Source organism: the organism of the source record quoted next, unplaced genomic scaffold, assembly GCF_019419815.1.
Source record: "Pyrus x bretschneideri cultivar Hongxiangsu unplaced genomic scaffold, Pyrus_bretschneideri_v1 Contig75, whole genome shotgun sequence".
NCBI classification, from domain to species: domain Eukaryota; kingdom Viridiplantae; phylum Streptophyta; class Magnoliopsida; order Rosales; family Rosaceae; genus Pyrus; species Pyrus x bretschneideri.
Window position 1 is genome coordinate 1,543,130 of NW_025999815.1, and position 72,089 is coordinate 1,615,218.

General features: G+C 38.1%; 2 protein-coding genes and 1 pseudogene across 2 annotated transcripts; 2 read left to right on the top strand and 1 right to left on the bottom strand.

Annotated features, from left to right (window-relative positions):
* Nucleotides 1–28,626: 28,626 nt before the first annotated feature.
* Nucleotides 28,627–34,596, top strand: LOC103955886 (hexokinase-3). Its single transcript, XM_009367798.3, has 9 exons — nt 28,627–29,292; nt 31,156–31,306; nt 31,410–31,592; nt 32,009–32,083; nt 32,553–32,708; nt 32,854–32,952; nt 33,052–33,179; nt 33,881–33,962; nt 34,039–34,596. Exons 1-9 carry the CDS (start codon nt 29,021–29,023, stop codon nt 34,417–34,419), a joined length of 1,527 nt encoding a protein of 508 aa, XP_009366073.2. The 5' UTR covers nt 28,627–29,020; the 3' UTR covers nt 34,420–34,596.
* Nucleotides 34,597–50,070: 15,474 nt separating this feature from the next.
* LOC103964185 (pentatricopeptide repeat-containing protein At5g65560-like) lies at nt 50,071–52,268 on the bottom strand. The gene is made up of 2 exons (XM_048574814.1): nt 52,194–52,268; nt 50,071–51,732 (listed from the first exon to the last, which is right to left on the bottom strand). Exons 1-2 carry the CDS (start codon nt 52,266–52,268, stop codon nt 50,071–50,073), a joined length of 1,737 nt encoding a protein of 578 aa, XP_048430771.1.
* A 7,312-nt stretch (nt 52,269–59,580) lies between these two features.
* LOC103964188 lies at nt 59,581–61,323 on the top strand (annotated as a pseudogene).
* Nucleotides 61,324–72,089: the final 10,766 nt, after the last annotated feature.

Below are 72,089 nucleotides of genomic sequence, written 5' to 3' on the forward strand. Positions count from 1 at the left end.
GCAATAAATCTTCTCCCTCCCAGGGTTTAAGACAAGGGGATCCTTTATCTCCATATTTGTTTCTGTTGGTCAGTGATGTTTTCTCCCAACGGCTTCAATGGGCAGTGGAGCGGTATCAATTAGAAGGTGTGTAGATGAATCTGCAAGGTCCGGTTATTTCCCATCTGTTCTTTGCTGATGACACTCTTATTTTTTTTAGAGCTACCAAGCAAAATTGTTGTAAGTTAGTTCAACTTCTTGCGGAGTATTGTTAGGGTTCGAGCCAAGGGGTTAACTTGATAAATCATGTGTGTTTTTTGAAGCTAATACACCGGCACAGGTGTCACGGAAGCTTGCCCAGGTTCTTAATGTACCTCTGGAATCTGATCCTGATAAATATTTGGGTATTCCTGCCATGTGGGAACGATCAAAGCAGCAAGGGCTTGCTTATGTTAAAGGCTGAATTTTACAGAGGTTACAAGGATGGAGGCATCATACACTCTCTCAAGCAGGGAAAGAGGTTTTACTTGAAGCTATTGTTCAAGCTATTCCTGCATATCCAATGAATTTATTTAAGTTTCCGGTTGTGGTTTGTAAGGATTTGGATTCTTTCATTTCTCGTTTTTGGTGGGGTGTTGTGGGTGATAAGCGCAAGGTTCATTGGTTGTCTTATGAGACATTGGGTCTTTCTAAGAAGGAGAGAGGCTTGGGCTTTTAGAATTTTAGTGATTTCAATGATGCCTTACTAGCCAAGCAGTGTTGGCGTTTGATCCATAATCCTAATTCACTTTGGGCTTTGGTTTTGAAGGCCCGTTACTTTCCGCATTGTTCTTTTCTCGATGCTCCTCGCGGAAGTAGGGCCTCTTGGGCGTGGAGTAGTCTTTTGGTGGGTCAGGATTTGTTAATGAAGAAAGCCTATGGGCAAATCATGAATGGGCACACTATTAGACTTTGGGTGGATCACTGGCTTCCCTCACTTCCGATGGGACATCATCCTGTTACTCGGACTGCTCGGGTGGATACTTTGATTAATCCTACTTCTCACTCTGAGGATCTAAGTTTCATCTAGTCATTCTTGTCGCCTGTGGAAATGGATGCAATCTGGAAGACACCTATTAGGGATAGTAGCAGGCATGACCAGGTAGTTTGGCCGGTCACAAAATCTGGTGTGTATGATGTCAAATCGTGGTATTATTGTGCTCGTTCTTTGCATGGGTCACCGGTACACTTTCGACCCTCTTCTTCTCAGTCTATTTCGAGTCAGGTATGGGCTATTGTCTGGCAATTGCATGTCCGCCAAAAATTCAACATTTTATGTGGTGGCTTGCCCATAGAGACCTGGCTACGATGCAAAATTTATTTCTTCGTAAATTGGCTCCATCACCGCTTTGTCAGATTTTTCATTGTCAAGAAGAATCTATTGAACATCTATTATTCCTATGCCCTTAGGTTGAGCCGATTTGGTTTGGTGGAGTTCTTAATTATAAAGTGGCTCGAAATGAGATCTCTTCATAGCTTGATTGGTTCCAATCCATTATAACTAGGCAGTTAGGGTCGAAGGAAGAGCATTGTGTTATGCGTTCTCATATTGCCTTTATTTGTTGGTATATTTGGAAAGCTAGCTGTCAATTTTTGTTTCATCATTCTCCCATTAATCCTACACAGGTTCTTCTTGCCATCTCTACTTCGACTTCTGTGTTTTGGGCAGTTCATTCTCGACCTTTCTCTTCCCCTTCGAGGCTCTCTTTGCGGCAGCATTATGTGACTCTTTGGTCACCCCTTCCCATTCCCTTCTTTAAGATTAATGTGGATGCTAGCTGGTCGTCTTCCTTACAGAACGGGTTTGTGGGAGTGGTGATTCGCGAAAAGCATGGTCGATTTGTTGATGTTGTGCGCTATCAAGTTCCTGCGACTTCAGCCACCATGGTCGAAGTATTAGCCTTATTGCGAAGATGTTAGCTTGCTGTTAACCTGGGGCTTCGCCTAGTTATTTTTTAATCAAATTCTTAGGAGAACATTTCATCTTTGTCAAAATCATTGGATGCTGGCAGTTGGGAAGCTTTGCCTACCTTAACACTTGTTAAAAGGTTTGAGGAGTCTTTCCATGACTGTCACTGATCTTGGGTTCCAAGATCAGCCAATATGGCGGCGAATTTCTTGGCGTCGCGTCATAACACGGAGATGTGCAATTGCATTTGGGTAAACCGTCGTCCATCTTCATTGGTACATGTCCTTAACAAGGATGGTTTACCATGCCCCCCTGCTTCTTGTTGATGTTGGTTGTAGTTAAAGTGGCGATGCTCGAACTAGGTTCGTGTGTCTTTCCCTATCCCCTTTACTGTTTGTTTGTGATATTTCTGTTAGTTTGCCATGTGGTAGGCTTTCCTTGTAGCTCTCTGGCTTTTCCCTTGTTTAGTGTATTGCCAATTTTCAAAAAAAAAAAAAGAAAAAAAAAATGACAAGGGTCTAAGAAGTAGGAAATTACTTTTTAGTGCGCCAAGAACACAGTTCAGTACTTCAAAAGTCATAATACAAATGGTTGAAATTTTTCTTTTTCAAGTATCTAATATCTTATATTATAATACTTATTGTACCAAAGCATGTTTCTAATACACTAAAAATCTCAAAAAATAGGCTACCTAATTTTTTACTTAGAAGGAGGAGAAGAAAATATAAATGAAAGACTTTGGGTTAGGTCGGTAGAAAATGCAACGGTCACAACTCACAATCCATATAAAAGTCACGAGCAGAATGAAATATTTGTCAAAGCAGAAATATTTTAGGCATCTAATTAAGTTCAAAGAAATTGACGAACGCTTTATTCTCTAAGAAACATTGAAATTTTATCATAATACTTACAAAATAGGCAAATGGTTTCGGATTAAATTAAATTTTTGCAAGATTTATTTATCAATTGATACTTACAAAATAGATAGTTTGGATCATTAAAATTCGATATAGAATGAGTCTCACAACTTATTCTTATTTTTTTTCAAAAATGAAGATTCATTTCCTTAAAGAGCCTAATTAGTTGTATATATGAATATTAAGGGAAGGAGAAGCTTGAGCAAGTGAAAACGAAATGATGGAAACAACTGAAATTTCGAAAAGCCATTTGGGACATTAATATCTGCATAAATAGTGCCCGATACTAATGTGCACTTTCAGTCGGTTGGTTGTTCATCAACTTTTTGTATTTGTTTTTCTATACTTTTCCATTAATATTTAGGAGTATGTTTTTTATACATTCATTTTTACTTTTTAAACACTCCTTTTTAATTTTGGTCCGTTGATTTTTTTCAATTTATCCAATCCGATGATCGAAAATTAAAAATATGTGTGAGGAGTAAAAAGAGTGTATGAATATCACACTCCTAATATTTAATATATAATAAATTAAAAAAAATCTAACGATGGTATAGTCGGATTAAATTCTTGACATTAAGGTCGGTTTTCCCTTTTCCTTTAATATATGTACTAGTTCAAAATAATGTACTCTTAACGAAATGGTGCCAATTTCGGTTTGGAAATTGGAATTTAGAAAAACTTCATTTTTGTTCTACCAATGGTGTTTGTCCAGAGTTAGCTGGAGTTGATGATTCGCCGGAGTTGGCCATTTATGGTGGCCGTTGGAGGAGCATCTCGTGAGTTGTTGGTTATTGTTTTGAGTGGCAGATATAAAATAAAACTGAACTTTATTGATTACTAGCTGGTTGGTTGACCTTTTCCATTAATACCGAAACTCAAAATATTATATATTAGAACTGCTATGTAGTGGCCAGTGATTAAGGATGAATTTCAGATCCATATTTTACACGGTACATCTTAAGTCAATTTCTGGCATTAGTGAATCGCATGATGGTGGCCAGAGAAGGCTAAAATGACTCTGTAAGTTTTCCTAGCCTCCAAAAAAATGGACTACTATAACGAAGCCACCAACTGAGATATATTAGCTATAAACTTCGAAGAATGTGGTATTTAAACTTAAAAATCCAACCTCACTCTAATAATATTGGCATATAAAATTGCAATTTGAAAGAATATTCTCTGCTTGTGCTTCAAGGTGAATGGCACGTTTGCCATAGAGAATTCTTAATTAGGTATTCGAATTTCGAGTGATGAGTTAGACATCAGTTAGGGGTTTTTATTTTTTCTTTTTTTCTTTCTTTTTTTGTTAAATTTTGGTGGGTCATTATTATTTTATTATTTTAACAAACGATATTATCTACACGTAAGAGATGAGAGTAAGTTTAGCCTCACAATGGGCCAGTAATAATGTGGTTCAAATTCGCTTTTGGTGAGAGTTGAACCTAAAACCTCTTTCTTACAAGTAAAAAAATATACCACTAAACTGTAGTAGTAAATGGCAAATCATTATTTAAGAATTAAGTGGTTTTTTGAGAGGATTATAATTAATTACCCAACTCCCTTTTTCAATAGCCGACCATGAACTACATTTTTTTTTTTTTAAGAGAACTGCAAATATCATTGCCTGGGCCGCAATCTAAAGAGTACAGAAAGCCACGAGGAGGGAGGAAAAAAAAAGAAAGCAAACAAGACGCGAAACACACCTCCCCGTCCCCCTTTACAACCTCCTAGAACTAAATACTAGTTTGGAGGACATGAAAGTCCTTCCTTGTTCAAAACACCAACAAACGAAGATGGAGGTCATTAAACCCAGACTAAGTCGCTCATCTCTGAACCCGTATGCAACGCTACGAAATCCACCGTTTCATTGGCTGATCTTGGAACCCAAGACCAGTAGCAGGCAAGGAAGGATGATCCCACTGCCGAATCTTACATAATGTGAGAAACACCTCCCCCCATAATGTTTTAAGGACTATATAATCTGTTTTGCATCTTATAAGCAGCCTGCACTAGCTTTGAGGCTATGCCGCATGGTTCTAGTTCATCTTCTTCTCATGCCACATCCATATAAAAACATGATCTATATTATAGAGGTCTATCAAAGAGGACAAGGGTCTAAGAAAGTAAAAAGTAGGAGACACTTTTTAGTGTGCCGAGAACATAGTCTGATACTTCAATTGTCATAATACAAATGGTTAAAAAATTTCTTTTTCAAGTATCCAACCACTTGTATTATGAAACTTGTTGTACCAAATTGTGTTTGTGACACACTGAAAAATCTCTCAAAAAGTAGGCTACCCAATTTTCTACTTAGAAGGAGGAGAAGAAAATATAAGAGCACTTCCACCCCCACAAAGCTCCTTGGGAAATAGGCAATCCAATCCCCAAGGGGACAATAACTACATTTAGTGAACAACAATTGTCCAGGTGCATTCCACCCCTTAACTATATACCCCAGACAATTCGTATTGATTTTTTTAATAAAATAATAAAAAATATTTTTATTTTAAATTTTGGATAGAAATTTTAACCAATCTCGTCACGCCACGTGTCATTATCCAAATGTACAATTTTTGTTGATAGATTTTTTAGTATATTTTTAACCAATTCCATGTGTCCTAATTCGGTAAGAATTTTATGTAAGATAAGGTTAGGTATTTATAGAAAAAAAATAATTACTTTTCTTATTTTTTTAATAATTTTTTATTAACTTAATTAATCTGGACCGTCGGATTACAAAAAAAGTTAAAATCCAACAGCCCAGATTTTGGCATGTGGCCAACGGTAACATTTTTTTTATTTTTTTCATATTTTTCTTATTTTAAAAGTCAAAAAATCTAGACCGCTGATCAGAAATCAAACAATTGAAATTGTGCCAAATCATCTAGCCATTAGGGTTAGATTTTATATTTTTTTTTACCATTGGAAATCCAACGGCCTAGCATGTGCCATGTGTCCTCCTTATCCGACCTCCTTAGTGTGCCTGCACGCGGGCCCCACATGTTGTAGTGCTATTAGAGATGCGTTGACACACCCCAACCCAGAAAGTCCACTTGGACCCTGAATCGAGTTGTACTGGCCGACACCTAGAAGGTGACGAAGCCATAAAATGTGATAGAGTGTAGAAAAATGTGAATAATTTGAACCTAAAAATTATTAATACCAGAGTGCGTTGCGAGCGGGAGCGAACCCATTTCACGCACGATGTCAGAGCATAAGTAAGGTACAGGAGTGTGGGTAAGAATCATAACCTCAGAAATATCCATCAATACTAAGATTCGCCACAGATTCTTGTCGATACAAACTCAGCAGCTAAAACCTAGAGAGCACCAAACAGAGAGTGTGAGTAAGCAATAAAACCAAGCTTCCCAAAGTTATGACCTCTCTAAAAGTAATGCCCCTGAATGTAAAACCCGTATCATTTTCCATAAAACAATACAACATATATACATATATCCAAACCATACTCAGAAATGGCCAGAACCACGGTTTGCCATCAACTCCACCATGCAATAATAAGTAGGCCAAATGAACTTAATCAATACAAAATGATATATCAGTCGCAGTCATCTAATATGACATGTACAACTTATCCATATCTCATCAATCATGGCTAGCATATAAGTCGGAGTCACCTATAATGACCTGTACGACTTATCCATATCTCATCAATCATGGCTAGCATATAAGTCGGAGTCACCTATAGTGACCTGTACGACTTATTCATATCTCATCAATCATGGCTAGCATATAAGTCGGAGTCACCTATAGTGACCTGTACGACTTATTCATATCTCATCAATCATTGCTAGCCAATAGCCCAATAAGTATACCTGCACACGAGTCGGAACCACCTAAAGTGGTATGTATGACAAGACTGGGTGTAAATAAATACGCTCAAGTGCTAAGATCACGTGAAGACTGTGCGAATAATCGCGGGTCACCTACGAGTTGGAACCACCTAAAGCTGCACGACAGGACTGTGCACCTACCTTGGATCCAAGGTGAGCGTAAGGTGCGGGAGGTGAACATCACGTGAAGGACTGTGCCCTGGCCACGGGCGGGAGCACTAACACCGGGGTGCAGGTTTATGAGCTATATTATATCTCAACACAATCATACTCACTAACATCACTAACATCAACATGTACTCACCTGAGGCTTACCTGGGCGTCTGCGGCATCATATAGCACTTCAAAGCATTCACAATAGTCAGGTCCAGGTAATATCCATATGAATATGCCATGATGCAATCTAAACCCAAACATTTCATGATATTCCCAAAATATATATAATACGGCGTAACATGTACAATCAATAACACCCTACTCCCAAACTATTTACTTTTGAGAGTAATCATTAGTGATAAGCCCAATTAGACCCTAGTTACATTAACTATCATACTTACCTTTCCTTACTTCAATTTCTTGATTCTTCACGCATTGATTTATGATCAACATTTAATCACCAAATCATAAAGCTAAATCTCATAATTCCCACCAATGTCCCTCACATTGCTCAATTCACTAAACAAGGCTATTGTCTCAATTATTTAATCTCATTTATTATATGGCTGCATCTAACGTCTTGTTAGACTGCCTACGTACCCTAAACAGGGATCAAGTCATTCGTAGTTCGAAATGATTAATTGTAGGTAACAAGCATAGATCACTATAGAAGTGCTTGTTGAACTATCAATTATATGCCTATGAAAGAAAAAGGCCCACTCACCTGGAGTCCACACTATGATTATCTTGCACGCACATCAAGACATCACGATCTATCGTCGCCTGTGACCAATTATCAAATCACGTCTCAAAGTTTTTACCGATAAAATACATAATTTACATAAAACATATCCTCAAGGACCTTCAAGAATAATTTAAGACCCATTGACCAAAAGTCAACTGTCGATCAAAGATCGACGGTAGGGTCTACAACCCTGTATAGCTCGATTTGGAAGATCCGCATATCAGATTTCCAATCTACAACTCCCAACGATCCAAAATATGTTTCTAGAATAACATATTAAAATTTCATTACGATCCAACGGTTGGATCTCCGCCATTTGCCCAAAACCAAGTGGACGTGAACATTTATTTTACTAACTTACAAATTCAATTCGGGAAGATCCGTACATCGGATTCCCGATCCATAAATTCCTATGATCTTTAAATATTACGTATTATAATGTATCCAAGTTTGGTGACGATCCAACGGTCGGATCGTCGATTCACATTTTCATCAAGCAACGTATCGTAACGAATTTAGGTTCCAACGATCAACCTATGTCATTCAAATAACAAAACTGAATTCAAGACATTCGACATAGCCTAAAAATAGCATTGGCGGCCCACTGGCCACTCACCGCCGCACGCGCCGCCGCCGGTGGCGGTCCGCCGCCCCGACTCGCCGGAAAATCCAACTATTTCCAAAAATTCTCAAACTTCACAGAAATAAATATCTCAGTGAGTGGAGCAACTTTCGTACCTGACACGAAGTCCAAAAGTGGACGGAAGATGGTCAATTTTGCTCACAAAGCCGGCGGATGCCTAAAACTTCCTGACGTCGATTCGTCATCTACAGTGGTCCAAGGGGGTCAAGGTTGGTTGGGTTTTGCTCCTGGGATGATGGGCTACAAAGCCCAAGTGGTGGCATCGGCCATCGCTTTGCCGATTTGCCGGAAAATCGAAAATGGTGGCCGGAGCACTATTGATTTTCGTCAACTTTCGTGGCCTCAAACCGCCACATCCCATGGTTAATCAAGGTGGTTCTTGGTTGGTTTTTGTAGAGGGGAATGAGAGCTTCAAGATGGTGGTGGTGGCATCGAAAAACTCCAACGGAGTTGGCCGGAATTGGCCTTGGAAAATGGGAACTTGTGGTGGGTGTGGGTGGACGGGAAAGCCACTTCCCTTCTCTTTTTTCTTTTTTTTTTTTTTTTTTTTTCTTTTCTTTCTTTCCTCATTTCTGATTTTGGCTTCACCCCACAAAGTGGGGATTTAATTTAATTAACACTAAACCTTGAATAACCAATTTCGAACGTCCGTAACTATACCGTTATAATCCGGACTCGCAAACGGCTTTCGCCTATACGTTCGTAGCAACGAGTACTACGAGGATATGCTAAAAGAATAAGTCTCACATCTCTCAAGTCGATGGTCAACGGAAGTCAAAGTCCTTGCCTCTAGGGCAATTTCGTAAATTCACGCTTTTAAAATAAAATAAAAACGTAAAATTTGGAACGGATTGTCACATGCGTGGCCACTCGAGTGTGTTTTCCTATCCCCTAGGGAATTTGAAATGGGTGGAAGCAATCTAAAAAAGCAATTCCCTAAAAAATCTGACATAGAAAAAATAACCGTTGGGCAATAGTCAATTCAATCCACCCAAGTCAATTCCCCATTTAAAAAAGGAGGAGTTTTGGGGGAGGAGGGGATCTAAAAAATCCAACCGCCCAGAAAAAACATCCGTTGGAAAGCCAACGGCCTAGAACAAGCCATGTCGTCCCCATCCAGACTCCATTAGTGCGTTGGCATGCAGGCCCCATGCAGTGCAGGCTGTCGGGAATGTGTTTTCCACACACTTGACGTACTTTTTTTTTCTTCAGATAATGACTGACGTCAACCTTGTGTCATTTGGACTGGGCCAGTCGGTAATTACTTGGAAGAGAAATTGGGCTCCCCTAAAGCCCAGTGGACTTAGAAGGGCTAGAGGTGTGTTTTTGAGGGGAGGGGAATAAATTCACCATCTCCTAGGGAATTAGAAAGGGGTGGAGTTGCTTGAAAGACTTTGGATTGGGTCGGTGGAAAATGCACCGGCCACAACTCACAATCCATGTAAAAGTCAAGAGCAAAATGAAATTAGGTGGAATTTAAAAAAAAAAAAAAACAAGATCAGGCGAGCCCCATATTCATAGGTGGAGTTGAAAGTGACGTTAGCGGCTACCATTGAGAGCTACAAAAAATTAACGGTTAAATTTAGATGTAATAAAAAGTTTAATAAATTTTATAATAGTTAAGTTTTGGAAAAAACTAGTACCACTACAATTACGACCGGACGGTTAATTTGATATTATTTGTATATATGAATATGATATAAAGGGAGAATACTAGTTTGGTGAAGCATTCAAAATACCAAAAATTGTTCTTCAAGAATTCTTAAAATTACAATTGAACCATAAGAATTTAAAGTAATTCACCACATTTTAATTTTGATATAAAGGTTTTGATATAAAGGGAGAAGACTAGTTTGGTGAAGCATTCAAAATACCAAAAATTGTCCTTCAAGAATTCTTAAAATTACAATTGAACCATAAGAATTTAAGGTAATTCACCACATTTTAATTTTGAATGAATTTTAAATTTAAAACTTTAATTAAAAAAAAACTCCCATGTTAGTGGGCGGTTTCATGGTTTTGCTTCATTTTTTTTTATGAATAATTTTTTAATAAAAATATAAAATAGTTATTTAAAAAAAAATTAAAAGACATAACCTAATATAAAAAGGTCAATTGCCACACGCGTATGCGTGTGGCAAGAGGCTAGTATGAATATGAAGGGAAGGAGAAGGTTGGACAAGAAAACGAAATGATACAATGAATGATGTAAACAAGACAACTGGAATTTCGAAAAGCCATTTGGGACATTAATATCTGCATAGTTTCCCACATACTAATGTGCACTTTTGGTCGGTTGGTTGTTCATCAACTTTTTGTATTTATTTTTCTATACTTTTCCTTTAATATTAATATAATAGTTCTAGTCGGATTAAATTCTTGACTTCAAGCCGGTTTTCCCTTTATTTTATTTTTTTAAATTTATTTCTCTTAATATTAATATAATAGTTCAAAATAATGTATTCTTAACGAAATGTAGCCGATTTCTATTTGGAAATTGAAATTTAGAAAAATTGTTCTACCAGTGGTGTTCGTCCGAAGTTGGTCGGTGCTAATGGTCCCTCGGAGTTGGTGGTGGTGATGGTCCGCCATGGTCCACCAGAGGTGGTGGTGGTGGTGACGGTGACGGTGACGGTGACGATGACAGTTGGGAGCATCTCGTGAGTTGTTTGTAATTGTTTTGAGTGGCAGATATATAATAAAACTAAACTTTATTAATTATTGGTTAGCTGGTTGACCTTTACCATAAATACCTAAACTCAAAACATGATATATTAGATATAAACTTTGAAGAAGGTGGTATTTAAATTTTAGACTCCAACCCCATTCTATAACGTTAACATATAATATTTGCAATTTGAAAGAATATCCTATGTTTGTGCTTCAAGTTGAATGGCACGTTTGGCATATAAGAATTCTTAATTAGGTATTCGAGAGTGATGACTTAGACATGAGGTGGGGTCGTTTTTGTTGGTTAAACTTGGTGGGTCATTATTTACTATTTAGGTTAAAGAATTAAGTGGTGTTTTGAGAGGTTTATATTTATTGACCCAACCCAACTCCCTTTTTCAATAGCCGACCATCTACTACATAGTCTATAGAAGGATAATTACGAGGAAACTGTATGCACAAAGCATTCTCCTTTCTTTTTGAAAAAAAAAAGGAAAAAAAGACTAGCCGGTGATTTTGTCACGATAGTCACTTTTTTGAGGTCCAGAAAGACTCACAAAGGCATTACAGTCTCTCTTAGTCACCATTGTGCGATTCACGAGTGTTATGAATCAAACTCAGGATGTGTCGTATGAAATACGAGCTATAAATTTATTATCAACCATTGGACCATCACGTGATGGTTGTATGCATAAAGCATACTAAAACTTCTCCTTTTTTTTTCTTTTTTTTTTCTTTTATAATTTTACTGTTATTAGGGGAAGGGAGAAGAGTTTGAAACTAGTACAATAATTTTGGGGAAAGAGAGTTTCGAACCCAGAACACATAGGTAGAGAAACCTAACAATCTATCCACTAAAACTTCTAGTAACACTAATAAATAGTTTCTAAAAAATGATAATTACACACTATTTTTGTCCTCTACACACCTAACTTAATTATGTGTAGAGTAATATTAGGAAGACTAAATTTGTAGACTAAATAAGCAAACTAAATGAGATGTCACCAATAGAAGTAAGTACGTTTATCAACGATTAAGTAATAATCCAATCATCAACTTCTATATTATTTAATTTACAAAATTTAATCTATAAATTTAATCTCTCTAACATTAGCGGTTAATGTTAAACATAAAGTGCGAAAATCTAACTTTTACTAATTTATTTGTTGTTTGCTTTTGTTAATTTGTACCTAACAACAAAGGAAAAAAGTAATTAAATAAGTTTATGTCTAAATGAGGGCCTGTCAGGTAGGTTCGTCATCGATTATACGTCACTGCTTACCATATTACTCGTATCTGATTGGCCATGCACAAGTCACAGATGCGCCAAAAACCAAATCTTAGTAAATATCTCCAATGAAAGCCATTTCATGCCTTTTGTTAGTGCATTATTTTTTTACACCTCACTTTCATGTTTCCATCATAATTATGACAACCTAAATGATGAGTCGTCACCTTGGACCTTTCTCAGACTCTACTAAAGATAGTACTTGCTCATGAGGGTATGCACATATTTTTCGTATACAATGATGTATCGTGATCAAATAAATCGTTGAATTTTTTAATTTTTATTTCAAAATTATCCTTACAAAAATAATAGTCATTCAAATGTATACAAGAAATTAACGATATAGATATCCAATAACATTTTCATAATAAAACGTTTATTATTTGATAGGCTTAGTTGATAAAACAATCTCTAATTCAAATATCCTTTTTGTAGGAGTGGTCTTTGAATGAATATTAAGAAATTTGACGGTTCCAATCATTGATTTATCCGATCAAGATACATTATTTACAAATGAGGAATATGTGTATCCCCACATGGGGGAAGCAAGTATTATCCCTTTATTAGTATATCTTGTGTCAAAATACCACATCAGTTAAATCTTCTATACAACAGCCATAAGGTTTTCAGTGTTAATTATTTATTGTATTTTTATATGTAATTTTTTTAAGGGAAAAAAACTGTTCCAGCTACCCCACTTTTGATTTTTTAATTCGTTCATGGATTTTCACCTCTAGTAAAAAGGTGGCCACTAAATAAAGTCAAGTATTTGAACCCATGGCAGACCTACGACAAGGGCTGGCCCGTGCTACAGCCTGGCTGAATTCTTCTGACTAGAGCTTGTATATTAGATCCTGCCTAGCTATTTGCATATAGCCAGCTATATGCAACAAATATGCACAAGAAAAACGTTGTCTTTCAGCTGGTGGTGTTGCCCCGCCTCCGTGTTCCGGACGGAAATGAGTTCGGTCCTCTTGGGGTCCGATGCACATTTGTAGTTGTACTAAGAATGTGGTAAGTTAAGGGCTAGTTTGGTATTATTGTGTTTAAAAATATATATATATATATGTATATATATATTTGTGTTGTGCTGTAAGAATAAACAGTTATAAAATAAAGTTGTTAAATGTTTGGTAATTTTTTTATTTTTTATTTTTGCAAAAGTGCTTTTAATAAAAAACAAATAGTGTTTAAATGTTTGATAAACTTTTATATAAATTACTTTGAATATGTTAAATAACTAAAAATTATATAGTATTTAATGTGGTATAATAATTGTCAAAAAATAATAATGTAAGGGTAAAGATTGTAATTTTGTAAAATATGTGGGGTATACTTGTTATTTGAAAAGTTCATTAAATAAACATTTTGATTACTATGCTTTGAACAAAAAAAAAAAAAAAACTTTTTTTAGAAGACCATATTTCTGTTTTTCTATAATTTTATACTTTCATTAACAACAGTTTTTTTTTTTTTAAATCACTTTTTTTGTTTTGTTTTACCAAATACATTTAATGCTTAAGATTTTTTAATAAACTGTTTTTTTTTTTTTTTTTTTTTTTTTAAACACCACAATTCCAAACCAAATCCTAAAAAGAATACCTTAAATGCGCAAACAACCCACTACTTGCAACCCACCAAAATTAAACACGAAACAATTCAAACTTTACCTTTAGTGTCACATCCCGGCCCGGGGCGGATCACTTCCCGGGCCCACTCCACCACCTTAGCACGATATTGTCCGCTTTGGGCTTACCATTCCCTCACGGTTTTGTTTTTGGGAACTCACGAGCAACTTCCCAGTGGGTCACCCATCATGGGATTGCTCTAGCCCTCTTCTCGCTTAACTTCGGAGTTCCTACGGAACCCGAAGCCAGTGAGCTCCCAAAAGGTCTCGTGCTAAGTAAGGATGGAAATATACATTTAAGGATCACTTCCCTGGACGATGTGGGATGTTACATTTAGAACTTGGATTTTAATCTCATTAACTCTCCTCGTACTTATGTCGAATGGTTTAATTTCTCATTTGAATATCACGTGACCGCTAAGTTTATCCTTTAATAAATGTAATAAATATATATAGCTGCAAAATTGGGTAGGTTTTAAAGCTCTCGAGGATTAGTTCCAACTTCCAAGTAGTAGAATGGACGTTGGAGGGTGTGGGTTTCTCCTATTCTTTTGTCAGACTCGAATGACATTATTATTTCGGTTTACATAAGTCGGCATGCACTGTATGGAATTCATGATAAGCCCACTCGGCACTATTGATGGCGTGGATGTCTTAATGAAACTTTTTTCGTATTCTGGTATACATATCAGAACATTTTACTAACAAATCTTAATTTTGGATCATTAGCAATAAATCTTAACAGTCAAAACTCCGCTATATAAAATTCTCCCAAACATACTAGAACAATCTCTATCGCTACCACCGAACAAGAAAGTTTATGATTATCAAGTTCAAATGTCTTTTTAGCCAAAATGGTCCCTGAAATTGACATATCTCCTCACTTTGGTCTATGAAATTTGAAATCAATACAAGTAGTTCCTGAGTTTGTCCACTATCAATCATTTTGATCCTCCGTGAAAAGTTCTGTTAAATGAGGCTAAAACGACAAAAATACCATCAATTTAATAAACAATGGCCAAAATAATTTGACAAAATCGAGGATATTTTAGTCATTTTATTTTTATTTAATGAGACAAAAATGTAGAATTATATCATTCTAAATGGCAGTTCATATTTCACTTCATTCACAATTTGATTTAATAATTAAAAAAAATGAAAAAATAAATAAAAAAAGAGAAGCATGCACGCTATGAAAGTAAGCGACGCGTCCTGGTTGCCCAATGAGAATCAGAAAGGTTGCTAAATTCCAAATTTCAGAGAGAGTTGGCATGTGAGGGTTTTCATTGGTCAAATAAAGGTCAAAGTTTGATAAAGAAATGAGAGCGGTGTTGGACGACAAATATATGATATATCTATATATGACCAATGAAACTTGGTAGATATTTTTTTCAATGTGGCCCACTAAAGACCTGGTCTTACATGAGTGGCGTGCTGTAAATTCACATCTGGAGTTTTTAACAAAATAATTTACAACTTCGAAGTACATAGTTCCATTCATAATTACATTGATAGATTTTTTTTTAAGATAAAACCTCACATCTCTTGAGCTACAAGTTATCAAATTTTAGATAATATTGGCGTCGAAGCATTTGGTCCATCTATATAAAATGTTGAAATATTATATTTTATGTATTTATTTTCTTTTGACATATACGATTGTGCAGTATTGTTGAACACATTCTTAAATTGAAAAGGTGAAAAAACAAAATCGAAAATGTTTTTCAGCCTTAAGATATTGATATTTAACACGTTGTAGTTAAAAGTTTAATTGGTAAGTTAGGAGATTATGATCTGCGACGATGTTGGGTGAATTCTCGTCCAATTTGCCGACTGCTCTAACTTTGAATTGGACTGGCACGATTTTGTGCTATGGATCTACTGGACGAGGATAGAGAAAGAGATTGAAGAGATAGAGAGGGGGAGGCCTGGCCGTTTTACAAATAACTCTCGAAACCTTACAAGTTACAAAATAAATAAAACACTCAAATTCCCCATCTAACAAAACCTCTATTACTCTTGTCATTGTGTTGCCAAATAACTCATGTATAAACTAAAAAGATGAAGGGTGAGTAGCAACCATCGTCACTCAGTAAGTAAAAAATATTATATGTTAGTCAAGCCTGCCATCTTCATACACTATAAAATATGATATCAATATCAAAGCTTTAGCTGCATACTTCTACATCACATCTTCCCTTCACCGGTTGGTTATCATTCATATATAATATGCAGCTCACCAGGTGACCATTATATTGTCCATTTTGCGCTTTAGTGTTCCCGTGTACCTTATATATAATAATTTTGAACGCATTTCAACAAATTCAACATGCTTAAATTGAAATAGAAAAAGATTTGAAAATAGATCAAAAATCACAATAACTCATGTTTTCCTTTATCAAAAAATAATTTTTTTTTAACAAATTACACAAACCATTCATCTCGATAAAGAAAACTCTTGCCAGACAAACCAACTAGCAATCTCCACACATCAAACCCTAGCCATCTCTCCTTCTCTTTGCTGCCCCAGGAGAACCATACTGCATGTATTGCATGCTGCCTATTCTCTTGCACGATGTAAAATTAACGAATTGAAACTCCTATTTATAGGTCTATATGACGGCTACAAGATGTAGGGAGTAAGTAAAAATTAATTAAATATATATATAAAGAGAGCAGTGCGATGAATAGTGAAATTTGGGGTCACGCATGCGACAAAAATTTTGGTGTCACCCGCTTCAACAAAAAAAAATTGGACCAAACTGCCCCTTAGTAAAAAAAATTCAAAACCTACCTAAAATAATATATCAAATCATGCAAGGATAAATTGATAATTTGGTGATCATAAAATATAATATAAATATAAATAAGGAGAGAGAAAAGAGTAAAAATGAAAGGGAAGAGAGAAAAGAATAAACAAATGACAAAGTTGATGATATCCATGTGATGGGGAAGAAAAATATAAAAAAAAATACGAAAAATCACGAATGTTGTGTTCAAAACATCTTGAGAGGCACGTAGAGCCGGTGATAAAAAAAGAAGAAAATAATGAAATAAAAAAATATTGAAGCAATTCACGCATATAAATACATTTAAAATGTCTAAGTCGCACGTAGCACGCTGTGATTCAAAAAATGCCTTTTGCACACAGTTATTTATTAAATATTATTTCTCAAATTTTAAACACTTAAGAGGCGCGTAGTGACACACCTCAACCTAAATCAAGGCGTGCTGGCCGTCACGTGGCTCGGGCCGAGATGTGACACATAGTGCCAGTTATAAAAAAGTCTCTCACATGCGCATAATAATATGATTCAATTAGTTGTCAAATGATTATTTTTTTTTAACAAACGATGCTATTTACACTAAGGGGGAGGAAGGTGGGCTTAGCCTTACAATGAACTAACAATAATGTGATTCAATCAATTGTTTATTAAATATTATTTTCTCTATTATGAATGTAAATTCTATAGAAACCAATTTTATTATGTGAATTCAGTTGTTTTAATTGGTTTATGAGGGGGTTTCTTCTAACATGATCTAAAATTATTGATAGGGATTTTACCACCTGCAAAAGTAGGGATAAAAACACTTTAAATACTTGCAAGAGTACAAGGTAATTGTAGTATAGTTGATTCTAGTAAGGTCGTTCTCCTTAGGAATTGAATGAATAATTTGTATCAAATCAAATCTTAATTAATTACTTAAAACAAAGTTTTGGAAAAAGGTGATTTTGTGATTTCAAATAATAAAAACGAATTTAATAGAAAATAATTAAATAAAGTGACAAAATAAAATAAACTAAAAGAAAACAATTTTTGAAAATTAAATTGTGAAAACCTAGGGTTCCGCCGTCACTTTAACAATCCTATGTAGTTCTTCCAATTACTTATGAATTACACATGCATATTTTGAAGGTTAGGTTTTCCTAATATATGCCTACTTGGACCCCAACATAGAGCGTATATCAAACATGCAATTCGTCTGTGGTATTCAGATCAAATCTAAACATGCACAACTCATTAAGTTTTGTGAAACATTTTGAAAAATCATACAACCCTTAAGATGTGGTATTCATCCTAAGTGAACTTGCACATATTAATCACAAGAAGCCTTCGTCAATTTCAGGAACCGATCTCTGACCAAAATTGCATCAAATTACTTTTCTAAATATTCTAATGTTAGCTAACCATTAAGACAAATAGATAGTTTAAATCAGTGATTAATAATTCAAACCTGCATGCATAATATCATAAACAAATTGAAAAGAAACTACATATTCTTGCTAAGGCTTGTGACCTCACCCTAGCAAACAGAATTTAGTTACTAGCAATCATACAACGAAATATTATTAAAAACAAGGATAGAAAACACCTTGAAAATAAACTTGAATCCAAAAGCTCACTAAAGTGTGCATGCGTTTTCTCCCCCTATTTTCTCCTCGTTAACCCTAATGACTAAATATCTTATTTATACTTGTAGACATCGAAATTTCAGTAAAACAAATGTTCACCCAACGCATTAAAGTTTTGACGTGTCAAGGCATACATGGCATACGCCACGTGTCGTACAAATTGTACACATGGCATGTGACTCAACAAAATAGGAAGAAATACCCTTGGATGATTAAACAAGGTTTTTCTTCTCAATTTGGGCAATGACAAGGTAAGCACACTTCAATCCATTACGGATCAAAGCAAGTTTTTCTCATTTGGACAATGACAAAGCATACACATTTCAAGTTTAAAATGGTATTAAGTGGGAAATTAGGCCATAAGTTACACCACTTCAATTTCAATATTGCATTAAGTGGGAAAATTAGGCAATGGTGCTTGGAAAGGAAAAAAATATTTTGTGGTGGTGATTCATTCTCAAAGCCTATAAATAGGCTTCTCCATCAAGGTATCAAGCATCAAGGAATTCACAAATACATTTCTCTACTCCCAAATTGGAAGAGAATTCCCCAAATCCTTGAAGCTTTGAAACTCCAAAGCTCTCAAGCATCCAAATTCCCAAGAATTCCGAAGGATCAAGAAAGCACTCTTCGTTCTTCGTCAAATCCTCCTTCAAGATCAAGCCCCAACGGCCCTTGAAGAACTCCCACCAACTCAAGATCAAGCCCCGACGGCCCCTTGAAGAAAGTGTTCATCATTCATCATCCGTTCATCCTAAGATCAAGCCCCAACGGCCCTTTGGATCAACAACCTCAACAAACCCATACACCCATTCTTCAAGATCAAGCCCAACGCCCCTTGAAGATCCGTTCAACAACTGTTCATCCAAGATCAAGCCCCGACGGTCCTTGGATCAACAAACAAATCCACACATCTATTCTTCAAGATCAAGCCCAAAAGCCCTTGAAGATCCGCTCATCCATCAACATTCAAGATCAAGCCCAAAAGCCCTTGAAGATCCGCTCATCCATCAACATTCAAGATCAAGCCCCGAAGGCCCTTGAAGAAACTTACAACTGTTCATCCAAGATCAAGCCTCGACGGCCCTTGGATCAACAAATCTAGATCTTACGGAGATAGAATCAGAGGACCAAATTTAAGAGAGATCGTAACCCCAAAAATCATAAACACAAAAATATTATTTTGTACACGTTATTCTGGTTTCTTGTTTCAAGGAATCTTTCGTGTTCACAAATTTGGCACGCCCAGTGGGACAATCTCTACCTCTCATCTCTGTCTCCGTTCAAGATATTCAAGCACACTCCATGGCTTCAAACAAAAAACAAGTCATGACCATCGACACTACCTCCATTGAAAAACAGTTGGTTCAGATGAAGGAAACAATTGCAAAGCTGATAAAGACTGCAGATGAGAAAAACTTGCAAACTGCCAGACTCATCAACCGTCTGGAGACGCAACATGGTGTCATAGTGAAACCAAGCTCTCTTCCAACTAAGAGGACCGAAGAAGGCTTCAACCCAAATGCCTACGAACTCATGTCAAAGGCTAGGCATGACTTTGCTTCCTCTTCAAATCTTGGAAAAAAGGTTTCAAACACCGTCAACGACAAAGATCGTGACCTCACCAAAACTCAAAAGAAGTTGAAGGAGCATGGTTACGGAGTTGACAACAACAAAGCTGGACTTGGCTTCACACCAAATGCACTCGTGAAGATTTCAAGCAAAGCGAAAAACGCTAGCGCTCAACACATCAGCGTGAGCATTGAACAAAATCAAGAGGAGCCTAAACCTCATATTCGAGTGTCAGTCTTCGATAGGCTGAATCATTCAAAACCCAGAATTTCGGCACTTGATCGTATTGGTGGGCAAGACCGAACTTCCGTCTTCAAGAGGCTTAATGCACCAACATCCCAAAGCTCTGTTTTTGAAAGGTTGTTAAAGCCTAAGAAACAAAGCAACACAGCTATCTCTCCTCTGCGACGATCAGCTTCGGAAAGATTTGAAGATAATGAGAAGCCTTTTGGAAAGAGGAAGACAACACCAAAGGAAGAAAAGCTCGATGGGTTAGCAGAAAAAGGCGACGTTCGAAGCTTGATTCCTTCAAGGATGAAGCGCCAAGCAATCCTAGAGGTCGACACAAAAGGACCACTGAAGGTAAAGAGGCGCATCATCGTCCACACTGGCAAATCTTCATGCCAACAAACCCAAGAGGACGGCACTGAAGATGAAATCCCTAAGAAAGATGTCACTTCTGGCTCTTTCGACTCAAGGTCTTCACCTCGACCGCTGGGGGCATGCTCCAAAACCATGTCAGTCACGTCAAGTGAAGTTGAAGGATGGACTTATGTCACTCCAAAGAAAATGCACAAGAAACATAGGTCTCCTCCACAAGTTCACCAATCGGAAAGGGGGCAAAGCAGCTACCGTCAACCTTCAAAGCTACATGAAAGTGTTGAGGATGAGGAAGTTATGACACAAAGATCGTCCGTTGCCATCACAATGCGCGATTTCTTCCCCAAAGACTTCTTCAATCACTCGGTCAAGACTCCTTGCTATGAAGATTGCAAGGAATGCCTCTCTAAGATCGTTTGACAAATTCAACCAACGCTCCTCGTTCGCACGAGCCTAAAAGGCGACAACCAACGCTCCTGGTCCGCATGAGCATAAAAGGCGACAACCAACGCTCCTCGTTCGCACGAGCCTAAAAGGCGACAACCAACGCTCCTGGTCCGCATGAGCATAAAAGGCAACAACCAAAGCTCCTTGTTCGCACGAGCCTAAGAGGCGACAACCAAAAGCTCCTTGTCTGCACGAGTTGAAACTGCAAACGACACCACAAGCTCCTCGTTCGCACGAGCCTAAAAGGTGACACCAAACGCTCCTTGCCTGCATGAGCTGAAACTGCAGAAGGCACCAAACGCTCCTTGCCTGCACGAGCTGAAACTGCAAACGGCACCAAAACGCTCATTGCCTGCACGAGCTGAAACTGCAAACGGCACCAAACGCTCCTGGCCCGCAAGAGCATAAACTGTGTACGGCAAAATCATCAAAAAAAAAAAAAAAAAAAAAAAATCATCACTCATTTGAACTACGTCATGACTTGATCCCTCCTCAACCAAGGGTACGTAGGCAACTTGAAACTTCAAAAGTTCAAGTACAGTCACATCATCAAAAAAAAAAAAAAAAAAAAAAAAAAAAAAAAAAAAGAGGAAATAACACATCTTGGTGATGTATATGTTTTATCTGTATTTAGCACAATACACTAAATAAGTAAAGCATGTTCATTGATCTCCGAGAAATTACAAGTGCGTACAAAAAAAAAAAAAAAAAAAAAAAAAAAAAAAAAAAAGATGGAGCTTTCATAAAGGTTGTTCACGTGAAGCCCCACTACTTGGGAAAACTACAGAAGCGGGAGGCATCAAAGAAGAGGCCTCAATACTTGGTGGAACGCTAGATGAGCCAGGAAAAAGGTGCCTCTGGAAGAAAGCAGCAAGCCTTTGACGGTCACTTTGACGGTCACTTTGAATTCGACCACTGGATTCTTGCAGCTCATCAAGCTTCCTCTTCATGCCCGTCGAATAGTTATTTGCAAGCACATGCAAACTTCTATTCTCATGCTTAAGCTGTTTGATCTCTTGCTTAAGAGTTTCCACCTCCGCCATCAATGATTCCACTTGGCGGGATCGAGCAAGTAGGCGTTGGCCCATGTTGGACACAGAGCCTGCGCACTGAACACTGAGAGTTAGGGACTCTTGAACGGCCAACTCATCGGACCGTTCTGAAAGCAGCCTACTATCTTTTGGAGTGAGGAAGTTCCTAGCTACTATCGTAGCTGTTGTTGCGTCCTTCATCACAGAATCTTCACCTGTCAAAGGGCCATTAGAAGATAAGAAAGAAGGGCACCATACATTTACCTGACGCGGCGCACTCGGATCACTGCTGAGACTCAAATCTAAGCAAATGTTAGACGGGTTAGCCATTGTCAAAAGGTTAAAAGAGAAAGGTGGATGGAGTAAAATCAGAAAGGGCCGAAGACGATTTTCACAAACGGGCGATCTTCAAAGTGTGCATGTTGGAGGTGATCGATACCTCTATAAAAAGCCAAGGCGACACGGCCACCGATTCAAAAAATCGGATTTTCCTGCGTGAAGTTCGGCGACACTTTCGCGGCTTTTCAGATAACGCGTTCAACTTTGTCAAAAGATCTCTGACAAAGTTGAAAACACGTGAAACTTATCATCCCAACTACGCGCCTTTGCCAACAAGCGTGGTGACAGAGCCGCACCCGTGACTACTTTTTCGAAGAGGCGCTCGCTCAGAAATCGAAGAGACGCTTGTTAAAAAATCGAAGAGACGTTTGTCGACAAGGGTAAAAGAACATAACCACCACTTGCTATTGGGAAATCCCTATATATGTCGACCTTCATCTTTTATGGCAAGGCAGACCTGAAAAAAAAAAATGCCCAACTCTTCCTCACCTCTGAGGGCGCACTCCCAGCAAAGCCTTTCGAAATACTCAATTTTTTCTTCTTCCCCAAAGAAGATACCAGATGCCTGGAGTACAGATGACCCAGGAGGAAACGGTAGATTGAAGTATGTGGAGACAAGCACAACAAATACATGTGCTGATCCATTCGCCGCTTCTTCAAAAGCAAAGGTATCTCATATCATCAAGGTCGAAAGCAAAGGTATCTCATATCATGCTTTTTCCTTGTCTTTTCCTTTGTCCTTGTTCTTACTCGCATGGCAAAGTGAAAGAAGCAATCAGCCGGCACTTGGAGTCAGTCTTCCGATCTGGAACTGACTGCCTGGAATCTATTCCCTGGTTGCTTACCTAGCGTTGCTCTCGAGTAGTCATCTTCAACGGTTGATACACTTCCAGAGAAGGGACCACTTCTGCAAAGGGGAGCAAGTAAGGCAAGTGAAAATGATACATTGAAGCATGTGGAGACAAGCAACAACTGCATATGCTGAGCTATCCTCTAACCCTCTTCAATACGAATTGGAGAGATTGAACAAAGAAACAGAAAAAAAAAAGGAGTAAAGCTCAGACCTTCGGGGGAGACCAAAATTTCCTGCTGCCCAGTTCAAGAGTAGCACAAAGGAAAATCAACGATTGGAGGAAACCAGAAAATCTTCCAGTCGAACTCAAGATCAAGCCTCGATGGTCCTTGAAGAAATTTCCTGCTGCCCAGTTCAAGAGTAGCACAAAGGAAAATCAACGATTGGAGGAAACCAGAAAATCTTCCAGTCGAACTCAAGATCAAGCCTCGATGGCCCTTGAAGAAATTTCCTGCAGCCCAGTTCAAGAGTAGCACAAAGGAAAATCAACGATTGGAGGAAACCAGAAAATCTTCCAGTCGAACTCAAGATCAAGCCTCAATGGCCCTTGAAGAAATTTCCAGCCCAGTTCAAGACTAAGCCTGTGGAAAATCAACGATTGGAGGAAACCAAAAAATCTTCCAGTCAAACTCAAGATCAAGCCTCAATGGCCCTTGAAGAAATTTCCAGCCCAATTCAAGATCAAGCCTCGACGGCCCTTGGGTTGACATCTACATTAAGGGACTTCAAAACGCATCTTCTACACGTGACAAGCACATGTCTACGACGCGCCTTGAAGTGGGGGCATTTGTAGACATCGAAATTTCAGTAAAACAAATGTTCACCCAACGCATTAAAGTTTTGACGTGTCAAGGCATACATGGCATACGCCACGTGTCGTACAAATTGTACACATGGCATGTGACTCAACAAAATAGGAAGAAATACCCTTGGATGATTAAACAAGGTTTTTCTTCTCAATTTGGGCAATGACAAGGTAAGCACACTTCAATCCATTACGGATCAAAGCAAGTTTTTCTCATTTGGACAATGACAAAGCATACACATTTCAAGTTTAAAATGGTATTAAGTGGGAAATTAGGCCATAAGTTACACCACTTCAATTTCAATATTGCATTAAGTGGGAAATTAGGCCATAAGTTAGACCACTTCAAGTTTAAAATGGTATTAAGTGGGAAATTAGGCCATAAGTTACACCACTTCAATTTCAATATTGCATTAAGTGGGAAAATTAGGCAATGGTGCTTGGAAAGGAAAAAAATATTTTGTGGTGGTGATTCATTCTCAAAGCCTATAAATAGGCTTCTCCATCAAGGTATCAAGCATCAAGGAATTCACAAATACATTTCTCTACTCCCAAATTGGAAGAGAATTCCCCAAATCCTTGAAGCTTTGAAACTCCAAAGCTCTCAAGCATCCAAATTCCCAAGAATTCCGAAGGATCAAGAAAGCACTCTTCGTTCTTCGTCAAATCCTCCTTCAAGATCAAGCCCCAACGGCCCTTGAAGAACTCCCACCAACTCAAGATCAAGCCCCGACGGCCCCTTGAAGAAAGTGTTCATCATTCATCATCCGTTCATCCTAAGATCAAGCCCCAACGGCCCTTTGGATCAACAACCTCAACAAACCCATACACCCATTCTTCAAGATCAAGCCCAACGCCCCTTGAAGATCCGTTCAACAACTGTTCATCCAAGATCAAGCCCCGACGGTCCTTGGATCAACAAACAAATCCACACATCTATTCTTCAAGATCAAGCCCAAAAGCCCTTGAAGATCCGCTCATCCATCAACATTCAAGATCAAGCCCAAAAGCCCTTGAAGATCCGCTCATCCATCAACATTCAAGATCAAGCCCCGAAGGCCCTTGAAGAAACTTACAACTGTTCATCCAAGATCAAGCCTCGACGGCCCTTGGATCAACAAATCTAGATCTTACGGAGATAGAATCAGAGGACCAAATTTAAGAGAGATCGTAACCCCAAAAATCATAAACACAAAAATATTATTTTGTACACGTTATTCTGGTTTCTTGTTTCAAGGAATCTTTCGTGTTCACAATACTACTACAAAATAAAACTCTAAAAGGTCTTAGAATAAAACTAGGAGACATAATAAAATAATAAAATAGAAAATAAAAGGTTTCCTATTTAAACTGAAATCCGGACTTCTCAGAAAATCAAACTTTTGACTGACCAAATCAACTCTGATTTGGTCCTAAAAGGTCTCTTTTGAAAGCTGAAGTTGTCACCTACAAATCCTCAAAAGGAATCTTCATCAAAATATGTCATCTTGACCTCCAAAATACCCAAAACGTCTAAAAATGTCAATTTGGGAAAGTTGCGCATTGGGTCTTTATTTCATTTCCACGGTCAAACGGCTTCGTAGATAAATATGAAATTATGATACAATCATCTTGAACAACTCACGAGCGTCCTCCAATTGGAATCACTCAAAGATTCATCCGTTTGATCCCTTTTTGCTCCAAAAGAAATCGAATGTCTTACATTAAGAATATAAATCAAAGTATCAAAATTCTACCAAAATAACCAATAAATTAATACTAAAAATAAGGTAAAATATATAGTAAAATATTGACTCATCAATTATTCATTTACTTCAAATATTTGACTTTCTTTTTGTCAATTTACGCATATAAATACATTTAAAACGTATAAGTTGCGCATAGCATGTCGTGATTAAAAAAAATATCTTTTACACGCGCGTGTATAAAGGCTAGTGTGTGTGTATATGTAAATAGATATATGGATGAGAATTTGCCACATAGAAAATCTATAATTTAGTAGACTAATATGCTGGATTGCATGTATTGTGCCACAACTACAACTATCTCCACATCCACGTCATGTAGGGTGTTTAGGATCTTTTTCCTCGGGATCAGGAAGGATCCTGTAATCGTATCAGTTCATTATATATCGTACGGTTAAAAATTATTTTAAAATTTAAAATTTAAATTAAATATAAATAGTACCTAACAAAAACAGACCGTACGATGTACAATGAACATACATGATTACGGGAATTCCTGAATCCTCAGGTAAAGGATCAGGCGAGAATCCTTTTCCTTTTGTAAGCACTCTACTTGTCCAAAATGTTGCCACTAGGGGTGGGTTCAAAAAACCGAAAACCGAAAAAAACCGAAAACCGAACCAGACCGAGGCCGAAAAAAACCGAACCGAAAAAAAACCGAACCGAAATTGTCAAACCGAACCGAACCGAATCTGACCAGTTCGGTTTCGGTTTTTGAGGCTCGGAAACCGAACCGAACCGAACCGAACCGAACCGAACCGAACCGATATATATATATATATATATATATAATTTTTTTGAATATTTATAAATAGTTTAGTCATACAATCATAACGAAACAGAACCTGTTGCCAAGTTGGTTTCAGTGAAACTTTACAAGCATGGAGGCATGGGTTTGAACCCTCATGCCTCCAGGATTTGTGAGATTATTTTTAAATTTTTAATCTTTTTAACAAAACCCTTAACTGTAACCCTAACCCTCATCCTCCTTATTTTTCATTCCGCCTGGCCTCTTAATATGAATGTGAACTTTCATATTTCCTTTTTTTTTTTTTTAATAATTTTGGAGGGAGAAAAAAAAAAAAAAAAAAAAAAACTGAAAAAAACCGAAACCGAACCGAGAAAAACCGAACCGAAAAAAAACCGAACCGAAAAAAACCGAAAAAAAATTGAACCGAACCGAAATTTCGGTTCGGTTTCGGTTTTGAGAAAAAACCGAACCGATTAGAACCGAACCCAGCCCTAGTTGCCACATCTACTCAATCGGTTTAACGTTAACACCTCCTGTTTGCATGGACTTACAATGAGACAAGTGTGTAAGTACTCGATAAAAAATCAATTCATTGAGCACAATCAAACGAGGGGACTAGCATGAAGTTCTACGTACACGTCGAACAAGGGACTTTTAAGAGTAAATTATAGTACATTATGTTCCCACTTCGAAGAAACTAATGTTTACCTAAATTTTGGAACAAGTGAATGCGGTCCATTTCACAGGATTTGGATCCTCTTTGGATCCCCTCCCTGGGGAGCCCGGGATCAAGATACAAGGGTCGTTCATCAAAGATCGTACGACCATAATTAAATGTTTTTTTTACGCAAAACGAGATTGTTTTACTTTTAAAAATATAAAAAACATTTAACTGTGACCACACGATCTTTAATAAACGATCCTTGTATCTTGATCTCTGGGATCCCCAGGTAGAGGATCCGGAGAGGATCCAAATCCCATTTCACATAGTACATATTGTACTATTATTTTAATTAAAAACGTGACACTGTTAGACTGTCAGTCAATACAAAATGTGTCTTCCATGCAAGCTGTAAAATATTGTAATCTTTCAAATATAAAAATATATATAGGACGTTATGGGGAAAACGGTGAGGAAGTACTTGTTCTTGTTCTGAGGTGGTGGCTTTACAGTGAGGATAGCTGTGTCTTAGCGGGAGCCAGCTGGCAATTGTACGGCGGCGCATACTCAGCTACCGCTGCTGTTTCCTCCTTTCAGCACGCAGCTGTCATCCAGTATGGCACTGCCAACATACCCACGCCCCCCCACCACACACACACAAAATAAAATAAAAATAAAAATCCCCCGTTGTTTTAAAATAAATAAATATTTGATTGGAAAGAGGGGCCAAAACCCTTCCATACACAACTTTTTGTTCCGGTTTTACCCATTTTGTTTTTCTTGTGGTAAATTGATCCTCTCCAACCCTCATCATTAAACAAGAACCTAGTGTTTTTTTTTTTTTTTTGGGTCGAAAAAACAAGAACTTAGTTGGTATACTATTTGGTGTTACTAGAGTGGCATAAGGGCGATTCCATTCGAGTTTCGAGAAGTAATTTTCAAATATTTGTTTTTTTTCCATCGCAAAAGACACAAGGTCGGCTTTTGCATCCAAAGTTAATTTTGGAATACTTTTGTATATTTCAAACTGTTGGCTGAATAAGAGTAAAAATTATTTCTTTATCAAAATATTTATTCATTGTGAATTATGGTTGAGTTGTTATTAATTAGTTTTTTGTTATCGGTTTTATGTGTATATCAAATAGTAATTCTTGTTGTTCCATTTTGTTACATATTAATGAGAACAAAGAAATAATTAATCATATTTGTTAAATTCGATGGTACATGTAATGGAATATTCAAAAAAACATTAGTTAATATGGACTAAGACATTTGTTGGTTGGAAGTATAAGCCAAAATCAAACAAATTATTATCCCACGAGCAAAAATCATACCAAATTCGTAATAATGTGATTCAAATTCGTAATAATGTGATTCAAATTCGTTTTTGAAAAAAATCAAACTTAACATTCCTTTGTTATAATTAAAGATGAATATCACAAAATGTTGTACTAAGTGGCTGAATTTCCTTTTTAACCTCCGCATAATCTTCTAGGTTTGACAAATTGCCGCCGATAATGGGACAAATCCGGCTTCGAAATGATTCTCAAGGGCCGTTTTGTCATTTCGGAGACTATACACAAGTATCCACCGATTCGCATTCCAACAGCACTGGCTTCGAATCGCAAGTCGCAACGCCCCTCTCTCTCCACCTCTCCCTCTCTCTAGCGCCTTTTCTCGAGGGGCTCATCCGCACCACTTTTCTGACCATTCTCGCCGGAAAACCCACCGGAGATTAAACTCCGACCATTCTCCGTCGATAAACTCAAACTGTTGTAACCATCCGAACCCCTACTTTCGACCGTTGGGGGGATTGAGAGTGATAGAGGGAGAGAGCTCTCTCAAAAGCCATACGCCACATAAGCCGGTCCGCGTTCATGGTGATACGGTGTCGTTTCACTGGAAGGCCGATGAGACGACGCCGTTTGGCGGTGCGATTTTGAATTGGGACAGGGGGCGTGTATAAGTCAGGGGTATGGGGAAGGTGGCGCTCGAATTGGCGGTTGGGGTGGCGGTGGCAGCGTGTGCGGTGGCGACAGTGGTGGTGGGTCGGAGGATAAGGAGCAGAAGGAAGTGGAGCAGAGTGGTTGGTGTTTTGAAGGACCTCGAGCAGAGCTGTGAAACCACAGTGGGGAGGTTGAGGCAGGTGGTGGACGCCATGGCGGTGGAGATGCACGCCGGTTTGGCCTCTGACGGTGGCTCCAAACTCAAAATGCTGCTCACTTTTGTGGATAAACTACCCAGTGGGTAATAGTCTTGAATGCTCCGCTTGATATTTCTTCAATGGGGATTTTCGCTTTATCTGTTTAATCAACTGGGTTTTTGGGTTGTTGGTGATTTGAGATGGTAATGTTGTGGTTTGATGAAAATTTAGGTGGTTATGTTGGTGGGGTTTTTTCTGATTGGAGTTTAATGGGTTTATCATTTATGTTTGGTTGCGTTTGTTTGATTATTTGGGGCAAGAAAGTAGCTTTATTTTGAATGTTTTGGTTTTGGTATTTAGGGATGTATTTGTTTGAAGCTTACGTGGGTTTATGATTTGTTGTTTTGTTACAATTCTCTTACTGTCATTGTTCTTGTTCAACTTATCTTGTGGTACTGTAGTTTCGTTCCCCCACTTTTGTATGCATTTCATATTGCTATCTGATGTGTGTCGTCGAATAGTTCTACCCTCGTTTAAATATCTTAGCCAAGGTGCTATTTTGGAATTGTTGGATGTTGGTCTTCATTCTGCCTTTCTTCTCGATTGAACCGCTATTCAAGTTCTTCAATTGGCAGGATTGTACATTATTCAATTTTCATTATTTTCTATAATATTCTAGTCTTCCATGGTGTTTTGACATTCGACACTGATTGATCAATTTAATCAGTACTGTGCTGGGCATAAGTATGTTAATTGAAAATTTAGCAATATGAGTAGAGTGAAAGTCTTTCGGAGTGTGGTGTTAATATTCAATGTATTGTTTATCTACAAGTATTTGACATCTTTTATTTTGCATTAACTCAAAATCTATTCCACAGTACTTTCACATTCAGTTATGTTATGTTTGGATGAGGGATTTTAAATTTCATTTAACCTTAGACTCGATTGTTAAATATGCACTACAAGAACACTACCATGAACTACTCAACTACTACAAAACACTGCAAATGCAGTACAAAGACACTAAACAAAGGACTTTCAAATGTCATTTCAAAGTTCCCTCTAATTTTTTGCATCTAGCCTTTTCTAGGTTTTTTTCTCTGACTTTTGTAGTGCATCCTAACAAAATTATCCTAAGTTGCACGGAACTCTAAAGTCCCTCGTTGACACTATCAAAGTTTGCAACTAGGACTTGATTGCGCCATTTATCTCTAAATACTGTTGGCCACAAGCTTAGACCTAAATATGGTTGATAAGTCATTATTTATTTAGAAATGTGGACCATTATCTGCTTTTAGGTTTATATCAATTATCCATCCAGTTTGGCAATGATTGATGCAATGTCTAGTTGCAGAATAAGAAGACCCCACTACCTCTGAATCTATAATTTGAAAAAGTGTTCCAATATCTTATTTTTGTAATGGTGATGGTACGTGTACAATAACAGTGTGGAATTTTCTACTTCGTATTAGCATGCTTTAGCATCACTGCAAATGGTTATTTAAGAAATGGAAACATGCATTTCATTGTTTGGCGAGAAGCATTAGATTTACATTTGAAGAGTAAGTTGAAAGTCTTGTGTGATTAGTGCGATGGCTGTATTTTGGGTGGTGTGAATAACCAAATAGAAGAAATTTTGAAAAAATATGGTGAGGTGGGTGTGGAGCTTTTGTTAGATACAGTTTGATTTTGGACTTCTTTATAGGCTTTGGTTTCGTTTGAGTTTCAAGGTGTAAGATTCTTCTTTGATTATGCAAATTGGCAAGATGTTTTCATTTAAGATTTTGTTTAGCTTAGATCTGATGTAGGTTGCCTTTAAGCTTGTTGACAGTGCTAAAAGTTTCTGTATGGTTGGACAGTTTGTTGGTTTATGTATGTGCATATTCTTTTAGTTCTTTATAAGTATTGTTTGTTGTAAAAAAGAAAATGAGACTGATTAGTTTTACTTTTTTTATCTTTTGGGTCAGGAGTGAGAAAGGAACTTATTATGCACTAGATCTTGGCGGTACTAACTTTAGGGTCTTGCGGGTTAAGCTTGGAGGTACGAGGTCCTCTACCCTGGAACATGATGTGTGTCGACAAGCCATTCCTCAGGATTTGATGACTGGGACAAGCGAGGTGACTGAATTTGTACATTCAGATCTCTATAACTGTTTAGCACATACTTGAAAACTTTCAACGTTCTGCTGTCATGAAGCTGATGTGTTTCAATTTCCTGCAGGATCTATTTGATTTTATTGCTTCATCATTAAAGGAGTTTGTTGAAAGAGAGAGAGATGTTTCTAAGCTTTCACTGGACAGAAGAAGGGAGCTTGGATTTACGTTCTCTTTTCCCGTGAAACAAATTTCTGTTTCATCGGGCACTTTATTAAAATGGACAAAAGGGTTTGCGATTGAAGACATGGTTAGTTGCATGGTGTCCAGTATATTGTACTTCAAGGAAACTCAACTATTATAGGGAACTTTGTGAAGGCAAGAGCATAGTTGCTTAAAAAAACATTTCTTATTGCTGATGCATAATAAGTCCTACATGGAGCAGTATTTTAATCAGTTTGAGGTTCAGTTTTTAGGTTGAGTTTTGATTTATGCATGACCTGACCTCAGAAAGCCGATTTGACATGGTCCAAGCCAAATACCAAAAAGAAAAAAAAGAAAAAAAAAAAAAGAATAATCATCTTGATAATTTTCCACTGTATCAACTAAGATAAGTAGTAAAGAAGATTTGATGATTCTGGAATTTTCTTAATAAGTTCTTTAGTAAATTATGCATGGAAGAGCTCCCGCTTCTCACCTGAAATATGGTTTAAAATGTTTTGTCAGGTTGGAAGAGAGATTGCGGGATGCTTGGAGAAAGCAATGACCAGGAAGGGTCTGAATATGAGGGTGGCAGCACTTGTAAGAATGCAGTTTCTCATCTTTAAATAATATTGCTAAGTTCATTTTGCATATTCTATTAGATTAAATTTGTGCTAACATGGGGTTTATCTTTAAGAGGGAAAATATTATGGAAATTTTTTATTTAGAATGTGGAACGTTCGGAATGGGAAAATTCTCAACTACATGTGCCATAGTCCCTAAATCACATAGGGAGCTAGCTGACCATTGCAATCAATAAACACATAGGAAAAGCATTAAACTGAACAAAAATGATTAAGTGGTCTATCAAATGAAAGGATAGCGGCTTCTGATGTGGCACCCTTAATTCAATATTCTTTGCATTGTAACTTGTTTCTGTAAAAAAAAAATCCTTGTATTTTATCGATTATGTAACTTTTGTGGGGATGTGCCCCAGTAAATAATTTGTGTGATTGTGATTACTACTTTGGTTGTAAAATCTGTGAACATAGTTCTTTTCCTTAACCAGGTCAATGACAGTGTGGGAACATTATCACTTGGACATTATCACGATACAGACACTGTTGCTGCAGTAATAATTGGAACCGGTACTAATGCCTGTTATTTGGAAAGGATAGATGCTATAATTAAGTCTCAAGGGCTCCTTACAGCATCTGGAGGCATGGTATCCATTTTCTTGTATCCCTTCAGATATACATGCATATGTTTATATTTTATTCTTTTTACCTTGATGAGATGGTGCCTTCTTCATTACCATCTGTTCACATGAAGTCATTGTTTAGAAATAATATTTAATTGTTTTTTATTAGGTTGTCAACATGGAATGGGGAAATTTTTGGTCTTCTCATTTACCAAGAACTGTGTATGATATTGAATTAGATGCTGATAGCCCTAATCCAAATGATCAGGTAAGATTCATTTACGTACTCGTTTTATTGGTTGATTGTGTAGTTGTTGAACCAAATATGATGTTCTAGAATCACATTTTGTCAAAAAAAACATTTCAGGGTTTTGAAAAATTGATATCGGGAATGTACCTGGGCGATGTTGTGAGAAGAGTGATTGTCAGGATGTCAACGGAGTCGGATATTTTTGAGCCTATATCTTCCAAGTTATCTATGCCTTTCATTTTGAGGTATTCCTTCTCTGCTATTTGCTGATAACAGATTCGTTTTATTGGCTGAATTGCATACTGCCATTAGAAAAAAATAGTTAACATTGTTACCTCCCATTTTGTTTTCCGTGGTTGCAATCAGTTTGTTAACAGCAGTTTGATTGTGGTGATTGTTGGGCAAGTTTTGGTAATGTTATCATGCGTTGAAAACTCGGTGAAAATACCATGCAATGTCAATTAATATAAATTTTTCAAGTTCGCAAAAGCAGTTAAAATTGTACTTAATGTTAAGATCAGGATGATCTCTTTTTTCCTTGATGCTGTCTTACTATCATTCTGCCACTATAAGTAACGTAACCCAAGCAATTATTTATGGATAAACTGCAAATATTTTGGTAGATGTTTTCTTTGCATAATTTTGTGATAATCGGAGATGCACCTTATTTGTTTGCTTCTAGTTCACAATTATAATAGTTTTTGGTTACTGTCATTTTACTTAATACATCAATCTTCTTCATCAGGGGTAGGGTAGTGGATTGGCGGTAGGTTCTCTCTTTTGTTTTTTTTATTTATTTTTTTTTTCCCTTTGCCATTATTCTTTTCATCAGTGATGAGAAATTAGAGTTGCTGTTTCAAGGATATTCATCTATCATTTGTTTCGTGTAACAATCCCTCTTGGTAATTACTGTCGATCTCATCTGTTTTCGCTATGTAAATTCCAGGACACCATTGATTGCTGCAATGCATGAGGATGACACTCCTGACTTGGAGGAAGTAGGAAGCATTTTAAGAGATAACCTTGAGGTAGACAAGACATATTTCTTGGTTCATCGAGGTTTTCTCGTTTCTAATAGTATGTTTCGTGATCTGGCCGTTTCAGATTCCTGATGTCCCTCTAAAAGTCCGAAAGCTCATAGTCAAGGTGTGTGACGTTGTGACTCGCAGGGCTGCTCGATTGGCAGCTGCTGGTATTGTAGGGATCTTGAAGAAAATTGGTCGTGATGGGAGTGGTGGAATCACCGGTGGAAGAAGTAGAAGCGATCACAGAATGAGAAGAACGGTTGTGGCGATGGAGGGGAGTTTGTATACAGGCTACACAATGTTTAGAGAGTACTTACATGAAGCATTGACGGAAATTTTAGGCGAAGATATTGCCCAGCATGTCGTACTCAAGGTTACTGAAGACGGATCAGCCATGGGAGCAGCCCTCCAGGCTGCTGCATATTCATCCTACCCTGTGGATAGCGTACAGTTGCAATGATTATGTATATATAATTTATATATATATATATATATATATATTCATATAGCCTCTGTAAATGTAGAATTCTTTTTTCCATAGTTGATATCTGTTTGTATAGAAGAAATGTTTGTCCATATTTTCTTTATTTATTTTTTCTATATGTTTATGCTGGAAATGGAAATGGAAATTGTTGTAGTTCTTGCAAAGCCTAGAAATGTCAGGACCAAGGGAAGTGATGCTGGAGTTTGTTTGTGAACAAATTCTGCACAAAGTTTGGTTGAAAAACGACTTGTTTGGATATACATTAATTTGTGGGGTGGTTTAGGTATGAAGTTAGTGTGCATAGTAGCACATTCTTACGGACAACTTTCTCACATTTATACTTAATTACATGTTTAATTGAATTCGGCAACATATATACAAGAACCATGATTCAATTAACAAATATTCGAGGATAATATCCATAACATTATTCAAAATCAAAACAAATACCAAACTTGAATCCGGAAACATAGGAAATTGCTCACAAAGTAAACCAAAATTAACTAAGGGGTTCGGCCAACATGGTCATTACATGTCAAAAATTAGCTAGCAAAATTAGTCTCACAGATTGACTACGGAAATGGTACTCCTTAACAATATAATAGGGGAATAGACAAGTGCAACACTAATTATCACTTTCATCAAATCGGAAGTAGATTCTATAGTGTTGAAGTTCAGGAATATTGTTCCTTATTCTTGAAGTTTTTGAGCCTTAGACCATTTCCAACCGGACCAGCCAAAGGGTTATAAGCCAAAATATGACCCTTTTTGACACAAAACCTATCTCCAATAGAGGGTTGGGCGAAACAAATTTGGGACCCACCGGGTCAAAATCCAACCATATGGCTAGTGGACGGGGCATCCTTAACTAGCTAGCCAGCCCGAAAAGTTGGGCCCAACTGTCAGCAACCCACATGCTAGCTGACGTCAGTTAGCTGTTGGATTTAATTTAATTTTTTTTTCAGATGAAATTTAAAAAGTCAAATTTTTTCCTATAAATATCTAAGCCATTTCTATGACAGCCCGTCCCGAATTATTTGTCACGTTAGTGTGAAAAGACAATTTTGCCCCTAGATGTTAATTAGCGTTGTAGGGTGTTTGATTTGTTTTGGTTGGTGGACTGCCATTTGGACCACACACACACTCACACACACCCATCCCTTTTTCCCTGTGGCTCCCTCTCTCTTTTTTCTCTCGGCTTTTCTTCCATTTCCCTTGCAAGTGTACGGACGAACTTCAAAACCAACCTTTCACGCACGGATCGACGTCTAGAAGGTAAGATTCGAGCTCCTTGCAAGCTCCTGAGTTCATCCATACCATTTTTAGAACCTGAAACCCTCGAAAACCCGAGAACCCGAGAACCCAGTTTTCATGCATTGTTCATGCACTCGTGATCGCGGAAGTTTCATCGAGTTTTGAGGTTATAGGGAGCTTTAGAATCTTCTCACGAAGATCGAGGAACAAGTTTGAAGGATTTTGGACATCGGGATAGCAAGTTCTAAGGTTGGCCGGATTTTGCGAGATTTCTCTGGCGAGATTCCAGCATTTTTGGGGCTTCAAAGTGGTAAGGTTTTGTTCTACTCATTGTAAGCTTCATTTTGGTACAAATTTCATGGAATTTGGTTGAGAAATGAAGAAGATATGAAGATTTGAAAAATTTCCCAGTTTCCGGCGATGCAAACGACGGCCGGCGGCAGCTCCAGTGAGGAACACCGGAGAAGACGACGAATATTTCGTCAACTTTGACGGAATATTCCTAACGGCAGTTAAAGGTGTCAGGTTAGTTTTAACGGAATATGCTTTCTTTTGGACGAAATATTCCCTACCGCAGTTAGGGATTCCTTCCGTGTGCTAGGCACGTGCCTGCGCATGCCCGGCCCGTCTGGCCGTGCCTTGGTCGGCGCGTGGGGGCGCGTGAGACCTTAGAAAATTATTTTAAAATTATGGGGATGTTCGTGAGGTTGATTATATCACGTTGGTATATTCAAACACCCCATTTGAGCATTGTATGAGAAGTTATTACCTAGCTTTGGTTATGTGCATCAAATTGACGTTTATATAGTTGTTTCGCATATAGGTGAGACCTATCCTGAGGACAAGCAAAGTCACTCGAGGCTTGAGGGCTAAGACCCTTCCACATACCAGTGATTGGGCTTTTGGTTTTCCGTATATACCTATATACGTGAGAATTTTCCCAGAAAATGAAATTGAATGTTTATATGTTTTAAAATGCCATGCAAAGTGCCTGCCTATTTAATTATGCGTTAGTAGTTGCAAATATTTATGATTGGTGCTACGGACACACAGGTAAGTGCCAGGTAAGTTTATAGATTATGGTTGTGAATTAGTGGTTATGTGAGATGCATTGAGAGCTCATAAACCTGCACCCTGGTGTTAGTGCTCCCGCCTAGAGTTAGGGCACAACCTTCACGTGATCGTTCACTTCCCGCATCACACGCTCACCTTGAATCCAAGGTAGGTGCCAGCCTGTCGTACAGATCACATTAGGTGGTTCCGACTCGTAGCTGACTTGCGATACTTCGCATAGCTTTCACGTGATCGTAGCACTTGAGCATATTTAGTTACACCCAGCCTGTCATATAGACCACTTTAGGTGGTTCCGACTCGTGTGCATGTATAGTTGTTGAGATGTGGATTTGAGCTCTAGATTCAGCCGTACATGTCACGTTAGGTAACTCTGGCTGATATATCATTTGCATTGATTGACATTACCTGGGTTACTTACATCTTATGTTGAGATATTCGATATGGCATATTTACGAATGTTGTTAGCATGATTTCGATATATATATATATATATATATTCTATTTTCTGGGAAACATGTTTTACGGAGAGAGGTTAGAACTTTTGAGAATGAAATGGTTTTGAAAAGCTTTGTTTTTGCCCACTCACACTTTCTATTTTGCGCCTCTCCAGGTTTTAGTTAGAAGCGCTTTGGTGGCTCACGAGGAATTGACGATGGTTCTGACAGAATAACACAAATGTAGAATCACCTTTGGGTGTTGTGTAATTAGTATTCGTTCTTTTGGACTGCACTTAGGCTTTCTGTGCTCTGAATTTTGTCTATCACTTTTAGTCTCACTCTAGTGTGTTACTTTAACTAGCTTTTGGTAGTTTGGTTTTTATTTATTAGTACTTTTATTATCATTTTTGCTTCCGCACTGTGCACATGACTACGCCACCCTCACGTGACGGCCAGCACGCCTTGATTTCGGTCGGGGTGTGTCAATTTCTACACCATTGTTCACATCATTTTCACCCTTCCATACTATCTTACCTCATTGTATTTCAATTCTTCACATTCTTTAAACTCCTATCTGAAAAATTAATTTTTTGTTTATCCTTTTTGAAGCGAAAGAAACATAGCATTCCGAAAAATTATTAGGGTTACATAAAGTTAAGAAATATGGAGAGTTATTCATTTATAAATATGGTAGTTTAAAGTGAACAGTACCACGAAATTTTCGTTAAAACTCCCCTAATTCAATTAACCAATAAAGTTAAAGAACAAACTTAAAATTAATAAATTATTGAGGGGACTAAAAAATAGCTCCCTTCGGTTAGAAATTGTATATAAATATGGTATGGCACTGTTCATTAAAAAATAATTTATTACAGAGCTATAATCTAGACGGGGGCTAAACATAGCCCCTTCGATTAAAGATGGCCTTAGGTGCCAAGGAATCATGCTTCTGGCCATGATGCCACTCCTTAGAAAGTCTTGATTCTACCACTATTTGCGGATTTAGGTTTCGTACATGGAGGCCACATTCAAAATTTAAAGTAGGCTTCATGAAGCACTTTTGCTTTAGGCAAAGTGAGTGACTTCAAGCTAGTAAGGGCATGCCATTGGATATCATCATCGGAACTATTGTGGTTTTTAGTGAGCCACATGGCAGTAATTAGATCGGAGGACTTTGTAAACTTAAGGATGAGAAAAATATTCTTCATTCAAAATTGTACCCATTCATGGACGGAAAGGTTTCAATGATGTTGCTTCATGCAATAGATCATTTTTAATGATTGAAAGTTTTATGAAGCGAGTCAAAGTGTCATGTAATTCTCTTTAGCATGGTACTTCCATTTGTAATACTTCAAGCATAAGTCTTCAAATGAAGATTATGGTGTCATTCATCTCTTCCAAGCCATTGTTGGCTTCAATGGATTTTTTCAACTATTTCATAGTTAAGTGGAGTTTCACATCTTGTACCACATAAAGTAGTTTCTGCAAGAAACTCCAAATCAGTGAAATCAAACTTGTTACGGTTTGACAATTTGCTAAATTAAGGAAACAATATTGTGGTTGATGCTATGGGAAATAAAACATCCATAAGCATCAAAGTTAGAACACTTGGGGCTCTAAGACATGGTTTGTTTTAGTAGATTAATCATGGATAACTTCAAGTTTGTACATGAGTAGTGAGTTTTTAGAAACACCAAGTTTCTAACGCACTTTATTCGAAACTTTAGGTTCGAGTTAAAAGTGTGAACTTTAGGTTTATAACACCTGCAAACAAACACATATATACAAGACAAAATATATAAAACAATTGAAAACAAATATAATAAAATGGGTAGCTTCGGGACCTTTTGTATGAAAGTACAGGGAACGGCCCTAAAACATGTGGAGCTTGAGCCCCAAAAGAAAATAAATTATTATTTAATCGGTTAGGCAATAAACCAGCTAGTGGAAAAAGTAAGTCACGACCCAAAACTATAGGTTGAAGTAGGATGCAAGCCCATCTGACGGAGTTGGTGGGTTGACAGAAGCCAGGCCCAAACTAATTTGGGCTAATAAAGAAAAAGTGGGAACCAAATTCCTATTAATACGGTGTAAGATTTCATAAGGGCCAAAGTAAATAGGCCCAGAAGAAAAAGAAAAAAATTTGGTTTTTCACTGCAGGAGTGGCTCGCGGCTCTGCACGATGTGCGATTTGATTTTTTTTTTTTTTCGCTTATTTACATAAAAGAGTAAATTGTAGCAATGGTCCCTCAACTTTAATTAAATTAGAGCAATGGTAATTCAACTAAAAATCCATTACTATTAGTCCCTCAACTCATCAAAATGTGTAGCTATGGTTATGTTTGTCAACTTCATCAGAATTTTGTCAAAATGAGTTATGTTTGAAGGACCATTGCTATAATTGGAGTCCCTCAACTCATCAAAACGTGTAGCTATGGTCATTTTTGTCAACTTCGTCAGAATTTTATCAAAATGAGTTATGTTAGAAGGGTCATTACTACAATTGAGTTAAAGTTGAGGGATTATTGCTCCAAATGAGTTAAAGTTGAGGGACCAATGGTAATGGGTTTTTAGTTGAGGGACCATAGTTCCACGTTTTGATGAGTTGACAGACCAATGGTAGTTCAAGTTAAGAGACCATTGTTACAATTTGCTCTACATAAAATCAGTTCATCACAATTATAAGATTAGTAATATAATATAATTGCGAAAAATGATTGAGTAGAACATATAATTTGGTAATGAAAAATTAGGGTTCATGCTCAATGGTGAATGTTTCATACAATTGGGTTGAAAAAATTGAAATTTAGACCTTGTTTTAGAAGAACCTGAATTGCAATGATAAATATTATGAACATGTTTGTAGTATAATATCCTTTAGTTTCTTAGCGCAGTGTCTAGAACATACTGATAATGTGTCGTGACCTATTTTACTGAAGGGAGAGAGAGTGCGACAAATAGAGATGAAGGGCTTAAGGAATTCTGTGTGTCATATTCCTCATGCATGCCTTAGTGTTTTTATTTATTTATAGTAAACAAGATAATTCCTTGCCACGCAAGTTTTATAATCATAAAGAGAAAAGATCTTCTAGTATCATAAATACAACCAACTAGTGATTTACACAATCACACATGTGCTATAATTAAATGCATAATTTAATTGAAAAACGACTTGTTTGGACGAGAGACCTTAAAAGAGTTTTAAGGATTCTAGAATTAATTGTTACTACGATTTGGGAATATTCATTTCTACTTATAAGTGAGAGATTTTATATACGAATTTTGTAGATGGTAAACTTGATACTAAATTATGTTGTCCATTGTGTGGTTTAGCTGAATTCCCCCCTTCTCTTAGTGTAAAATATATTATTGCACTCAAAACATAAAAAAAGTGCTATATAAAAATTACTGAAGAATTACTCAAAACACTAGTAAAGTTGTTCACTTTGTTACACCTTTTACATGAAGACGTTCGGAGGAAGCATGGCGTAGAAACCAAGTCGGCTCTATTTCGCAACTCACAATTACACTCTCCACTACATAATTTGGGATTTAGGTTTGTATGACAATGATTAGGTTTTCTTTTAGTATTACTTTTCTTACTTGAGATTAAATGTGTATTTCTACATATAGCAGCACAATAAATTTTCTTTTGCTCCATGTGCTTATGTCTATGAGGATAGAGATAGCAATTAGTGTGGTTCAAGCATTATGAGCAGTATTTCATTCTCGAAGGACTTTGTTTGGAGGTGTTCAAGGAAAAGTGAAGTCTTTCAAGTGACAATTTTTTTTGTTATTAGAGGCCTATTTGGTATTTCATGTGTAGTTTGCTATTGACCTTAGCTTTGTTCAACTTGTAATACATTTTGACAATATGATTATTTATGAATTATTGTATTATAGTAAATATGTAATTTTGTTGATTCTTTCACACACACTGCTCGAACGACCCACTCCATCACCACCACCACCACCACTACCAAAGTTGTTGCTCGAACGACCCACTCCACCACCACCACCACCACCACCAACTTTCAAGCTCATTTTTAACCTCCTAGACAGTGGCAGTGACAGTGACAGTCAAAGCCTGCTTGGCAAAGAGAAGTACGAATAAGCCTTCTACACAGCGGCATACTTGCTCCACCAAAACCACTCGAAGACCCACGCTTCCGACCTCCTCCCTGTTGTTGACTTTTCGGCAATTTCAGACAATGTTCTCAAAATCCTCAGCCGCGTTTGCCTTCCAGAACTCGAAAAAGGCAGCTGCCAATACAACCACAAGGCGGTGGAGAATTCTCACTCGTTCCACTAGCGGATTTATGATATTTTTGAGCACTGCTTCAATCGCTTAAACGATGATGATCACAACATGATGAAGTACAAGAACCACTTTCAATTTGGGTAACCAATGCTGCCGATTATTTCCCTTCCATGCGGCTGATGGAGGAGATTGTGGACCCCTTAAAATGTGTTCATAGAACTGACATTGATGCAGATTGCATTCTTTCATTTGAGCGAGAGCCCTGCTCCAGCTTGCCTCAGAAGTGTTTTAAGGGGCCTCAGGCGGCAGCTCCAACTCCAAGATGATATCCGCCCGTGCCCTCTTCCTCATGAGATCATGCACTATGTGAGAGATTACAACCTGCGTGAAGTGGCTGAGCTTCAGTGGAAGGCAATGGTCGAGCAATATTGACTGACCAAGCCAAGGATGTGGCTCTGGCTTTGAGAGTGTTGGTGTCCAAACTGGATGAGGAGCCCTGGAAAGTGAAGGCCTTCACTTTCAGTTGATGCCCTCAAATATTTACCATATATTGGAAGTTGTCTAATGTACTTTAGGGTTCAAGTTACATGCATGGCTGAGTTTGATTTCTTAGTGACTTGTTGTCAACTCCTTAATTCATGGAGTGGACATTTAGCTTTCCAAAGTATTTTGTAAGGATCTCAAGGATCTCAAGGATGGGTTGTCATCCTCACTTTAGCTAAGTTATGGGCTAAAGTGATGGTCTTAACCCTACTCTTATGTCTTCCATACCTTGTCTTGTCCCTTACCTCTTTGTTCTTCTTACTTACTTGTAGGAGCTTCTTTCCTTATTTTATTTTTCTTTTTGCTTCTCATGGGTCTAGGGCAGGTTCTTAGGGATTGTGTTTGCTCCTCTCTTGTAGCTTCTCTTTGTGTTTCTTTATAAGAGTGTTCTCACTCTCTTGTAATTCTTACAATGAATATACAACTCAATCTTTGAAAAGCAACATGGTATCAGAGCAGGAACTTTAACCTGCTCCTGTTATACTGCTTTCCCAAAGTTTTCAATCTCAAAAATGTCGCAAGAAAATCCGGCAGCTTCAACGGCTGATAGCTCCTCGGAAATTTCCTCCGTAAATGTGCATGAAGTGGATGTCAACCCAAATCAAAGGTTAAGCTCAGTCGTATTGAATGAGTTCAATTACTTGCCATGGTCGAGAGCTGTATCATTGGCGTTGGGTGGTAGGTCCAAGTTAGGGTTCATAAATGGAAGCATCAAAGTTCCTGATGCTTCCTCGTCAAACTATGAATCCTGGCTGAGCAAAGATCAGCTTGTGATGTCATGGCTCTTGAATTCCATGGAGCGAAAGTTAGCTGAAATTTTCAGCTACTCAGAATCTTCTTATCAACTATGGGAAGCAGTTAAGGAAATGTATGGTAGCCAAAATAATGCTGCTCGGGTCTTCCAATTAAAGAAGGACATCTTCGATTTGCAACAAGATGGTAAGCCATTCGTGCAACTCCTGGGAAGCATGAAGACCATGTGGAACGAGTTGGAAACCTATCGACCTCATACGACAGATGCAGCGTTGCTACGAAAGAGGGCAGAAGAAGACAAGATATTCCAACTCTTGTCCAGTCTTGACTCAACATATGAAGATCTGCGATGTCACATGCTCATGAACACATAACTACCTTTCTTTCCAAGCGTATGTGCAACGATTCAACGTGAGGAAGTAAGGAGGAAAGTCATGAACATGAGTACAATGCCAAATGTACCGGAGTCTAGGGCATATGTAACTAACGAAAGAAGGTACAAAGGAAATCATCCTCACCTAAAGTGTCAACACTGCAATAACACAGGTCATGTTAGGGACACATGCTGGATTTTACATCCAGAATTAAAGCCAGACTTCATGAGGAATGTACCAAGGGTGAATCGTACTCCACATCGAGCAAATTCTGCATCCACCTCAATCTCCAATAAGTCAGATTCATTCAAGAACTTCACAGCAAATCCAACAGAACTCATGAATGAGTTCATGTCATTTCTTCAAGGCAAGAAATGAGGTGATCGAAGAGACAATACTAATGGCATGGAAGAAGGAACATCAACAGCAATGCTTGGCAAGTTCACAGGATTCTTGACAGACACAAATCCGGTGCCCCAAGAAGACATGCCAGGTATTATGAAAGCCTTTAAAACAGCACTTAAATTAAATATGTTGCATGATTTTTGGGTTATAGATTCAGGTGCCACAGATCATATGACCAACCTTGTGTCTAATTCTCAAAAATTTGAAAGATTGACAAAACCTTCTCAAGTCTCAATAGCAGATGGAAACCAAGTAAAGGTTTTAGGGAGAGAAAAAAATCAAGTTGATGTCTGATGAACTCGAGTCCGTAGCTTTGTATGTTCCTTTCTTCCCATTCAAACTTCTATCTGTGGGAAGGATCACAAATACCTTGAATTGTTTAGCCATTTTTTCTCCTCACAATGTGATTTTTCAGGACTGTGTCACCAAAAGGACGATTGGTGAAGGGTTTTACTTAGATGGTCTCTATTACCTGTCAAAGAGCAATCCCAGAGGCTTTCAAGCCAAGTTCGACTCCACTCGTGATACTTGGTTGTGGCATCAACGTTTAGCACATCTGTCCTCTCCCATTTTGTCAACTTTGTTCCCAAACTTAGGAAAGGATGATATGATTTGTGAAACCTGTCACTTGTCTAAAGACACTAGATTATCCTCTAAATCTTCTCTTTCTAGAACAAGTAAGTGTTTTGAATTAGTTCATTCCGATGTATGGGGACCAACTAGTGAATCTTTTGATGGTTACAAGTATTTTGTGATTTTTGTGGATGACTTCTCTCGAGTCACTTGGTTGTATCTGCTAAAGTCTAAGAGTGAAGTTATAGAAGTATTTAAAGATTTCCATAACCTTGTAAAAAACCATTTTTCATCTCAAATACAAACCTTACGATCTGACAATGGCACCGAATACATGTCCCATATCATGAAACATTATTTGAGTGCTCATGGCATCATGCATCAAACGAGTTGCGTTGGAACCCCTCAACAAAATGGGGTAGCCGAACGTAAAAACCGAGATCTTCTTGAGAAAACAAGAGCACTGATGTTGCAAATGCATGTACCAAAGAGGTTTTGGTCACAAGGTGTTATGACAGCTGCATACATCATCAATAGGTTACCTAGTCGAGTCTTGGAACTCAAGTCTCCCCTAGAGGTCCTGAAAGGAAGAAACATTGATGTCTCACATCTTAAAGTGTTTGGTTGCATCTGTTTTGTGCATGTTCAATCTCAATACCGAGATAAATTGGATCCCAGAGCTGCTAAATGTATCTTTCTTGGTTATTCATCCACTCAAAAGGGATATAAGTGCTATAATCCCCAACTAAGGAAAGTGATTGTGTCCAAAGATGTTAGATTCCATGAGACTAACTCTTTTTTTAAAATAAGTGAAAACATAGACCAAGGGGATGACATCCTGGACCTGTTCCCATTACTAAGAATCGGACCTGAGGATCTACACCACCAAGAGCTCAGCCTCAGTCATGACAACACTGATCCTGATCTCCAAAACTCTCAGCCAGATGAGTTCATACAAGATGAAGGCAGCGAGAACCAAGAAAACCCTCAAAATGTTGCTGAAGGGTTACACGAGAGTGAGCCTTCTCTCCCAGAACCCCGACGCAATCCCCGGCGTGATAGGCAGCCTCCCACCAGGTTTCAAGATTTTGATATATATAAACCAAAGCATCCAATGTCAAGTTATGTGTCATATCAAAAGGTGACTCCTTCGCATGCTGCCTTTCTTAACAACATTTCTAGTTACAGGGAGCCTCAAAGTTTCCATGAGGCTAATAATCAGGCTGTGTGGCAAGAAGCAATGCGAGATGAACTCAAAGCTCTAGACCAGCACAACACTTGGAGCATCACCAAACTTCCAAAAGGAAAAAGGGCAGTGGGTTGCAAGTGGATCTATAAGATCAAGTTTAATGCAGATCGTTCAATCGAGAGGCATAAAGCCAGGCTAGTGGCTCGAGGGTTCACTCAAACATTTGAAGTGGACTATAAAGAAACATTCGCGCCAGTTGCAAGGATGAACTCAGTAAGGGTGTTATTGTCTGTTGCTGTCAATAAAGGTTGGTCTATGTATCAAATGGACGTGAAGAACGCCTTTCTTCACGGTGATCTTGAAGAAGAAGTTTACATGCGATTGCCCCCTGGACATCCTCAAAGTCAGGTCCCTGATCTGGTGTGTAAGTTACATAAGTCCATTTATGGACTGAAGTAATCGCCTCGTGCTTGGTATGCTAAACTAAGCTCAGTTCTTCATAGTGCTGGTTTCAAAAGAAGTGGTGCTGATTCATCATTGTTCGTACGTACTGGAGCTGGTGGAAAATTAGTGGTGCTGATTTATGTGGACGATTTAATAATCACTGGTGATAATGCTTCCAAGATCTTCAAACTCAAACAGTCACTACAACAAAAGTTTGCGATTAAAGATCTTGGGGTGTTAAAATATTTTCTTGGGATTGAAATGGCATCTTCTCACAAGGGTTTATTTCTCAATCAACGAAAATATGTCATGGATCTTCTCAAGGATGCTAACATGAGTGAGTCAAAGCCTACCACCACTCCTCTCGATAGCAAGCTCAAACTTAAAATGGGCGGAACTCCACTCTCAAATATCAGTTCATACCAGAGGCTTGTTGGTAAGCTAATCTACCTAACTATCACCAGACCCGATATCTCATATGCAGTGAGCATTGTCAGTCAATTCATGCACACTCCTTCTGTCGATCATTTGAATCTTGTAAAGAGGATCTTACGTTACTTGAAAGGGTCTGTGGGACGTGGTATTCTTATGACAAAGAATGATCACACTCACATCATGGGGTACTGTGACGCAGATTGGGCAGGCAATGCCCTTGATCGCAAATCCACTAGTGGTTACTGCACCTTTGTTGGTGGAAACCTGGTCACCTGGAAGAGTAAAAAGCAAACTGTCATCGCCAGATCCAGTGCCGAAGTTGAGTATCGTGCAATGGCTTCAACAGCTTGTGAATTAATCTGGCTCAAGGGTCTTCTAAGCGATTTAGGGTTTTCTACAACTCTTCCTATGTCTCTATTCTGTGACAACCAAACTGCCATGCACATAGCTTCCAATCCAGTGTTTCACGAACGCACGAAGCACATTGAAGTTGACTGTCATTACATTCGTGAGCAGGTGCAATCACAAGTAATTTAGACACACTATACCAGAAGCTCTGATCAACTGGCTGATATTCTCACAAAGCCCTTGCCTTCTCATCAGTTTCAGCGCCTTCTGTCCAAGCTTGGATCCATCAACCTTCTGGCTCCAGCTTGAGGGGGAGTATTGGAAGTTGTCTAATGTACTTTAGGGTTTGGGTTACATGCATGGCTGAGTTTGATTTCTTAGTGACTTGTTGTCAACTCCTTAATTCATGGAGTGGACATTTAGCTTTCCAAAGTATTTTGTAAGGATCTCAAGGATCTCAAGGATGAGTTGTCATCCTCACTTTAGCTAAGTTATGGGCTAAAGTGATGGTCTTAACCCTACTCTCATGTCTTCCATACCTTGTCTTGTCCCTTACCTCTTTGTTCTTCTTACTTACTTGTAGGAGCTTCTTTCCTTATTTTATTTTTCTTTTTGCTTCTCATGGGTCTAGGGCAGGTTCTTAGGGATTGTGTTTGCTCCTCTCTTGTAGCTTCTCTTTTTGTTTCTTTATAAGAGTGTTCTCACTCTCTTGTAATTCTTACAATGAATATACAACTCAATCTTTGAAAAGCAACACCATACAAGAGCACGATCTTAGATGAGGCTTCGAGGATTAGATGGGAGAGTGATTAAGAGGCAATCAAGAGCAGGTTTAAGGAGAAAGGGTATGGGGATGTGGTGCCACAGTTGGTGTTTTCAAACCGGTTCCATAGTTGATGCCGGTGATTTCTACACAAATAGGTTGACCATTTTGAGTGGCTTCAATGGTGCTCTGATCAAGTCCATAGTTGGCGCTGAACATGTCCTCGAAGCAGCCATCTCTGCCAAAAAGTATAAAGATCTTCTTGTTGACTCATGAATTTTATGATTTGCTTAGGAACTTTGATTAGTTTCTGATGATGGATTGTTAGAATAAATACCTTTACTGGAGACTTGGTGAAATCCAATTTACTGATGGTTATATCCTTCCATTTCAACTCGCTGCTGGGAAGCTGAATTATGTTCTCTAACTGCTGGCGGGCAGACAATATATCGCAGCTTCTCTCTGAGAAAAGACATTGTCAAGCAAAAGTTAACAATCAATAGGCTCCGATGGATGGATTTACAATCGAAACGAAACTTTTATTGATGGAAAGCCTCTTCTCCTGGTGGTGTATATTTTGTTTTCCAGCAAGCGGGACATTCTCTTAGAAAAGATTGTTCAAGTTTGATCCCGTGATTTGCAGATTGCCAACAAAGCTGGCAGATGGTTAATTTGATGGAAAATGGTGATTTACAACAGCAAAACAAAAATTTGTTAAAATGAACTTGTTATTTTGAAATGTTCTGAAAGAGAAGAACGAGGATGATTATTCGTAAGGGAAATAACAGATTTGAGTAATGCAAAATCAACCCTATACCATAGGAAGCCACTATGAAGGCTTAAATTAACACTTCAAATAACTGATCAAACAAAACACAACAAATTCAGAGGCTCTGTGGCCTTTGAACAAATTTTCATCCTCAAGTAAATGAAAAACTGCAACGGGCCTCCTAGACAAATCTGTTGCATCCTTTTTTGTAATTCAGGAGAACAAAATGTACAAGTTTGGGCTTATGATTCTCACCTTTTGCACAACGAATACATCACTCCCAATCAACTGCCCTGACATCCATTTGTGCCAATTCTGATCTTGCTATGACTCGGGGCTACTGACTTGTTGATGACTCGTACATCTGCTTACTTATTATCCTTGAGTTACTGCGGCTACTGCATTTTTGCTGCAAGTTATTATTTTCCCTCATGTGGTGGCTTAGGACATGACAAAATATAATTTTATACGAGTTCATAGTTATACGACATCCAATATCTACTGACACCATAAGCATGTCTAACCCAAAAAAGAAGGCCATGGGAAATGCATGAATTTTCCATAATTGTTTTTTTCTTTTGGAACAAAATGAAGTTTTACTCAATCAACTCCCCTGACTTACAAATCCCAGTCACAAAAAATTACACTCATACAATAAAACAAAATAAATTGCCTGGAAATTAGGTATCATTACTCTCAGAACTTGCTGGCTAGATTTCTAAACATGAGTTTATCTCAAGTATAAGCTAATAAATTTTTTTACCTTGATCAGTAATTTATTTATTTAATTTTAATTCTTAGCCAGGGATATACTGAAGAAATGTTTTAATTCAATATGATTTCAAATTTCCCATCTAAAATCAAATGAAATTAAGCTTTGGTAATTTAAAAGCACTAAATTACTTGATAATTAACCAAAGCAACCCAAATAAATCTACAATCGAAAGGGTAAGACACCAAGACAAATTTAAAAACTCAAACCCATTCAAACTCATTTATTTGCCTCCACTTCCTTAGCAAACGGAGATGGAGTAATGGAGCACCAAACGACAACAATGGAGCTGAATTTAATGAAACAATAGATTGGGTTTTACCTTTAGTAGCACACTTACGGTGCACAAGATACTGATGAAGCCCCAAAGAACTGGAAGATATTTAACACACTTATGGTGCACACAATACTGATATTGCTTTAATATTTTCTCATGAACCAAGTGGTAACCTTCTAGCTATACCCTGCAAAACATATCTACGGATCAGAATGTATAGCTTCATATGCATATACATACATACATGCATGCATATGTGTGTGTGTGTGCTTATGTGTATTGGCAGGCTCTCGTACAGACTCCAGATTGTTCATACTCAAAATGTAAAGTTATTAGGAAATGTGTCAGATAAGATATGTATGAATCAGAAAAAGAAAGTAATATATAGTTTTCCAAGGAAGGTTTATTAAATATCACTAATCCTCTTCGTTTTCTTTTTAATATTTTGCCAAACTAATTGTCCATTTGTCACTAGTTTATTATGAAATTTTAACTCTTCATTCGTAAGTTCGCTTCAGAAACAGAGATAATTTACACATTGAACAAGTGAAACGTGATGCATGGATTTGAGTTAGAAAAAAAAAAAAAAAAAAAATACAAAACACAATAAACAATAGGACGTCTAACAAAATGAATCTGAGATTTTAAGTACAAACTTGCCTCATGATCTTCACAAATGCTTGTAAACTTTGTGTAAGCACCGAAGCTACAATCAGCTTGTGGAATATCCTTAATGAGAATCAGTGCTGAAGCTAGGGCACAACATCAAATTCACAGTTTGTAAGGCTTCTAGTGTGACGAAAACATCCAATTCTTTTTCTGATGCAAGCAATGTTGGGGGAAGGAGGGAATTCGATCACAAGACCTCAGGTGCAGGGCTCAACACTTGAAACCACTTGAGCTACAAGCCCCTTGCAACATCCAATTCTTTTTAAAAACAACATTGAGGATCATTATCATGTTCCATTAAGTCCCTCGGTCAACATTCTATTTGTCTCTGGATAAAGCTGGCAACCCATCTTCTCCATGATTTTTAGCAGCTCTGATCCTCTATTTAAATGGCCCCTCTTAACCAAACCATCAAGGAGAAGTTTCCAAGCAACTTCATCATAGTTATAACCACAGCGAAGCATACTACAAAAAACTGCCTTAGCCTTCTCGTCGTCCTCTTCATCAAAAAGTCCACATACAAGCAACTTGCATGACTCCAATGCTGGTAAATAACCATGCTCAATCATAGTATGCACTAGCATTGCTGCCTCTCCGTATACTTGCATCTCACAGCAACAATTAACAAGAGAAATATAAATACCTTCGTTAGGAGAAATACCCATATCTCTCAAGTTTCTCTCTTTGCAAAGTCTTATTATAAGCTCGCCATAAGTGTTCATATTGGGAGCACAACCATGTCCAACCATCTTCTCAAACAGCTCCAAAGCAATTCCAAAATCCTTGGTCTTCCATATATCAGTAATATTGCCAGAGACATTTAACATGATATCGAGACCCACTGCTTTACTGTTTGTCATGACCAACTTTTCATTTGAGAGATGTTTGTTTAGAAAGGAATAGGTACGATGACAAGGCTCACAACCAGAACCAAACATGCGCTTAAGAACATCAAAAGCACAATCAATTAATCCCATACGGACATATGCATCAATTAAAAATGTGTAAGTCAATGAATCTGCAGAAATTCCTTCTACATTCATCTTAATCATCACCTTCTCCGCTTCCTTTATATTCCCAAGCGCGCAATATGCCTCAATAAATGTGTTGTAAGTAATTACAGTAGGTTGGTTACCGACAGAAACCATTTTATTGAGAAGCTCATGAGCACGATCAAATTCACCTTCTTTCAGAACACGATTAATTAAAATATTGTAATGAGGGACTGTAGGCTTCACACCTATACTTAACATTTTTTCCATGACTGAGGATGCTTCCATCATGTTTCTCTCTTTGAATAGCCCATGTATCAAGGCATTGATGGCATATGAGTTTGGCAAACAATCCTCAGTGAGCATTTGATCAAATAAAGAAAGGGCGGCATCGATTTTCCAAATCTTGCAGTAACCATCAATTAAAGCAGTAAACATCTCTGTACTTGACTTGATGCCATTCTTCTTGAGAGTATCAAACATGGTTTGAGCTTCCGGTAATCTGTTCCACTTACAGAGACTGTCGATGAAAGCACAGTAAGTAATCTGGTCAGGAGCCAAACCACTATGAGTCATCAAATTAAGCAACCTACAAGCACTATCGAAATGATCTGCTTTACACTGTCCATGGATTAACGAGTTATATGTTACCAAGTTTGGTGAGAGCTTCAGTTCAAGCATTTTATTAAGCAGTGCCATTGTCTGGTGCACATTATTCCTTTTACACAGCCCGTCAATCAATGCACTGAGTGTGTAAACATCTGGACAACAAGCATTTGATTCCATCAAAGCCAAAATTTCATGTGCAGCCTCAACTGCTCCATCCTCGCGATACCCATTAATTAATGCATTGTATGTGGCGACATTAAGACCCAATCCTTTCTCCAGCATCCGGTTTAGCACCTTTCTGGCATAATTAAGCTTATTTTGGTGAAAGGATTCGTTTAACAGAGAGAACTAGATACAGAGGGTACCAGATTTCTTTCGATTTGGGTTGCGCTGCTTGGCTCATTGATCAGTTAAAGGAGGCGGTAGTTACAAGCGGTCAGAATTTCTTCAGAAAATATAGAGGTCATAATTATCAGTTTTGGGTTGAAAGATTCCACAACAAAAACGGGGATTTCCTTGTTCTGTCCAAAACAGAAAAGGATGGTTTTGTCAGGAATATCTTTGTCCCTAAAGGAAGTAACTTTTTCGGCTGGAGAAGTTTGGAGGACCTACTGTCTGAAATCCTCCGAGGGGGAAAGAGAGCGGGGGCTTCTCAGAGGAATGTGAAGAGGGATGGAATTGAGCCTTTGAGCAGCCAATCGGGGTTTGGCCCTCAGGTTTCGTATAGAGACGCAGTTCTTGGAGGCAAGATGTTGACAAATGAGGCACCCCTTCGAAACGTTAGAGAGGAAATATGGATCAAGAAAAACTGGAATATGAGAGATATTACCACGGAATCCTATAGTTGGGGGAGTGTAATCGTTTGTGAGAGACTTGTGGTGCATCAGCCTTGTGAGAGATTGGCGATGCATGCGGTGGTCTGGTAGAAGTTAACCGTAGAACAGCTAACTTTGGTTTTTTGCTTGAAGCAAAGTTAAAAATCAAACCCAACAACACTGGCTTTATTCCAGAGTTCGTAAATGTGGCAGATGGAGAATCAGTATTCAGGGTAAAAATCCGTCAACTTTCGCTAGCAAGGAGACCTAATGTTTCGGCAGCAAATTGTGGTGTAACCAAAATACCAAATGGCTCTTTGAAGACTGAATTGAAGTTCCAGAGGATCACCGGAATTATTCCTCCGGCGAAGGCAGCTTTACAACAGATAACCCCTATATCGGGGACACGTGTCTGCTTTCAGATTGGAGAATTTGAATGCCCTGTCATTGTTGGATCTGAAAGAAAACAAGGTGAGAGCATGCACGTGACTGAGGGTGCACGGATTGAGGAGCCTGTAATTCCTGTCTCTACTTTTTCTGTAAGAAAACAAGGTGAGCTACAACGAGCAGAAAAACTAACAGAAGCGGCGAAAATGACAGAAGCGGCGGGTTTCACAGTAAGAGCAGAAAAGGCAGTTGCAAGGGATTATTTTAATAAATCAAAAGAGAAAGGAAGTCACAAAGAAGTTTTCTATTCGGATAAAGGCAAGGGCTTGGAGGTATGTGGGACAGATGGTGGCGGTGGTATTTCCACCGAATGAGCACAAAAATCAACGAAGGGGTTTTATTTTAATAGGACAAAAAGGGAGGTTAATCTCAAAAGTGGTCTCTTTTGGATTAAAGAAAAGGTATTGGAGGCATGTGGGCCTTCCATTAATAAGGAGATTTCTTTATATGACTCTGCAAGGATGGTGGGTCTTGACCCACAAAATCTTTTTGCTGGGTCATGTCTAGACCCAATTAATCTAAAATTCAATGGGCTGAGATTTCAACTACAACAAGGAAAAGTATTGTCAACCATGGATAATACGCAAACATCCCTGTTGGTGGAATCAAAGTACTCGAATTGGTTGACAATAGGAAGCAGCACTTCAAAGTTTTCAACAGTGAACAAATCTCACCTTCTTTTGGCTAAGGAAGCTCATCACAATGGTGTTTCAAGAAGAACCCCATTTTGTTTCAAATTGAATTTCCTTGGGAGATTTGGCGAATCTGATAAATGTGGAAAAAGACTGAAGCATTTTCTTCCAGATGAGTTCAGATCTTATCATACTCCTTTCGAGAGGCCTAAACTGAAGGAAATTCAATCTCCCAATCTCACTTTCTTAAATACTGTTTGTGAATAGATGGAAGAAAAGGAGAGTCATGTCGATGAAGTTCTAATAAGCCCATCGGGCGGGTTGATTGAGGAGGAATCATCTGAATAAAGGATGAGGTTGACAGAGGATCTTAGTCTGGATTATTCTCAATTGTCATAGTTTGTTGAAGACGAATACATGTCACAATCATCAAATTCAAAGGAGGAGCTTGGTGATTCTTCACAAGACAAAAAAGAAACCTTCGATGTTTTTGATCGCTTTAACGATGTGTTTCACAATCTCTTCATTGATACAACCATGGAAACAAGGAAGACGTTGGATGAGGTACCTTTTCAGTCGCATCATAAAGCAGATTTAGACGCTGTGGAACAAGTTGAATACAAGGATACTGGAAAAAACAAGAAACTGTTAAAGTACAGCAGGAGGAAAAGGTTGGCTTGTGTATCAGTCAAACGTGAAGCACAAAATCGAACTACCAAATTCATGTCAAATATGAAAGTTTCTTTGGTGCCACTGAAAAGGTCTTTATTTCATGAAAGGAATACTGGGAAAGTCAATGTTAGCAAGCTTGTGGGTGAAAACAAGGGAGAAAAGAAAATTCAAAGTGGCATTGTTAGATTTAATGAAGATAATTAGCTGGACTGTTAGAGGATTGGGAAGTAGGCAGAAGAGGTTGATTTTGAAACAGCAGTTCATGCGTTTAAAGCCCGATATCATTATCTTACAAGAAACAAAGAAAGAATCAATTGACAGGTCGCTTGTGGCTAGTGTTTGGGGAAGCAGATTTAAAGAGTGGATTTATGCCCCTGCTTAAGGAAGATCTAGGGGTATAGCTGTGATTTAGAACAGCAAACACATCTCAGTTATTGAATCTTTGGTTGGAGCTTTCTCTGTCTCCATAAAAATTAAAACCCTCAATAGGTTGGAAAGGTGGTTATCTGGTGTTTATGGTCCCTACAAAAATAGAGAGCGAATGGAGTTCTGGGAAGAAATGGCCAGTCTTTATGGTTTTTGCGGACCAAGATGGTGTGTAAGAGGAGAATTTAACGTGGTGAGATTTGTAAATGAGAAATCAAATGGGGGAAGGATGACTACAAGCATGAGGAATTTTAATGATTTCATCCAAGATACAGAACTTAAGGATCTGGAGTTGCTCAACGCTCAATTTACTTGGTCAAACTTCAGAGAAGAACCTGTGTGTCGAGGGTTAGACAGATTTTTGTTCTCGGTAGGTTGTGAAGAGATTTTTCTAGAGGTAAGAAAAATGGCTTTGGCAAGGGTCACTTCTGATCATTGTCCAATCCAGCTAGATACTAACATTCAGATTCGAAAACATGTGGCTACAACACCCAGATTTCAAGAACAATTTCAAACAATGGTGGCAATCTAAGCAAGTAGAGGGTTGGAAGGGTTATAAATTTTTGTACAAGTTAAAAGCTATCAAAAGAAAGTTGCAAAGATGGAGTAAGGAAATTTTCGGTGATGTCGAGAAACAAATTAAGGATGCTGAGGCTAGCATAGAGGATTTAGATAGGAGAGAAGGGTTGGAAGGGCTAGATGTTGCTGCTAAAAGAAAGAAGGAAGAGTTACTTTTCCTTGTGGAAGATCTGGCTTACAAGGAAGAAGTGAAGTGGAGATAGAGAGGTAAAGTGACGGTAATACTAAATTTTTCCATAGAATAGCAAGTGGGAGAAGGAAGAGAAACTATATAGAAAGGTTGGAAATGGATGACAGGGGAGTGGTAGAGGATGCATAAGAGATAGAAAAACATATCATTAACTTCTTTAAGTCCCTGTTTAGTAGCAACGAAGAGGTATGTTGGGGCTTAGAAGGCATCAATTGGGCCTCAATAAGTGAATCTGAGGCAGCTTGGCTTGAGAGGCCTTTTGAGGAATCGGAAGTACAAAGAGCAGTCTCTGATTGTGGAAGGGATAAATCGCCAGGACCAGATGGTTATTCCTTGCAAATGTTTCAACATTGTTGGGAATTCTTGAAACTGGATATTTTGAAGGTTATGGAGGAGTTCTTTGAGACAGGGATAATAAACGCGGTGACAAATGAAACATTTATTTGTCTAATTCCGAAAAAGTCAGATTCTTTGAAAGTGACAGACTATAGGCCTATAAGCCTAGTTACTGGTTTATACAAAATTGTGGCGAAAACCCTAGCTTCAAGATTAAGGGAGATTATGGGCAACACAATCTCTCTACATCAAGGAGCTTTTGTTAAAGGCCGAAAAATTTTGGATGCTGTCCTTATTGCAAATAAGGTGGTAAAAGAGGTGAGGCAGAAGAAAGAGGAGGGATTGGTGTTCAAAATCGATTTTGAAAAGGCTTATGATCATGTTGAGTAGAGATTTTTAGACGAAGTTTTACAAAGAAAAGGCTTTGGCAATAGATGGAGGAAATGGGTGCAGGGATGTCTAAATTCTGCAAATTTCTCCGTTTTGATCAATGGGAGGCCTAGGGGAAAATTTCATGCTTCAAGAGGTTTGAGACAAGGCGATCCACTGTCACCTTTTCTTTTTACCTTAGTAGTGGATGTCTTAAGTAGATTAATGGAGAAGGCTTAAGAAAACCATCTGATCAAAGGTTTAGGCATTGGGCAAGAAAGGGTGGAGATCTCTCATCTTCAATTTGATGATGATAACATTTTCTTCTTGGCGGAAGATGAGGAAGTTTGGAACAATTTATTAGAGGTGCTCAATTTATTTTGTACTGTTTCAGGGTTGAAAAGCAACAAAGCAAAGTGTTCTTTGGCTGGAATAAACTCAGATTGTGAGAAATTAAAAAGGATGGCAGATTATTGGGGTTGTGAGTTGAGTAGTTGGCCAATAAAGTACTTGGGTCTCCCTCTTGGGGGTAGGCCAATAACACTTATGTTTTGGGATCCAGTGGTAGAAAAAATGGAAAAAAAGACTTCAAAGTTGGAAGAAGGCCTTTCATATCTAGAAGAGGTAGATTAACTTTGATTCAATCTATTACATGTCCTTGTTCAAAATTCCTTGCGGGGTGATTGGACGCCTAGAAAAACTAATGAAAGGGTTTCTTTGGGAGGGGGTGGAGGAAGGAAAGAAAAACCACATGGTGAAATGGGAGATAGTTATTAAAAGTAAGGAGGAAAGGGGTTTAGGTGTGGGGAATTTGAGGAATCAGAATGAAGCGTTATTGGCTAAGTGGTTATGGAGATTCCCAAAGGAACCAAATTCTCTCTGGCACAAGGTGATAAGAAGCAAGTATGGGTTGCAGGATAATGGGTGGAATGCAAATCCTCCATTGCGAGGTTCAAGTCACAGCCCCTGGAAAGATATTTCGTGTGGTCTCCAATCGTTTCTACAATGCTGCAAGTTTGAGGTGGGCAACGGGGAGAAGGTGAGGTTTTGGGAGGATGGTTGGTTGGAAGGGGGACCATTGAAAGAACAATATCCTAGATTATTCTTGCTATCAAGAATGCACAACTAGTCTATGGCCAAGAGACGAGGTGAGGCCTCGGGTTCGTGGCAGCAATGTTTATCAGAAAGGATGGTGGTGGTGATCCGGTGAGTTTCACGGAGAGAGGGAGAGTTAGAGTGAGAGAAGAATCTGGAAAGGGGAGAGAGCTGAGAGGGTTAAAGAGAAAGGTGAGGTGGCAATCATCCATTGGGAGAGTAAGGTGAGACAGATTTGAATATTGAGAGATAGTGTCCCGAGAGATATGGAGGCACAAGATGAGTTTTGGTGTGGGTGTGAGTCCCACATCAAGAAAAACTAATAAAATAATAAAAAGATAAAATCAGAAAATAATAAAATAATAATTTAGTAATATAAAATAGTATAAGATAATTAGAATAGTAATTTCTTCAAAAATAACTTTCGAATTCGTAGTTTCATAAATGTTTAACTGTAACTCCGATTTTTATTCTGATTACGCCTACGTGTTCGTACCATTGAGTAATTCGAGAATACATTAAAATAGTAGCTTGTACACGTCACGGAAAGACGGTCAACGAAAGTCAAACATCTTCGCCTCTAAGGGCATTTTCATAAAATCATTATTTTAAAATTTATAAAATCGTGAAATTAGGAACGGGCTGTCACATTATAGACACTACAAGCATAAGCATTTTACAATGCAAAGGACCACAACAAATCATTCAACAAATGGGAATGTTTGGAAATTGTCAAAGATAGTCCCAGATACAAAATTGTGCCAACCGGTCCATAAGTTGTCATGCACGGTGTCCCTTTACATGGTTCGCCAGCAGCAGACCCGATGGAACAAGAAGGTGGCACATTTGAAGAGACGGAAGGGACGTCTGAAGAAGTGTCGGAGATGCAGCCGACTCGTCAGTCCCTAAGGCCTCAAGGTAAAAAGGTTGCAAAGAAAAAAAGGAGTTCTTCCAAAAATGACTACACAAAATATATGGACGAACTTGCATGTCAAGGTGAACTGAACATGGCACGGAAAGTGACTATGGAAGCAATCTTAGCAATTACTGAGAGACGTGATGCGTCTAATGGGAGACAAAGAGAAATACTTAATCGAGAAAGCTAGCTGCTTAGAGAAGAAATGATGGCTTAAGCAGATCGTGACACTATGAACAAGCCTCTAGAAGGAATGTCTCCTTATTCTAAATGTTTTTGGACATTGGAAAAAAAAAAAAAAAAAGATGTGGTGCAAAGGAGGCGTGCAAGAGACGAGGAAACAAGTTGAGGAGGTTCTAGCTACACATATCCTAGCAACGAAGATCCTAGCACCACATATCCTAACTCCTTAGACTTTGTATAATTTCTTATTTATTTCTAGTACTTTATGTAATTTGTTATTTATTTTTCATACTTTATGTAATTTCTTATTTATTTTTAGTACTTTATGTAATTTCTTATCGGACATCTATCCACAAAATAGTACTTTCAAATAATGACACGTGGCGTGACAAGATTGGTTAAAAATCCTATCCGAAATTAAAACTATTTTTTTTATTATTTTATAAAAAAAATTAGTAATATTTTAAATGGGCTGGATGCCAGTGCATTTTGTAGGGGTGGAGATCGTTTGTGCCAGCGCATTTTGTAGGGGTGGAGATTGTTTGTGCCAGCGCATTTTTTAGGGGTGCAGATGCTTTTGGCCAATTACTGTTCATTGGGTCTATCACTGTTCAATGAGTCGATTAAATGGGTTGGGTGCTAACGCATTTTTTTAGGGGTGGAGTTGCTCTAGCAAATGGATGTAATATTTACCAATGAAGTTCTGCAAGTTTAACCGTTTATCTCTAAAGGTTTTTCTAATGTTTTTGTTATCAATGATATTAATATTTTGTTACATTGGTTTTAAACCCCCAGCAACACGTGAACATCATACCTAGTCATCATCTAGAGTACTAAGTTAGCATAATGAATGGAAAATGCTACAATATTTATTAGCTTCATCCACAATGTGACCATTAACCTAAGGGGTTGGTCTTGTGGAAAATGAACAAAGGTTTGAACTCCCCAACTTGAGTTTGAATTTTAATAGATGCATTTTTTGGAGTCACCGACTTTACTTTGGCGTAGCGTGTGACCCAAGAGCCAAAAATACATTGTTGCCTCATGCGGTATTAGAACTGCACAAAGAAGAGAATTAACCTGTCATCATTGTTTGGTGCCAGACTTCCTCCCATATCAAAAAATAAAGATAAAAACCCAAACTAAAAATGAAAAGAGTCGCCACTCAATACTACGGTCTAGTGGTATTCCTTTTCACTTGTAAGTGAGAGGTTTTAGGTTCGAATCACGTGAATGGCGAATTCGATATCAAATTATATTACCCATTGTGTGGATTAGCCAAACTCCTTATCTCCTAGTGTAAAATATATCATTGTACTACTGCCGGATGAAAATGTACACGTGAAACCTCCGAACAAGAGCTCTGTCTTGCTGCAACCTAAAAGCATGGCTAATCAGATTGAAGATTGAGAGCAGTACCAACTTCCAAGTAAGCCCTTTCTCTCCCTTTTAATAGCAAACCAGAAAATAACTAGAATCGTTGATTCATTGTGTGGTTTGAACTTTGAAGCAGTTTCTGTTACTTCTCCCTCTGAAATGATTAGAGCAAGGAAACCCATCACCCAAATCCCCAAACTATTTCCCCCAATCCTACATGTTTCTCATAAACTCACTCCAACCTCCCAATCAATCCAATGTCCCAACCAAAACCCACATCCCCAACTGCCCTATACCCAAAACCCTTCAAGGGTTTTACATAACTATGCATTTTCAACTCAGTCCTTTAAGTTTCCAGAGTATGAGATGCCCTCTGTTACGTGGGGTGTGGTCCAAGGCCGAAAAGAGAAGTTTGTCCCTCGGGTCATCGTTTGTGACTATTTAAAGAGCTTAGGCATTGTTCCTGATGAGTTAGAAAACTTAGAGCTTTCTTCTACTGTTGAAGTCATGAGCTTCCTTCTACTGTTGAAGTCATAAGGGAGAGAGTTAAGTTTCTTCAGAAGATGGGATTGTTTGTTGACAATATCAATGAGTACCTGTTGATGCTCATATGTAGTGTGAGAAAAAAATATGATACCTGTGTTGGCTTACTTGGAGAAAATTGGGATTCCAAGACCAAAACTTGGTGAATTTGTTAAGTGTTATCCACAAGTATTGCATGCTAGTGTGGTTGTTGAGCTTGTATCGATTGTTAAGTTCCTTCGTGAGCTTGATGTCGAGAAGCAGGATATTGGATATGTGTTGCAGAAGTATCCCAAACTTCTTGGGTATAAGCTTGAGGGGACAATGAGTTCTTCAGTTGCGTATCTTGTTAGCATTGGTGTTAGTCTTAGGGATATAGGTCCAATGGTCATGCAATATCCTTACTTTTTGGGCATGAGAGTTGGGACAGTGATTAAGCCATTTGTTGATTTTTTTGGTTTCCTTAGACTTGCCAAAAAAGATTTTGGCTAGGCGGACGTATTTACTTGGTTATGATCTCGAGGAGGCTGTTAAACCGAATGTGGATTGTTTGATTAGTTTTGGGATCCGAAGGGAAGTGCTTGCTTCGGTTGTTGCTCAGTACCCACAAATTCTTGGGCTACCGTTAAAGGCTAAAATGTCCTCACAACAATATTTCTTTAGTTTGAAGCTTAAGATTGATCCTGAAGGGTTTGCAAAGTGATAGAGAAGATGCTGCAGATTGTCAGCCTCTATCAACATGTGATAATGAAGCTAGTTGAGTTCCTTCTTGGATGGGGAATACCTTCTGAGAATGTAGCCAAGATGGTCGTAAAATGTCCTTAGTTAATTACATCGCGAGTTGAGCTCATGAAAAATAGTTATTACTTTTTCAAGAGTGAAATGAGGAGGCCATTGAAAGAGCTTGTGGAATTTCCAGAGTTTTTCACTTACAGCTTAGAATCCAAGATCAAACCTAGGTCACAAGTTGCAAAGCAAGGGGATCAGGTGTTCTTTGAAATGGTTCCTAAACTGTAGTGATCAAGGATTCGAGGAGAGATTGCAAGGGGAATATATTGAAACAGAGACTCCAGGTCCATCATTTTGTATGGGTGGGAAGTTAGAGCTACCTGGAAGCGAGATGGGGTTAAATGAGGAAGATGAGAGTGATGATGAAGTACTTTACAAACGCATTGTTTCACTGTAATAAATCTTGTTCACATCAGTAAATCATATTTATCTTGAAATGTTATTCATGCTCATCTCATATGCTGTATGTTGTTTCTTTTAATATCCATATATATGCCTCTTATGTAATTCTTAAGATTGCTGCAATGAAAGAAAAACTCATTTGATTACCTTAATCGGCATTTTATTTCAATTGTTTATTGCCATATTGGTGTGAAAGATAAAAACAAGAAAAACTAAAACATGAGGGGTTTATGGATTCATAAAGAAACGATTAGAGTGCAATGCAGGATAAGTGGGAGTATATGACACATCCCGTCCTAAGGAGGGCGTGCTGGCCATCATGTGAAAGTGACATAACCATGTGCATAGTGCGGAAGCTAAGAAGATAAATAGAATTAGGAATAAATAAAAACCGAATCACTAGCAATACTAGCTAAGAAATGATGCTAGTGCGAGTCTAAGTGATAAATACACATTCAGAGCAATAAGAACGTCTAGTTGCAGTCAAGTAGGACAATTACTAAGATATAACACCCGAAGGTGAATCCTACTTTTGTGAATTCTGTCAGAACTCTGATGGATTCCTCGTGGCCACCAAAGCTCTGCTACCTAGAACCTAGAGGGGCAAAAAACAAAACGCGTGAGTGGGCAAAAATAAAACTTTTCAAAACCTTCTTCTCTTTTCAAAGGTTCTAACCCCTCGTCGTAAAACCTGTATAATTTCCCAGAAAAATAGCATATATACATATATACTCATCATAAATCATATCTCAAGTCATGCTATCAATATACCACTGAGTGTATGCCATGTTCATACTCCGAATATGACAGAAAGGTAATAACAGGTGATTCATCTCAAATCAAATCACATAAGCCGGATCCACCTCAATGGCCTGTAAGGTTGATTATAGCTCATCATAAATAATAACATGTCAACGGTGTGATCAGCACGGCTGAAACTATAGCTCATAACTAATCTCACATCATATCAATTCATATCAAATCCTGCACACGAGTCGGAACCACCTATAGTGGTCTGTATGACAAGCCTGGGTGTAAAATAAATATGCTCTAGTGCTACAATCACGTGAAGACTGTGCAATTAAATGCGGGTCACCTACGAGTCGGAACTACCTGTGGCGGTCTGTACGACAAGCCTGTGCACCTAACTTGGATCCAAGGTAAGCATATGATGCAGGAGGTGAACAACACGTGAAAGACTGTGCCCTAACTCTGTGTGGGAGCACTAACACCAGGGTGTAGGTTTATGAGCTATCAATACATCTCAACATATTCATCATCAAATTTCCACATCTCAAACTTAGCATCTAAACTTACCTAATACTTACCTGGGCGTCCACAACACTGAATCACAATTATACATATTTACCAATTCATAATTATATGCAACTACTCATGCATAAATAAAATGGCATATACATTGCAAGGCATTTTATAACATACTTTCACTTAAATTGATTTTCTGGGAAAAATCTCATTTATATAGGTATATACGGAAAACAAAAGCCCACTCACATGGAGTTCACCCTACAACTCCCTAGCAAAACACATCAAGGCATCATGACGATCAGCGCCTAGAACAATCATCAAATCATGCCTCAGAAATCATATCGATAGAATATAACTTATATAAAACACGTCACTACGTAGATCGATCCAGAAGATCTGCAACTCAGATTTTTGATCTGTAACTTCCAGAGGTTCACAATATACCTCTAGAACAACATCCTAAAATGTCATTACCATCCAACGGTTGGATCTTCGTCAATTGACAAAACCAAGTGACGGTTAACATTCTATTATATGAACTTACAACTCTAATTTCGGAAGATCCCTAAATCGGATTCCTGATCCGTAAGTTCCTATAATCCTTAAATATTACGTATTACAACGTATCAAAGTTTGGTGATGATCCAACGGTCGGATCGTCAATTCACATTTTCACCAAGTAACGTAACGTAAAGAATTTAGGTCCAAACAATCAATCTACGTTACACAATCACCAAAACTGAAATCAAGGCAATTCATTTAGCCTAAGAATAACATTGACGGCCCCCTGGCCACGTGTCGCCATGGGTGGCGGTCGGCCGTCCCGGCTCGTCGGAAAATCCAACTATTTTCAAAAATTACCAAAATTTACAGAAATGAAGATATCAGTGAGTAGAGTAAACTTTATACCTGTGCCCAAGGCTAAATTGGCTTGGAAGCACCTCAATTTCACCAAAATCGTGCGGAACCCTAGGTTTTGGGTGTGTTAAATCCGACTCCAAAACAACTCCGTCGTCCCAACCATTGCTTGGGCTTTGTTCTAGGCCTCAAGAGGATTCTATGGGTGGTGGAAATTGAAAGAAATTGCTTTGGGATTGGGTGATTCGAAGCCAAAGCCGTCGCACCCCTCCTTGCGAATTTCTCTATTTTCAAGGCCAAATCTCTCCAAATTTGAGATGGAATGGATAGAGGGAAGGTTGTGGAGGAGTTCTCAAGAGGTTTCTGGAAGCAATTCGTCAGAAAAATGGGTGAAAATCGTCGAAAATGGAGGTGTTTACCGACCGGGTTGAAAACGGGTTGCGGGTCAAGGGAACCTGCCTTCCCCTCCTTCTCCTTCTCCCTCATTTCCCTCCTGTTCTCTCTTCTGGTTGGTTAATCTCCTCTTCTCTCTTCTCTTGATTCGCCAGAACTCTCTCCTCTCATCTTTCCCGATTGGGCAGCTGGCCCAATCATTTTTTTTTTCCTCCGAGTCCTCTTCTTCTTCTTTTACCAAATTTCTAACAACTCTTAAAATAATAAGGCTATAATATATATATATATATATATATATATATATATATATATATATATAAAGTATAAATAGTAATTAAACTAAAAATGCTTCTCAATTTACTATTCCGTAAAACTTTAACCAAAATTTCAAATCCTCTTCTGCTTGCTCCTACGAGCCCGTATCATCGAATACTTCAGCAATATGCTAAAAGAATTCCGTACTTCTTACTATACACTGATCAACGAAAGCCAAAAACCCTTTACCTCTAGGGTGATTTCGTAAAATCACGCTTTTAAAATTTGTAAAATCATAAAAATTTGGGATGGACTGTGACAGTATAAGATGAAGTAATTGGTTTATTCACTTGAGAAACTACTGGCTTTGCATTTTTCTAGGTCAGATTCGGGTAGACAAAATCAACCAGTATTATTTTCCGTCAACATATTGATTGAGACAGTGTCACTCTCTGGTGAGATGAATTATGATGATAGTTACTGTTAGTATACAGACTGTTATCTTATATGTAAACTTCTTCAAATCAACAAACAATGGAGCTGGAGATTAAGGATTTAAGAGAGAGAAAGAGAATTTTAGAGAGAGAGAGAGAGAGAGAGAGAGAGAGAGAGAGAGAACTTGAAGAAGAGGAAGCAAAATGAGATGATTACATCCATTCACACGCACACAGCGCGCATGTAACCATAAGGAATAGAATATTCCTTCAATACATCATTCAAATCTAGCACTTCATTCATCTACCCTATAAAGTAATGACACTTGGCATAAACTATCACTTACTCTAAGATTACATCTTAGCTGCACACTTGGACTGTGATCCAAGGGCTGAGATTTAAACTAAGTTATACTCTAAGTTCTTATAATATTTCAGCATATACACTTATAAACTAACACTCCCTTCTAAGTGTTGTGCTGAAATCACTTCTAGAGCTTTCCTCAGAAATTCAAATCGATCCCTGGCTAAGGCTTTGGTGAACATATCTGCAATCTGTTCTTCAGTCTTGTAGTATAACATATCAATCTCACCATCTTGAAGTGCATCTCAGGTGAAATGAAATCTTTAATTAATATGTCTGGTTTTGTGATGACGAACTGGATTCTTTGATATGGTAATAGCTGAAGTGTTGTCACATAACAACTGAGTTGGTTCTGCTTATTCTTCTCCAATGTCAAAAAGTACAAATCTCAACCAAATGGCTTGTGCAGTGGCTTCTGCTGCACTAATGTATTCTGCCTTTGCAGTTGAAAGAGCAACACTGCTTTGCTTGATTGAGGCCTAAGAAAGCACACCTGAACCAAAGTTAAATGCATAGCCAGATGTACTACTCATGTCATCTTCACTTCCACTCCAATCACTGTCACAATAACTAATCAACACTGCACATTTTCCTTTCTTATTGACAATGCCATAGTTCACAATGCCTTGTATTTATCGCAAGACTCTTTTAGCTGTTCACATATGCTTCTTGGTAGAATTATGCATAAACCTAGTCAATAAGCTTGCTGCAAACATGATATCTGGCCTAGTTGCTATTAAATATAGCAAACTCCCCACCATTTGTCTATACAAAGTCTCATCTGCCAGTTCACTTTCATCTACCTTTGAAAGTTTGTCATTCACAGCCAAGGGTGTTGCAATAGGTTTGCAATCTCTGAGTCTAAACTTCTCAAGCAAAGTCTTTGCATATTTCTTCTGGTGCAAGAAAATGTAAGTGTTTGTCTGCAGTACTCCAAGACCAAGAAAATGATGAAGCAATCCTAGGTCAGTCATCTCATATTGTCTCATCATCTCACTTTTAAACTCAACCATCATTTCTTTTGAGCTTCCTGTGTAGATAATATCATCTACATATAGTGACACAATGAGAATGCCACTGTGAGATGTCTTGGTATACAGTGTAGCTTCACTTGGACTTCTGCGAAATCCAGCCTTTGTAAACTAAGAATTTATCTCTTCGTACCAAGCTCTTAGAGCTTGCTTTAGACCATATAAAGCTTTCCTAAGCCTGTACACTTTACCTTCCTTGCCTTGTATCACAAAACCAGATGGTTGGTCTACATATACCTCTTTATTTAACACTCCATTTAGAAATGCTGACTTTACGTCCAACTAAAATAACTTCCAACCTTTCTGTGCAACAAGGGCCACCAAGTTTCTTACAGTGTCAAGTCTTGCCACTGGAGCAAATGTCTCATTAATGTCAATTCTGGGAATAGCCTTTTGCAACTAACCTTGGTTTGTTTTTCTGCACAGATCCATCCAGATTCAATTTTGTTTTATAGACCCATTTGACTCCTATGATTGGTTTATAAAATGGTCTATCAACCAGCTCTCAAGTGTTGTTCTTCTCAATCATGGTAATTTCATCTTCCATAGCCTTCTGCCATGATTCATCCTTGGCAACTTCTTCAAAATTTTTTGGTTCTATAATGCATAGATTGCACTTCTCATACATTTTTGCAATACTTTTGTACTTGCAAGAAGTGTGATCAATATCCTGTGGACCTGTCATTCCTCCTTGATCACAGATTTCAGTGCCTGAGCTTGGCACTTCACTGTCTTCACTTACTCCACATTGTACTTCAGAACCACAAGAATTCTCTTCATACTCTTGTTCTCCTTCTGACACTTCAGTAATTTCAATACTCACACTTATTTCCTTATATGCATTCCAATCCCAACATGCATCTTTATTGAATACAACATCTCTAGAAACAATCATTTTCCCATATTCAATGTTATATAGTCTATATCCCTTCTCATAACTACCATACCCCAAGAAAATACACCTATTCCTTGCCAAATCCAATTTTTGTCTTTGTTGAGTTGGCACATGAGCATAACACAATGAACCAAACACCTTTAGATGCTTAATTCCTGGTTTTCTTCCACTGTAAGCTTCAAAAGGTGTTTTCTTATTCAAAACCTTGGTTGATCATCTATTCATGATATACACAGAGGTATTGACTGCCTCAGCCCAAAATTCAAGTGGAATTTTCTTCTCCAACATGAGACACTTAGCCATTTCCACAATGGTTTTGTTCTTTCTCTCAGCCACACCATTTTGTTGCGGTGTATATGAAGTGGTGAGTTGTCTTTCCATGCCCACATCTTCACAGAATTTGTTGAACTTCATTGAAGTGTACTCTCATCCTTGATCACTTCTAAGCTTCTTCAGTTTATAACCACTCTGCATCTCCACAGTAGCTTTGAATCTTTTAAACACACTAAGAACTTCAGACTTGTGTCTTAAAAAATAAACCTAACACATCCTTGTGCAGTCATCTATGAAAGTGAGAAAATATCTATTCCCAGCCTTCGTAGTTGTCTGCGTTGGACCACAAATGTCACTGTGTATAAGCTCTAGAGGAGTTGATGCCCTAGCAGTAGCTTCCCTTGGAAATGCCTCCCTACATTGTTTACCAAGAACACAGCCTTCACACACTCCTTTAACTGCTTTGATTTCTGGTAACCCTACCGCCATTTCTTGTTCCTGCATCAACTTCAAACTGCTCAAGTTCAAGTGTCCAAATCTTCTGTGCCACACAGTAGTAGAGTGACATACACTTGCCTTAAAAGCAATATGCATTCTAAACTGCAATTTCATTAGAAAGCTTCGATTTCCCTTCATTAGTACTCTGGCAACCATGTTGGAATCATCATAGATTTCCACCTTATGATCTCCAAACACCAAGTAATAGCCATGCTCCATCATTTGTCCCACACTAAGCAAATTTTCTTTCAATCCAGGCACAAGCATAACCTCCTTGATGTATCTCTTCTCTATTTTAGTTTCAACTACAACTCCCTTGACTAGTCACTTCAACAAGTTGTCCAGTACCCATTTCAACCTTTGCAATCACAATTTTGTCAATATCAACAAGTAGATCATCCCTACCCGTTATATGATTACTACACCCACTATCTACATACCAAACATCATCACATCCTGTTACACTAGCATTAGTTTGATTACTAGCATAAAACATAGTGGGTGTACATTCTACCTGAGTGGCATAATTGAGTTGTTGCACTGATTTCTTACTGTTGCAGTCCCTTGCAAGGTGACCAAACTTATCACAGTTATAACACTTTGGCTTGCCTTTGAATCGACACTCACCAAAATACAACTTGTCATAATGCTTACAAGGGTTTCTAGCACCATCTGTGGGTCTGTTATCCTACTTCTTACCTTTTGACTTCCAATTCTTATGATACGTAGCATTTTGATTTCCAGTGAACTTAACTGGTTTGGGATTCACACTAAGACTAGCAAATGCTATCTCAGTTTTGTTTTCAGAATGCCTATCTAGCCTTAACTCAAAACTCTTCAAAGAGGCTACCACTTCTTGAACCTCAATCACATCCAGATCATTTGAATGCTCAATAACAGAACAGATAGAGTCATAAGCTGATGGTAAGCTAATTAATAACTTTTGAACAACTCTTTCTCAAGATAATTCCTCTCCATAACTTCGCATTTGATTTATCAAATCAAACAGTTTTGTAAGATAAACAGAAAGTGATTCATCGTCTCTTATTCTTGTATATTCAAACTCCCTACGAGACCTTGCAATTTAACACTTCTAACCTGTTTATCACCATGATATTCTTGCTGCAGAATGTCCCATGCGCCTTTTGAGGTTTCTTCATAAGAAATTATGGGGAATATCTTGTCTGAAACAGCTCCCTGAATCAGACCCAGAGCTTTAGCATCCTTCATCAGTCTCTCTGCGATAGTCATCTTCTCAATGCTGCTCGATCCCTCTGTTTCTTTCTTCTTTCCATCAGATTCATCATCATCCTTCGAATCTCAGCTTTCAAACCCTTTCTCAACCAGATCCCACAACCCGTGAGACTTGAAAATGGTCTTCATCTTTGTAGACATCTAAAATTTCAGTAAAACAAATGTTCACCAATGCATTAAAGTTTTGACGTGTCAAGGCATACATGGCATACGCCACGTGTTGTACAAATTGTACACATGGCGTGTGACTCAACAAAATAGGAAGAAATACCCTTGAAGGATTAAACAAGTTTTTCTTCTCATTTTGGGCAATGACAAGGCAAGTACATTTCAATCCATTGAGGATCAAAACAAGTTTTTCTTCTCATGTTGGGCAATGACAAGGCAAGCACACTTCAATCCATTACGGATCAAAGCAAGTTTTTCCCATTTGGGAATGACAAAACATACACATTTCAAGTTTAAAATGGTGTTAAGTGGGAAATTAGGCCATAAGTTACACCACTTCAATTTCAATATTGCATTAAGTGGGAAATTAGGCCATAAGTTAGACCACTTCAAGTTTAAAATGGTATTAAGTGGGAAATTAGGCCATAAGTTACACCACTTCAATTTCAATATTGCATTAAGTGGGAAAATTAGGCAATGGTGCTTGGAAAGGAAAAAAATATTTTGTGGTGGTGATTCATTCTCAAAGCCTATAAATAGGCTTCTTCATCAAGGTATCAAGCATCAAGGAATTCACAAATACATTTCTCTACTCCAAAATTAGAAGAGAATTCCCCAAATCCTTGAAGCTTTGAAACTCCAAAGCTTCCAACCATCCAAATTCCCAAGAATTCCGAAGGATCAAGAAAGCTCTCTTCGTTCTTCGTTAAATCCTCTTTCAAGATCAAGCCCCGATGGCCCTTGAAGAAAGTGTTCATCCGTTCATCCTAAGCATAAGCCCCCAACGACCCTTTGGATCAACAACCTCAACAAATCCACACATCCAATCGTTCTTCAAGATTAAGCCCAAAAGCCCTTGAAGATCCGCTCATCCATCAACCTTCAAGATCAAGCCCAAAAGCCCTTGAAGAAATCCACACAACCATTATTCAAGATCAAGCCCCGACGGCCCTTGAAGAAAGTGTTCATCGTTCATCCTAAGATCAAGCCCCAACGGCCCCTTGGAATCAACAGCACAAACAAATCCACACATCCAATCGTTCTTCAAGACTAAGCCCAAAAGCCCTTGAAGATCTGCTCATCCATCAACCTTCACGATCAAGCCCAAAAGCCCTTGAAGAAATCCATACACCCATTCTTCAAGATCAAGCCCAACGCCCCTTGAAGATCCGTTCATCAACTGTTCATCCTTAGATCAAGCCCCGACGGCCCTTTGGATCAACAACTCATCCACAAACCTACACCCTACGAAGATAGAATCAGAGGACCAAATTTAAGAGAGATCGTAACCCCAAAATCATAAACACAAAAATATTATTTTGTACACGTTATTCTTGTTTCTTGTTTCAAGGAATCTTTCGTGTTCACAATCTTAATACTCCAGAACTCATAATTGTCACCGTGGAAAATCAGTGCTCTCACCTCACTACTACCTGATCCTGCCATGTTAGACTTAGATCACAATCAACTCGAACTCAATAACGCCCAATATTAGTTAATCGAACCTGGCTCTGAAGTCATGTTAGCATACAGACTGTTATCTTGTACGTAAACTTCTTCAAATCAATACACAATGGAGCTGGAGATTAGGGATTTAAGAAAGAGAAAGAGAATTTTAGAGAGAGAGAGAGAGAGAGAGAGAGAGAGAGAGAGAGAGAGAGAGAGAGAGAGAGCTTGAAGAAGAAGAAGCAAAATGAGATGATTACATCCATTCACACGCACACAGTGCACATGTAACCATAAGGAATAGAATATTCCTTCAATACATCATTCAAATCTAGCCCTTCATTCATCTACCCTATAAGGTAATGACACATGGCATAAACTATCACTTACACACTTGGACTATGATCCAAGGGCTGACATTTAAACTAAGTTCTTATAATATTTCAGCATATACACTTATAAACTAACAGTTACTTATTATTTAATAATATTGTATTTCTTTGGTGTTAACATGTTTGCAGGAATGTGTTAAGTGAACAAACTTGTCTCCATGTAGTGTAGGATAGTTTTTTGAGTTGAGCTAATCATTGCTGATATATTCCTATGACTTTTTTTTTTTTTTTTTTTTCCTTTTCGCACTTAAAGTACATTTTCAACAACATAGTATTACACCTTCAACTCAAGTAGATATGAGTTGAGATTGCAAACTCCCCTCTCTCTCTCTCTCTCTCTCTCTCTCTCTCTATATATATATATATATATATATAGATATATATATATATATATATATAGATATATATCCCACGATGGCGACATTACAGATCACAGCACAAGGAGCAAGCCTGTTCAGATATCAACCTTAGAGGTTCCCTTCTTGTTTTTGTGGTAGTATCTGTTCAAATACGTTTAAATTTGTCCATATTTTTGTGTCTTTATCAGGGTTATTACAAAACGCCCAGGTTAGTGGACAAGTCTTTTGGCACTAGGTCTGTCTCTAGCCTTTATGAAATTTACATGTATCATCGCGAGGACCTGTAGTGGTATAGAACACTACTCCCTCACCCAAGGCCCGATTTTAGACCTCCCTCGCTCCTTTTGGTGTCCTTTGTACCTGAAAGAGTAAAAATAAAAATTTTACTCATATTGTACATCATTTTGAGTTCCCCACTTAGTGGGATAAGGCTTTGTAGTTGTTGTATGTCATGTTGAGTTGTGGCATGATGACATCTGTAATGCTAAGATGTGACATTAACAATATTATCATCTAATTGCATACCTGATAAAATTTACTGAGAGCTTATTGTGTAAATGTAGTTGGATATGCTCATGAATTTGATCCGCATGGTCCCTCTCATGACATTGCCTACACGAGCGATGCTTGTTTCCCATATTGTAAAATAACGTCATATGGAATAAATATTTGGAAAGATACAAGATCCACGATAGTACAATACTGCCTGAAGCTACACTGAAGAATCAGGAAACACCTGATTTGTACTACTGGAATTCACAAATGCAGCAAGAAATCACTTCTCCTGTAGTACGAATATGCTAGTCATCACAGATCTAGTAGAAAACTGCTTTATTCCCAATACCACAGCCAAAATATTATCTTTGACAAGGTATTTTGCAGCATCCTTATCAATCAATACTTCTTTTTTCTCGTTTATTGAATTCTTGTTTGTCTTAAAAAGAATAAAAATGCTATTAATTTCTTAATTCAATCATCATTGATCCTTGTTTCCTTTTATAACAATAAGAATGCCTGTTTGTGAACTAATTAGCATTTTGCTCATATCTCCATATGCTGGATTAGA

Excerpts from the sequence above, each read along its gene's own strand:
- LOC103964185 (XM_048574814.1), bottom strand. The coding sequence starts at position 52,268 with ATGCACCACAAGTCTCTCACAAACGATTACACTCCCCCAACTATAGGA. Across the intron at positions 51,733-52,193 it reads GTAATATCTCTCATATTCCA|TTCTCTCTGTTAAACGAATC; the intron begins GTTTTTCTTGAT and ends CTCTGTATCTAG.
- LOC103955886 (XM_009367798.3), top strand. The coding sequence starts at position 29,021 with ATGGGGAAGGTGGCGCTCGAATTGGCGGTTGGGGTGGCGGTGGCAGCG. Across the intron at positions 31,593-32,008 it reads GGTTTGCGATTGAAGACATG|GTTGGAAGAGAGATTGCGGG; the intron begins GTTAGTTGCATG and ends ATGTTTTGTCAG. Across the intron at positions 32,084-32,552 it reads ATATGAGGGTGGCAGCACTT|GTCAATGACAGTGTGGGAAC; the intron begins GTAAGAATGCAG and ends TTCCTTAACCAG.